This window comes from Drosophila subpulchrella, chromosome X (assembly GCF_014743375.2).
Source record: "Drosophila subpulchrella strain 33 F10 #4 breed RU33 chromosome X, RU_Dsub_v1.1 Primary Assembly, whole genome shotgun sequence".
Lineage (NCBI taxonomy): Eukaryota > Metazoa > Arthropoda > Insecta > Diptera > Drosophilidae > Drosophila > Drosophila subpulchrella.
The window spans coordinates 4,097,023-4,169,111 of record NC_050613.1 but is presented as its reverse complement, the minus strand read 5'-3'; the positions used below and the strand labels follow the sequence as shown (position 1 = coordinate 4,169,111).

The following is a 72,089-nucleotide window of genomic DNA, read 5'->3' as shown; positions in this document are numbered from 1 at the left end:
ATGCTTGCTTTAATATATTGTAATATATTTACTGTACGTAGCCTCGATGCTATATTTTTTCCCGCTACTGTAATAGAAGCAAGCATTGGCCAAACAAACGGTACGCAAACGATAAAACAAATGGGAACATGCAAAGAAGCGAGCGGCTTTTTTCGTCTCTTGTATTTCTTGTCACTTGCATATTAAATTGAAACAGGAAAGTTCAGCTTAGCGTGTTTAATTTTGATTTTTGCCCCAACAATTGATTATTATTTTAATAGGTAAGTGAGTGTACTTAGTTTGGTGCAAAACTAACATATGAAATTGAGTGAAGAGTTAAATATGATTGCACCTACAATGTATTCATATCATGTCAATGTGAATTGATATCAACTTAGACATCAACTACGTTTCTTAAAAAATAAAAGTTTTTAACAGAGCGAAAAAATTTTTTCTTTCACAAATAATTTACGGATAAATAACGGCAAATTGTCAATAAGGAAAATTTTGGATTTCAAAACTTCTTCTGCTACTTGATATATAAAATAAATATAGTTAATTTACATTTACATAAATTTATTTATAAATTTATTTTTATTTATACGTAAATGTATGTCGCCTTTTGTTTAAATAAAAAAATAATTTTTGGCACATTTATTAATGATTCTATTTGATTTAATTTAATTTTTATTTTATTATTTTACACAGTTAATTATATCAAAGCAGGCTTATAGTTTTGGGTGTTTTCTTTTCTCTGTCATTTTTCTGATTTTTCTTTCCTTTCTTATTAGAGTGGACTAACACTTTTTTTTTTTTTTTTTGATTTGAATCTTTATATTTACGACAATAAATTCAGTGTTAGTTTACATAAAAGTTTGTGTAGTGAGGAGTATTAGTAGAAATAGGAGGGGGTGGATTACATGTGTTTGTGTGTGTGTAATTGCATCATTTAGGGGACCCTGAACGGCAGGTCCGTGGGGTGTCGTCTTTTCAATCGCCGAGGTTCAACATCTAGCACTCTGGACGCGAGTGGATTTGGGTGGGCTTCTATTTTGTCTAGATGCCGTCTGCTGCGTTTAGCCACCTCTTCGACCACTGTGGGGAGCTTAAGATCCCTCTTAATCGTGGTGTTTCTCACGTAAAAAGGGGCATTTAAAATTTGGCGTAGTATTCTGTTTTCGACTCTTTCTAATTTTTTTAAGTTTGACCTAGCTGCAGTTTCCCAAAGCTCTATGCCATATGTCCATGCTGGTTTTAAGATGCTCTTATAAAGGAGTAATTTGTTCTTTAACGATAATTTGCCCCTTCTTTGCAGTAGCCACCACATTTGTCTGTTTTTTAGCATCAAAAGTTTTGCTTTGCCCACGATGTCTTCCTTCCATGTTAGTCTGGAATCCAGGGTCAGACCCAGATATTTGGCTGTGAGCTGTTGCGGGATGACTGCTCCGTTCAGCATAATCGGTGCGGATATACCTGGTCTTAGGAAGAAGGTTTTATTCGTCGACTTCTCTGCATTTATGATGATGTTCCATCTTTTAAGCCAAGGTTCTATGTTTAAGAGAGCTTGTTGCAGACCTTGTGCAGCCAGTGGCAGGGAGTCTGCGGAGACTAGTAACGCCGTGTCGTCCGCATATGTACAAGTCATGTTGAGACTGCCCGTGGGAATGGGCATGTCTGCGGTGAATATAGAGTACAATATTGGGCTGAGTACGCTGCCTTGGGGGACTCCGGCGGCCACTTCGTGGATGGGCGACTCCTGGTGGTTGCATCTCACGTAAAACCTTCTATTTTCAAGGTAGTCCTTTAATAGTGGGTAGTAAGGAGTAGGCAGGCTGTGCTTTATTTTGTACAGTAGGCCCTGGTGCCAGACTCTGTCGAACGCTTGCCTGACATCTAGGAATGCTGCGGAGCAGTACCTTTTAGCCTCGAAGGAGTCTAAAATGCAGCTGACTACCCTGAGGCACTGTTGTATGGTCCCGTGAGCTCGCCTGAAGCCAAACTGGTGATCTGGGATGATATGTTTTTCTTCTAGCACAGGCATCAATCTCCGCAGGAATAATTTTTCCAAGATTTTGGAAAGAATTGACAGCAGGCTGATGGGCCTGTATGATCCCAGTTCGGCCTCAGGCTTACCTGGTTTGGCGATGACGATGATTTCTGCACATTTCCATTGTGTTGGGAAGTGGCCGAGTCTCAGACTTTGATTCATGATGAACTTCAAGTTTTCAATGCAGTTCGGCGGCATGAACTTCAGAGCAGCGGCATCCAGACGATCATACCCGGGAGACTTTGATGGTTTGAGTGTTGCTATCTCCTCCTCTATCTCCTCGCAGTCGATTTCTGGAATGGGCAAGTCCATGGGACACGCCACATCCAGGAAATGAAGAGTCTCTTGATGGTCCACTGGGTCGCACATGTCGAATGGCTGGAAACTACTCTTTAAGTGGTCGGCAAAGGCGTTTGCTTTTTCCTGGTTTGAACGACACCAAGCTCCAGTCGATGATCTTAACGGAGCTATCCTCCGTGTGGATCGCTTCAAATACTTAGTTGCGTTCCAAAGCTTGTGGTCTGCGCTACAGGGTTCAAAGTCCGCGAGGTAAGCTTCTAGGGACTTGCTTTTTAGATCTAGGAGCATTCTGTTAAGGTCTTTACAAGCCCTGTTGTAGGTGGTTTTGTCCAACCGGCTTCTACTTAGCTGCCAGACCCTCCTCAATCGCCGTTTTTCGCTTACCATTGATGCCAGCTCGGTTTCAACCTCTGGAGTTGAGATGCTTGCTGCCAAATGAACCTGTCTAGTGAGGTGCTCCACCGCTTCGTCGATGTCTACTGGAGTTTCTAATTCTGGCTGGGGGTCTACATGATTTTCTAGCCAAGATTTAAATATCGGGATATTTGTATTCCGCCTGATAAGCTTGGCTGCAGTTGGATTTCTCAGATAGGAGTTGTTTTACAAAATCTTGACCATGCTGTGATCCGATGTAAGATCATGGCATGCAGCCGTAGATATTTTTGTGGGGTCAACTCCTCTGCTGAATGCAAAGTCCAAAAGGTCCGGAATTTTGGCTGGGTCGGTGGGCCAGTAGGTAGGCTCTCCAGTTGAATAGACGGTGCAACCCAGTGCCCTGATGCATCCAAGAAGTGTGCTTCCTTTCGGGTTGACGGTTCGTGATCCCCACCAGGTATGTTTTGCGTTGAAGTCACCTCCGATTAAGAATCTAGGACCCAGATTCAGTAGTACGTCGGACGGATCAGATTGGCTCAGTGTGTATCTTGGAGGGAGGTATGCGGAGGCGATGGTAATTTTGCCTTGCGACGTTATAAGGTGGATTTTCGCACACTGCATCCATTCCAGTTGTACGGGCTCGAACTCCTCGTATTGAATGCCGCGTCTCATGATAATAGAGGCTCCTCCACATATCCGGTCGCCAGGGTGCAGTGCGTTGATTATTTCGTAGCCGGGAATGGTAAAGTGGGATCTGGTGGTGAAGTGTGTCTCGGACACGAGTAAGATGTCTACTTGGTTGGTCTTTATTTAATGTTCGACCTCAGGCTCGCTCCTAGCCAAGCCGTTCGCATTCCATATTATAAGTTGGGTGTTTATGGACATTTATGATTGTTCTGGTTGGAGAGCATTGGCATCACTAAGTTTTGGAACTGATTGAACATGGAATTCATCATGGATTCCATTCGGTGCATCATTCTCTCCTCCAAGGCATCAAGGGGGGACTGGCCATTATTGTCGAAGTTTCCAGCCGCGCCAGCCCTAGCAACGTTGGCGTAGCTGTATTTGTGATTCCCTGTCTGGTTCGCGGCACTGCTCGCTGGGAAATTTGCGTGTGGAGCAGGATTGGATGAAGAAGTAGTTACTGCCTTAGGCTTAGGGCTGAAGCGCTTCTTGGCTTCTACGTAGACTCTACAACCGCGGTAGGAGGCGGTGTGTTCATCACCACAATTTCCGCACACAGGTGGGTCTTCCTTTGCCTTCATGCAATTCAGGGAGTCGTGTGATAATCCGCATTTGACACAGACATGTTGGAGTTTGCAGTACCTCTTAGTATGCCCGAAAGCTAGGCAGCGGAAGCATTGTACCACCCCATCGAACTTTTTTGGCTCCTGAATGGAGACGACGGCATGGCACAGTCTGTTGATCTCGAAGACTTTCTTGTTTGTTGGAGCTGGTTCGAGTTTGATGAAAAACATCGACAATGGCATTTTCGTTACTCTTGACACTGCATTTTTAGCATCACGCACATTGTGGCCGAGATTCACAAAGGCTTCCTTAACCTCCTCAATTAGTGTAGTATGGTGTAGTCCTTTAATAACAATGCGGAAAGCTCGCTCTTCCTTAAGTTGGAAGGTACGGAAAGCTACTTGACAGTTGTCCAGGTGAGCAACAATTTTACGGTAAGTGGTGCTGTCCTTCGGCATCAATCTGATGTTGCCTCTTCCCGTTGCCTTGTAGGAGAAAGTATCGGAATTCACCTATGTGCGCAGTTCGTTTAAAAATTCGCCAATGTTTTCTACATCCGGGACAAAAATTGGAGGGGGCTTGGGTGCTGTTTTAGGTTCGGCATTTTCGACGGTCTTTTCATTGCTGCTCTCTACTGGCAGAGAAGCGAAGCGATTGGAGGACCCATATCCTTATTTTTGTCTTGATTCACGGCAGCCTTAATCTTTATGGTCTTTTTAGGGAAAATGTAAGGGCGAGTTATCTCACCTTCCTCAGGTGACGAGTTGCTTGAGGAGCTCGAGGAGCTCGGGGTTGGGTTGGGAGATTTTTCCCGTTTCTCCACGATGATTTTCTTTACGCCTCTAATTGCCTCTGGCGACCCGGGAGGTAGACTCTTTTTGACTCCTTTTGGTAAGACTCTCGGCTTCAGAACCTGCCAAGTGCATTTTTTGGGTGCGGCTACAGCCGCGTTGTCCAAATCCATGCTGCCGGTGTTGCTATTGTCACCCATGGCGACAGCACCACCAACAAGCGCAGCCGGCTATCTGTGTGAGTGAACTATTTATTTCCTTTACCTCTGCTGACAAAAAAAATCGACGACGAGGTGTCGCCGAAATGTAGGCAAAAGTTTTAAGAGTCGCCGCCCTCTGGCCGAGTGATACAGCGATGAGGTGTCGCCGAATGTATGCTATGAATCCTCAAGTAGTCGCCCTCTGGAGGAATGAAATCAGCTGATTTCCAAAAACCAACCAATTTGCTCCTGACTCCTGGGAATAATGGAGCCACTGACAGGTGGCCATGATGGCCGATATGAACCGCCGAATATGAGGATTGGAGTGCCATTCGAACCGGTAATCTGATACAGATTTCTGTGGGGGACACGACAGCCATAATCCATACTCGAAAGTTATGCAATGGGATCGGAGATACGCAGTCGTCATCAGCAATGAGAAAGATTCAAATTCCTGATAAAAGAGACCATATGGTTGGAGAAGTAGGAGATTTGCAATTCTGTAAATTCATATCAAAGGACCACTTCGAATGCAGCTTTTAAAATTGTTGCAAGCAATAATCACTATCGAGAGAAAAACTAATTACACTTCAGCGATTGCTTTTCAGGGGACCAATTCGAATAAAGCTTTTAAAATTGTTGCGAACAATTATCATTCGAGATAATAAATAAGTAACTGTACTTTTTAAAAAATATTAGAAAAAAAGAGTTTGAATTTTAATATAAAACCCATATAAGAAATATATGTATATATATAAATACCCTGTGTAGGTTATTAACACAGCTTCGCAAGCGAAAATATTTGATGGCTGCGGAAAATAAATGAGGTGCTTAAGAGACTGGTTCAGTCCGAGTCAAATAAAGACTGGAGTCCGGCGAAACGATGTGACCATAATCTGCTACGCTCTAAATCCATTCGTTTTCGATTAATACTAGATAAAAACTAGATATCGGGACTGTATAGATGGAAAACTATACAAAAAATAGAAATAAGAATTTTGCTGCGCTTCAGTCTTTCTATCCATATATGAAAGGGAATTACATAATAATAACAATTGTCTTTTTTTTAGCTCATGTATGATGTGGAAGTGTGGTCTGCGAGGTAATTGATTTGCCATCGCGTTGCCTATCGAAAAATCCAAAAAATACCAAAAATGGAATGGAATTTAGGCTGTACTATAATTTTTAACATTTTATAATTAGGGCACACCCAACTCACTAACTTGTTCCTGGCGCTGCTTAAGCCCGATAGCTTCCGATAACATTACTAATACCACATTACATATCGGGCATATTTCTTCGCCAGACTTCATGCTTGATTTGTGACTCAGTCTGGACAGGTCTCCTAAGCACTTCATTTACTTTCCGCAGCCATTTAATATTTTAAATATAAATTTAATTTAATTTAAACTGCCATGACATTTGAAAGCACTTGACAATTATTCGCTTTAACGATTGACAAGAAAACGCAATACAAGCTGAGCGAACGAAACCTGGATATCCGGTCGGATCTGTAGTTTGTGTGCGTTATCTTAAACCTGGCTTACAGTGAGTTCAAGCCCGTAGTTAAAGGCAAAGATTTTGAGAGTTATTTCCTTCAGCTTTGGCAAGGGAACTGTTCTAACGTAAGGGTCGAGGATCTGGAGCGGACCTACGAGCTGATGAGGAAGCCTCGCCAACAGGCGCAAAAGCTCCTGACTCCTGGGAATAATGGAGCCACTGACAGGTGGCCATGATGGCCGATATGAACCGCCGAATATGAGGATTGGAGTGCCATTCGATCCGGTAATCTGATACAGATTACTGTGGGGGACACGACAGCCATAATCCATACTCGAAAGTTATGCAATAGGATCGGAGATACGCAGTCGTCATCAGCAATGAGAAAGATTTAAATTTCTGCTAAAAGATTCCATATGGTTGGAGAAGTAGGATCCTTGCAATTCAGTGAGTTCATATCAAAGGACCACTTCGAATGCAGCTTTTAAAATTGTTGCATGCAATAATCACTATCTAGAGAAAATATAATTAACTAAACTAATTACACTTCAGCGATTGCATTTTAGGGGACCAATTCGAATAAAGCTTTTAAAATTGTTGCGAATAATTATCACTCGAGAGAATAATTAAGTAACTATACTATTAAAAAAATATTAGAAAAAAAGAATTTGAATTTTAATATAAAACCCAAATAAGAAATATATAGATATAAATAACCTGTGTAGGTTATTAACACAGCTTCGCAAGCGAAAATATTTTATGGCTGCGGAAAATGGATAAACTTCCGTTTAGCTCCAACGCCCGATTTTTTTCAAACTTTCCTTATCGACGTGTTTTTGGGTCCTGATTACGGGAAAAATAGTCAAAGTTGGCGCAAATAACGGGATCTTGGAAAATAAAGGTTAAAACCGTAAAATTTTTGGTTTTTTGCTGTTTTTCCGAAAATATAAAGAAAATCAAAAAATGTTTCAGACAAAAACATAATAAATTTATGAAACGGATCTTTTTTGTTATAATCATTTTTTCCGAAAACCTAATGGTATTCGAAAAAAACCGAAAATAAATATTTTAAACCGTTTAGGAGGTGAACACTTAAAAATTTTGCCATAAAAATGGCGTCAGATAGTTTCGATTAATCGATAACAACAGGGGCAGCAGGTGAAGCAACAAGGTGCCCGCCTCTCGAAGCGGTGGCTGCGTATGAGGCGGCCGAGGCGACCGGTGTCCGCCTCTTCAGTTGGACCTTCAGGGTTTCGACGAGCTCCTCGTACCGGTTTGCCAAGGACTGGACCTTGATGCCCACGGTAGGGCTTTCGATCGATAACAAGAACATCCGCCCAATCTCCGAGCGGATGTCACCCATCTTGGCAGCGACGGCACCGTTCCCTCTCCACTCCCTGTTCGAGAAGGATTTCACTCGGCTGGCTGGTGCGACGATGGTCCCTTCCATAGCGGCAGAGTCAGCGGCGGTCTCAATGGTCTTTACCTCTAGTTTACCTTTAGCGCGCGATGCTTACTTCGATGACGCCCTAGTACGCCTTTTGGAGCGCCTTTTTTCACCACCGGGTGCACCAGCCTTCGCTTTAGCCATCTTCGCGGACGATGACGATGATGAGGGACGACCCAATTCTTATTTGATTTGACAATATTGGCCCACGAATCTTCTTCTGACATCCTCTTGGTGGTGTAAAAAATAGGTTTTAAAAAAAAACACCCAATTTTGGTTGAAGCTTAGTAGGCCTTTCAGCTCGAGTCCCAATACGTAAAATAAAATAAATTAACCAAATTTCTAGCGATTGCTCACAAAACCGAATCGCGAATTCCGCTGCTCCTCGTGCATGTACAATTCTGCAAGCAACACCACCCGACCGCGCAGCCAAAACACGGAGCCTGGAACTATTTCCATCAATGTATTTACTCTGGAAACGCAGAAATTGACTTTAAAAACTGAGCAAAAACCAAACAGGTTTGAATACGAGAACGATTTGAAACCGACTGTGAGTAGATAGGGACAGGTGTGTCTCGGATCCCTCCGAACTTATTTCACGTGACGTGTTCCGCACTGAAGGGATTACTGCCACGGTATTCTTATAAACCCACAAGTGAGTATATAATGCAAGGGTCTAGATTAAGCGTCAAACCAACGCCCTGGACTAGCAGCTATAGCTATGTACATAGCAACCACCCCAGTAGCAATTCAAGTACTTACTTGTCGGTCGTAGGGGCGAGATCTATCTATAATCTCTACTGTTCTGTGGGTCACAGCACCCGAGTTGTGTAACGCAACATCCACGTCGAGCGACGTGACGACTCCTCGTCATCCCGCTCCTGGTCTCCAGGACGACATCGGCGCCGACTTGCCGACTCCTCTCTACCGGCGGAGCGGTCCTGCTGGCGCCGACGTTGCGGTTCCTCCTGGGAGTCCCCCAGATAAAAATTGATGATTGTCTGAAAAAGAAATTTGTATTGATAATATAATAAATAAATAAAATCAAAAATATATTTACACATTTTACCATGAAAATGTTTAGAAACATGCATTGCAAATTTTTTCCGACATTGTCACCTTCAAAAAACCATACAAAATATATCAAACTAAGATTTGAAAAATTATTTTTGCAGTTTGTGTTATTTTTGTTTAAAGAAACTTTTTGCTTCAAAAAATTAAAAAAAAAAAGTTTAAAAAGTAGATGTTTACAAAAAATTCGTAATTTTCAATAAATACTGAATGGTTTAAGAAATGTATGGCATTTAAATTACCTTTTTATTGATGCCAAAAGATTACAAGAAGTAAGTTCAAATTATGAGTATACTTGTATTTAACTTTTGTTTTGTCAAAATACTTATGCCGATTAGTGTAAGTGTTTGCTTTCAACATAAGAATGTGTTTGTGCCTAACCGAAGTAGACACCTGCAGGACGATCGCGTCGCGGCAATGGTAACGATGGTTACTACAATGCCGGACCACAGGCGATGCTGAACTGCGCTGAGGGTGAGCTAACGTGGTTAGCTGCTAGTTGAGATAGTGTATTACGAGCCCTATTCCTAGAGGTAGGAAGTAGAACCGCGGAGTTATGAGGTGTGTTGATAACTGATTTATTGTTCATTTGAGACATTATTATATACTACCTGGAACACGGAAGTTTAGTGTAATGATTAGTGAAGTAAGCTATAGTCTAAAGTAGGTCACGGAATTATGATTATGGTAGCAGTTGCGTAGTTGGCTCGGCTGACACCGCAAATGTGCTGACTGCATTGGCGGGTCAGCGTATCGTTGTGACGGTGAGATGGTGAGTTAGTGAGACCTATAATATGCTGATCAGCAATTCTCATCTGCAGTGAGTGCTACTGAGCGCCTGGTACTGTTCTAAATTTGGCTACTGCTTGATTTGTTGGGTGTGGTCATGTTGAGTACCTTTGGGTACGAACATTCTCCCCCCCATTGAGGGGTACCCTCAATTAAAGGCGTGATGTCGGTCAGCCCTTGGCCGAATTGTATAGAAAGCACCTAACAAATCATTGACCACGGGGGATCTTCAACTGCGGCGGTTCCTGTTTGTGATTCAGGTCCTTCACATCTTCTTGATGCTGCTGAACACTCCCCTTTGCGATAAAATTTACATTACCGTGGGGACTGAAATTGTGCCCTCGTAGAATTTGATCATTTGGCACGTCTATGGTATGTGGACGTTCTGCAACAAAACTAAGATCTTTCTTGGTTAAGTTTAGAAATGTTGAACCAAAGTCAGCCTTCTTGTAGGTTTTGAATTGATGAGACGTCGGTTCTATTTTCATCGGATTCTTATCTTTCGTTGGCTCATAAGCAGCGTTCGGTCCTGCAAAATCATCTCTGTTTTCTATTAGATTGGGGTTGATTTCCGTATCAGATGAGGTTTCTTTATTGAGACAACCTGTGATTACATAAACAAGCCTTGTGCCTAGTGCCAAAGGTTTATTAGGTCCTAGTTCAAGACGTTCACCGGTAATTACACGAGAAAATACTTCAACCCCTAAAGTTAGGTCAATGGGTCCTGGTTGCCGAAAGTCAGGATCTGCTAACGGCAGTCCCTCGGGAATATTAAGATCGGTTGTAATCGGTACTGACGGTTGGTCTGTAATGACTGTGGGCATAATAAATACCTCTAATAGTTTTTCAAACCCTGATGTACAGGATGAGAGCTTTAGTGTTGATCTAATTGCTGTTGATATCTTTCCTCCGATTCCAGATATTTCAATCGGTGACCTTTGTTTAAGAGATAGCAGATCTGCCATTCTCCTTGAAATAAGATTCACCTGTGATCCACCATCTATTACAGCGCGACATGTTTGTAATTGACCGTTTGGCCCTTGTAATGAGACCTTGGCGGTCGCGAGCAAAGTATATCCTCCTTCGTGGTCGTAGCCTGCAACGGTTACTGCGCCGGCCACTGGATTGCTAGTCGGTCCTTGGTGTAACAGTGAATGATGCCGTTGCTGGCAGACTCGACAAGTGGTCGGTGATCCACAGTTTTCAACCTTATGAGCTGTAGACAAACAATTTGTGCATGCTCCTACTTGAATAATGGCTTGGCGCCGTGTTTTGGGGTCCATTTCCTGGAAACGGCTGCATGCTCTAATATGATGTGGTCCTAGATGACAAATCTTACAGCTCTCTTCGTTGTGAACTGACTGATAGCGGAGTGTTGCTGTGGGTTGAGCGCTTATCGTCTCCAGCATGCAAGCGCGCCGCTCAATAAACGTCAGTACACTCCATAACGTTGGAATTTCCGTTGGTGCATCCGCTGAATTTTCAAGAGCAGCTAGAGACTGCTGGTCTAGTTTTCTTCTGATAAGAAAACATAGGATTGGATCCCAGGATTTTGTGCTGATATCAAGGTTTTTAAGAGTACTCATTGAATTTTTTATAGTGTCATGCAAGGCCCTTAGTTGGCGCGAGGAGCCGTCTATAGGCTTATGGTCAATAATTTTTGCAATGGCGGCGAATACTAGTATTTTTCCGTTCTGGTACCTGGCCTTTAAACGCAACCAGGTGTCGTCATAGCCACCCTGTGAGAAGGCTGTGTCTGTCAAGACGTTTCTCGCTTCACCACGAAGCGAACTCTGTAGAATATGTAGTTTTTGACTGGCCGAATATGGTTTGTTATGTACCAATTCCACAAAGAGATCATGGAACCGTGGCCAGTCTAGATACTCGCCGTTGAACTCCGGAATGCTAATTGGCGGAAGTGCCAAGTTTAGGCTCATTGGCGCGTCGTTTTCTCGTAGCAGGTTCATTTCGTATTCCTCGTATAATGTGTGGAATTGGGCTAGCTCTGCTTCTGCCAGAGCTGCGGCCCCAGGTGTGCTATCTAATTCGTCGTGGGCTTGCCTTAGTAACGCCCAATGGAGATCCAGGTGCCTTTGTAGGGCTGGGGTGACAGTTGGAGCGTTCGAGGCTAATGTTAATGATGACTCCAATTCGTTGCATCTTCTCTGCAACTGTCGGATCACCGTGTCAATTGTAGAATCTCCTTTGACTTGATCTCTTGTTGCGAGCTTGATGTTGGCCGAAGTTCGTCTGGGGGCCTTCGGAAGCCCGCTTCCAGTCGGCATGTTGTCCAGAAAGATATTCTGATATTTTTCGACCAGCTCTTTTAGTGCTACTAGTCGTGAAGAGTACTCACTTCCAGTGGGTAGTGCCGCTTGCTGGACCTCTTCATCTAGGTCGCAAAACTGCTGCCAAAGATCGTTTAACTGAGTTAGTTTACCGGAATAATATCCGTCTCGGTGGCGTCGGTCGGCAGAATCCTTGCCATAATTCTTAATGAGCTGTTGGATTTTCCCTTGCAGCTCGTTTTGGGTGTCTAGTAATCGATTGTGTAAATCGATTCTTGTGTGACTTGTTTCCTCAATGAATGAAGTAGACATATTGTGTGTCTTGGAAACAAAGAATCTTGTGAAGCTGGATGAAGCTGAGTATCCTGTGAAGCTGGATGAAGCTGAGTATCCTGTTAAGCTGGATGAAGCTGAAGTTCCTGTGACGCTGGAAGAAGAAGCGTATCCTGTGAAGCTGGATGAAGCTGAAGTTCCTGTGACGCTGGAAGAAGAAGCGAATCCTGTGAAGCTGGATTAAGCTGAAGTTCCTGTGACGCTGGAAGAAGAAGCGTATCCTGTGAAGCTGGATAAAGCTGAAGTTCCTGTGACGCTGGAAGACGAAGCGTATCCTGTGAAGCTGGATTAAGCTGAAGTTCCTGTGACGCTGGAAGAAGAAGCGTATCCTGTGAAGCTGGATTAAGCTGAAGTTCCTGTGACGCTGGAAGAAGAAGCGAATCCTGTGAAGCTGGATAAAGCTGAAGTTCCTGTGACGCTGGAAGACGAAGCGTATCCTGTGAAGCTGGATTAAGCTGAAGTTCCTGTGACGCTGGAAGAAGAAGCGTATCCTGTGAAGCTGGATTAAGCTGAAGTTCCTGTGACGCTGGAAGAAGAAGCGAATCCTGTGAAGCTGGATAAAGCTGAAGTTCCTGTGACGCTGGAAGACGAAGCGTATCCTGTGAAGCTGGATTAAGCTGAAGTTCCTGTGACGCTGGAAGAAGAAGCGTATCCTGTGAAGCTGGATTAAGCTGAAGTTCCTGTGACGCTGGAAGAAGAAGCGAATCCTGTGAAGCTGGATAAAGCTGAAGTTCCTGTGACGCTGGAAGACGAAGCGTATCCTGTGAAGCTGGATTAAGCTGAAGTTCCTGTGACGCTGGAAGAAGAAGCGTATCCTGTGAAGCTGGATAAAGCTGAAGTTCCTTTAGTGGGAAGGGGGTTGCTTGAGTGTGATCCTTTGTTGTTAAAGGATCACGTCGGGGTCACCAATGTTTGTGCCTAACCGAAGTAGACACCTGCAGGACGATCGCGTCGCGGCAATGGTAACGATGGTTACTACAATGCCGGACCACAGGCGATGCTGAACTGCGCTGAGGGTGAGCTAACGTGGTTAGCTGCTAGTTGAGATAGTGTATTACGAGCCCTATTCCTAGAGGTAGGAAGTAGAACCGCGGAGTTATGAGGTGTGTTGATAACTGATTTATTGTTCATTTGAGACATTATTATATACTACCTGGAACACGGAAGTTTAGTGTAATGATTAGTGAAGTAAGCTATAGTCTAAAGTAGGTCACGGAATTATGATTATGGTAGCAGTTGCGTAGTTGGCTCGGCTGACACCGCAAATGTGCTGACTGCATTGGCGGGTCAGCGTATCGTTGTGACGGTGAGATGGTGAGTTAGTGAGACCTATAATATGCTGATCAGCAATTCTCATCTGCAGTGAGTGCTACTGAGCGCCTGGTACTGTTCTAAATTTGGCTACTGCTTGATTTGTTGGGTGTGGTCATGTTGAGTACCTTTGGGTACGAACAGAATGCTTTTTAAAGTTTCCCCGTCGTAGGTTCGGGAACGCATTCCAAAACAAATAGTTCTAGGTCACATTTTTTTACACAAAACGGCACGCATGAAAATTTTCTAAGTCAAATGTGCGTGCTAGGTGCAGTCCATTGCGGGGCCGTCAGGATGTGCTTAAATATGGGTGCATCCAGGTTTACATTGCTGGGAATGTAAAAAACAAAAATAAAACCCGAAGGATGAATTCTTACAATCGTTTTTTCGGTAAAACCGAATTTATGTTTTCTGTATGCATATGTTACTGAAAAGAAATATTAGCACCTCTAGTTTCCAAAAATAAAATGAAATTAATTAAGTAATTACATAAACAACAAAAAATTCCTGGAAAGTAATTTAAATTTTAACTTTTGGTTTATGGCAAAAAAAAGGAAACCCTATTTTAGATTAACAATAATGTAATGCTTGCTTTAATATATTGTAATATATTTATATATTTATATATATTTTAGAAGCAAGCATTGGCCAAACAAACGGTACGCAAACGATAAAACAAATGGGAACATGCAAAGAAGCGAGCGGCTTTTTTCGTCTCTTGTATTTCTTGTCACTTGCATATTAAATTGAAACAGGAAAGTTCAGCTCAGCGTGTTTTGTTAAATTTTGATTTTTGCCCCCACCATTTGATTATTATTTTAATAGGTAAGTGAAGTGTACTTAGTTTGGTGCAAAACTAACATATGAAATTGAGTGAAAAGCTAAATATGATTGCACCTATGTACAATGTATTCATATCATGTCAATGTGAATTGATATCAACTTAGACATCAACTACGTTTCTTAAAAAAATAAAAGTTTTTAACAGAGCAAAAAAATTTTTTCTTTCACAAATAATTTACGGATAAATAACGGCAAATTGTCACTAAGAAAAATTTTGGATTTCAAAACTTCTTCTGTTACTTGATATATAGAATAAATATAGTTGATTTACATTTACATAAATTTATTTATAAATTTTTTTTTATTTTTACGTAAATGTATGTGGCCTTTTATTTAAATAAAAAAATAATTTTTGGCACATTTATTAATGATTCTATTTGATTTAATTTAATTTTTATTTCACACAGTTAATTGTATCAAAGTAGGAACTTATTTTTAAATTCATTAAATTTGCGTTTGGCTTATAGTTTTGTGTTTTCTTTTCTCTGTCATTTTTCTGATTTTTCTTTCCTTTCTTATTAGAGTGGACTTACACTGACGAGCAAAATTGTAACACGAGTTTAATACTCTAAATTCAAAGGTATGTATCTTCTGTTCTAATTTATGCACGCTTAAAATCTTAGTCTTGTTTTGTTGGTATATTCATACACTACGATTCGAGCCTACGTTTTTAAGCCATTTGAGAATAGGAGTAAACAATGCTAGAGCAAACAATGCTAGAGTCAAATGTACAAGTTTTCTTATAATGAGTCCACGGCCCTCTTAACTTTTAAGGGTATGTTATGTCGCCATCCCTCAGTAATCGATTAATCAGGAAAACCAGGGATGCAAAGTGGGTTTAGGGTCCAGTGATGGGCAACGTGAAAATTGGAGTCGGTTGGGGGCGAATTCAAATTCAAACCGGACAAATGTAGGTTATAGGGACATTGACGCAGAATGCAGGGGACAGAGGTCCGTAATCTGCATGAGTTGGCGGAAGGAAAATGGCCGTTCATTCAAAGAGCAACCTCCTTACAGCAATCTCGGTGTTCAAGTGGCCAACAGCTCCAAGACATTTTAAATGAAAATTTCAAACGCAGTGCCGTCAATTAAAAAATGAGTGAGCCCGCTCAGTGAAAGTTTTCGTCGGTCGCCGACGCCGAAGAACGGTCTCCAAAGCCGGACTGGCCAAGACCATACGGTGAGTGCGTTCCGGTTAGTGGGGGGAAGAAAAAAGGCCAATAGGAATCCCATTTCAGGCCAGCCGAGAGGAGACGAGGAAGATAGTGGCCAGGTTCCACTAGTTAGGGCCTGGCCAAGTTTTTTTTGGAGCAACCCCGGTTTCTCAGCCAAAGGTTACGTAATCGACGGATCCGGTGCCTCCAGCCACCAGCCACTTGGAGGAACCCGTCGTGCCTGCCAGAAGTTAGAATTTACTCTGGGAAGGGGCGTAATCCTGTCCAGAATTCGGTGGAGGCCTCGATCGAGCGTAACAGCACGTGGTGGAGTTACGTCACCAACCGGGGCTGGAAGAGATCGGCGGCTTAGCGCGAAATAAATTTTTTATATTTATGTTGTGTCGTCCATTTATTTATTTAATTATTTATATTTTTTCGAATAATATTTGTTGGGGGGGGATAAACCTATTTATTGCACAGTATTTATTGCACGATTATTTATTTATTTATATCACTAATTTAAACCAATTTATTTATTGCCGTATGTGAACAATTCACGGCGAGTGTTTTCATATCCTACGGTGTCCGGTCCAAGGGGCAGTCGGAGACATCTCGGCTGCTACGGTCGGGTGGGAGCGCAGAAGGTATGACCGTCTAGACGCCGCTGCTCTGAAGCTCTTGCCGCCAAACTGCATTGAAAACCTGAAGTCCATCATGAATCAAAGCCTGAGACTCGGGCACTTCCCTACACAATGGAAATGTGCAGAAATCATCGTTATCGCCAAACCAGGTAAGCCTGAGGCCGAACTGGGATCATACAGGCCCATCAGCCTGCTGTCAATTCTTTCCAAAATCTTGGAAAAATTATTCCTGAGGAGATTGATGCCTGTGCTAGAAGAAAAACATATCATCCCAGATCACCAGTTTGGCTTCAGGCGAGCTCACGGGACCATACAACAGTGCCACAGGGTAGTCAGCTGCATTTTAGACTCCTTGGAGGCTAAAAGGTACTGCTCCGCAGCATTCCTAGATGTCAGGCAAGCGTTCGACAGAGTCTGGCACCAGGGCCTACTGTACAAAATAAAGCACAGCCTGCCTACTCCTTACTACCTACTATTAAAGGACTACCTTGAAAATAGAAGGTTTTACGTGAGATGCAACCACCAGGAGTCGCCCATCCACGAAGTGGCCGCCGGAGTCCCCCAAGGCAGCGTACTCAGCCCAATATTGTACTCTGTAACACCGCGGACATGCCCATTCCCACGGGTAGTCTCAACATGACTTGACATATGCGGACGACACGGCATTACTAGTCTCCGCAGACTCCCTGCCACTGGCTGCACAAGGTCTGCAACAAGCTCTCTTAAACATAGAACCTTGGCTTAAAAGATGGAACATCATAAATGCAGAGAAGTCGACGAATATTACCTTCTCCCTAAGACCAGGTATATCCGCACCGATTATGCTGAACGGAGCAGTCATCCCGCAACAGCTCACAGCCAAATATCTGGGTCTGACCCTGGATTCCAGACTAACATGGAAGGAACACATCGTGGGCAAAGCAAAACTTTTGATGCTAAAAAACAGACAAATGTGGTGGCTACTGCAAAGAAGGAGCAAATTATCATTAAAGAACTAATTACTCCTTTATAAGAGCATCTTAAAGCCAGCATGGACATATGGCATAGAGCTTTGGGGAACTGCAGCTAGTTCAAACTTAAAGAAAGAGTCGAAAACAGAATACTACGCCAAATTTTAAATGCCCCTTTTTACGTGAGAAACACCACGATTAAGAGGGATCTTAAGCTCCCCACAGTGGTCGAAGAGGTGGCTAAACGCAGCAGACGGCATCTAGACAAAATAGAAGCCCACCCAAATCCACTCGCGTCCAGAGTGCTAGATGTTGAACCTCGGCGATTGAAAAGACGACACCCCACGGACCTGCCGTTCAGGGTCCCCTAAATGATGCAATTACACACACACAAACACATGTAATCCACCCCCACCTATTTCTACTAATACTCCTCACTACACAAACTTTTATGTAAACTAACACTGAATTTATTGTCATAACATTTAATTTATTGCCCCCTGGGCAGACGTAAATATAAAGAATCAAATCAAAAAAAAAAAAAAAAAAGTGTAAGTCGACTGAGATTTTTAAAATATCTTTTAAGTTACAGCGAAATAACCATTTTAAATTTTAAATTAAGTTTAATATTGGGATAAGCTTCCGTTTAGCTCCAACGCCCGATTTTGTTTAAACTTTCCATATCGACGTGTTTTCGGGTCCTGATTACGGGAAAAATAGTCAAAGTTGGCGCAAATAACGGGTTCTTGGAAAATAACGGTAAAAACCATACAATTTTTGGTTTTCTGCTGTTTTTTCCGAAAATATAAAGAAAATCAAAAATGTTTCAGACAAAAACAAAAGATATTTATAAAACGGTTCTTTTTTGTTAAAATCACCTGCTGGCGCGTTGCTTCGCCATTGGCGTGTTGCTCGCCGCTGGCGTCGCCCTCCTGGTGCTCGGCAGGGCGATTGCGGCGTCGGCGCCAACGTTGCGACTCCTCGCCATCGCCATCCCGCTTCTGGTCAGCAGGATAGAGGTGTCAAAACATCGATGAAAACATCGATGCATCGATGTTTTTGAAATTTTCTAAATCATCGATGTTTTTTTTCAACCATCGATGTTTCTGTGCCGTCACTATTAAGAAAAAAGGCAAAGGAAAGGTACGTAAAAGAGCAGAGCCACGAGAAATTTTTAAAGTTTGCCTCTTTACCAAATCGACCCTTTTCAGGGCTACATAATATTCATTAAAGAGTTGCAAATTTCAAATGATTTATATACTTGTCACATATAAGCATAAATGTATGTATATTTTGTGTATAAGTGAAGATACACTTACAGTTATTGGTGTTTATTTTAAACACACATGTTAAATGCAACTTAAATCATTGCAAATTACTAAAAACAAAACCAACAAAAACAAAAATTAAAAACAATAAGAAAAAAGCAAAAACATTAACATTAACGTAAAATTATGTGTGTGGTGCGTCTGTGTGCGTGCCCGCTGTTGGTTTTCGGCGATCGCCAACGGTTTTTTAAGTGCAATTTAGTCAAACTTTAAAAATTTCTCCTGGCTAAACTAAGCGCGTCCCCAAAGTAATTTTTACATCAAAATTCATGATTCATCGCCCTCTAAATATGGATTTTTGTTAATTAGTCGGGTCGTTTCGGCCCGACTATTTAAGAATTACCAAATTTTAATTTTAATTTTTTAAAACATCGATGTTTTGGGTGAAAAACATCGAAAACATCGATGTCTCAATACATCGATGTTTTGACACCTCTACAGCAGGACCATTCCTCCCCCCGGGAATCCCCCAGATAAAAATTGATTGATTTATTCCTGCGTAAAACTGAACTTGGTACTTCCCGTAAAATACAAGCGTTGTCGATTGGATCAATTAAGTGTTGTAGGTCGTAGCCTGGCACTTGGCGATATATCGATAAATACCTTTTGCGGTAAGTGTCTTGGCTGAATTCGCTTTCTCACTGAATTTTTCGAAAACTGTGGGTTTGAATTGCCTGCAATTAACTCAGAAATTAAAGTTTGCATAGAAAATATTTATATTTTGATGGTTGATGTCACGGGTGCATACGCTTTCTCGCTGGCCTGGGCAGTTTGACCGCGTGGTAGAGCTGTAAAAACATCGATAGTGCCCCTACTCGATGTTTTCGATAGTGATAGTCCAAACCATCGATATTTTCGATAGTATCAATCGAATTATTATTTAATTTTTTATTTTGTATTTTAAGCTTATTTGCTTTCAATTTTTTTAGTTGCAAGGTATGAATACAGCTGCGACAAAAACCATACAATGTATTAAACTATTAAACACACATAAAAACAAATAGGTTAAAAATTTGAAAGATTTTGATAATAATAATTACTTATATTTTTTTTTTATTCATAAGTTAGAAAACTTAAAAATTCTCGTATAAGCCATTATAGTTTGCCTTCTGATGCTAAAATCGAGAACATTAAAACTATTAATGAAAAACCAAGCACATTTCATAAACATGATTTTTTTATTGATTATAATTATAAGCGAAAACATGATTATAAATTAAAGTAAAGAACCAGTTAAGATAATAATGATTATAATGAAATTAACAAAAGAGAGATCATCCGTTCCTCGGGAACGTCGTTGTTGTTGTCATCTATTAAACAAAACACACAAGACATACATACATATACGTACACTAATGAATTATATTGATTTACGTGTTCTTGTTGCCAAAAACTTGTCCATTTTTCACTTTTCATAAATTTTTCGTTTTTTCTGGAACCACGCTTCTGCAACTAGTGATGTTAAATAAACGCGATACATCGATGGTGGAAAAAAATCAAGGTATCGCGCAGCCCAGCCACTATCGATACTATCGATATTACTATTGATGTTTTTACAGCTCTACCGCGTGGGAAAAGCCATAATTGAGAAGACTAGATTTCTCGCAAACTGTGGGCTCAATTTGCCTGTAATTAACTCAAAAATTAGCTAAAATTTTGCCCCTTCGAATGCAATACCGTGCAAGTTGGCACAACCTCTATGAAGGATGTAAAAAGTTATTGAAAGTTAGCGTCGGATGATTGTCATGGATAAGCTATTTTCATTGTGGTTCATGTCTTAGTATCCAATGGTTCAGTTTCTGGATTAAACGGCCTTTTATTAACCTTTTTAACACCCCCAACTGTAAAGCAATTTTCTCAAAATCTATGGGTTTGATTTTGATAAAATTTTCACAGAACACTCCTTAGATTATCCCCTATCTACCCGTATACCGTGCATGCTGGCACAATCTCTAAGAGTGGAGCCGTAGGTAAATTAATTTTTGCCCCCCTATTTTGTATGGGGAATATCCGAGGTTGCTTCACTGTTAGGCGATTTTATTTATTTTTGAAACACTAATAGGCCTCGGATTTGTCCCACCTAGGTCCCTAAATAGCGACAAAATTTAAAAATAAAGTGCCCCTATTTTCCAAATTCCACCATTCCCAAAGAATAACAAATTTAATCTTTGGCGGTGATCGCGCAAAGGCGATGTGGAAACTAAAAATTAAAAATGGTAGGAAACCCCCAAAATCGACTGCAGGAGGTCAATGCAGATGAAATAGGACGCCTAATCCAAGCTGTTGCCCATTATTGTGGGACTTGACCGACAGGAAGCAATACCACAACGGGCCAAATCCGCAGAATAGTTGAAGTGCTGGAGGAGATCCACTAGAGAATCCCAGTGGGTAGGAACATGGACTTTGCTCGATCTCAGACGAGCTCTCCATTGAGGACTTCTCCTTCACCAGCTACTTGGCAGCTGAAGCAGAGATGGAGGATGCGCCGGATTCTATAGGGAGGAGGAAATAAGGTCGCCTGCTAAGGGACAGCTACAGGAGCCATCATCAGCTATTACCAAAAAATCTTTAAATACTAATTTATATTAAAAAAAATTCGTTGAACATTCCATTTATTGTTATGTCAATTTCTTTGTGCACCAGCAAACACTTCTTTTTTAAATTACACAAAGACCATGCTACATGCATTGCGGGTGAACTTTGAGAACTTCGGCCACACCAGGAAGAATAAGATTTTTCGACTAGTGAAACTCTTAGCCGATCTGAGTACTAGGCTTTAATGGCAAAAAGGAACATAAACACGATATATCGTAAAATAAGTCGAAAAAGGTAAATCACCTATAACGCTGTTATCGATTAATCGAAACGCCATTTTTATTGCGGGATATTGCAATGTTTTTAAATGTTCGTATTCAATTTAAAATATTTATTTTAGGTTTTTTACGAAAGGCATTAAGTTTTCGGAAAAAATGATTATAACATAAAAGATCCGTTTTATAAATATGTTTTCGTCTAAAACATTTTTTGATTTCCCTATATTTTCGGAAAAATCAGCAAAAAAACCACAATTTTACGGTTTTTACCGTTATTTTCCAAGATCCCGTTACTTGCGCCAACTTTGACTATTTTTCCCGTAATCAGGACCCCAAAACACGTCGATATGGAAAGTCTTAACAAAATCAGGCGTTGGAGCTAAACGCAAGTTTATCCCAAAATCTTAAAAAAGGTGGCGCTAGACACACTTTACCGTAATGGGAATAGAAGAGGTACTTTTTGGTGCACTTTTGTTGGCCAAAACTAATAACTCCCCCAATTTAAAAGATTCCGAAATGAAACTTTACCAATCGTTATAAATTTTGTCAAAGTGGTTTCTAAAATGTGCTGTTCATAATTTTTTGGAACACCCGCAAATAACTGAATTTTTTTTGGAAATTAAGCCACCTTAACCAAGTCCCCCAATATTTTCTTATACCGCTTTGTCCATTGTGACGGCATGGCCTCGCTCTCTGGCATATGAAAATAGCCAAGCCAATAAGTGTGATCGCATATTTACAAAATACCACATGTACATGCACATGTAAAAGGCGTTTAATTGATTTAAGAAAATGTGAGAAAGAATTTAATCCAGGTTGAAAACTAAAGAAAACAGGAATACTGAAAATAAAAAATGCGTGCGTGTGTGTGTATACATAATGCTTTTGCACCTGACGGGGAAATGAGATTCGTTTAAATACAAATTCTTTATAATACCCACTGATATTCTTTCGTAAAAAAAAAATTTAATTTGCAAATCTAAAACAGCTTTAACCCATTTCCTACAAAGGGCAAAATTAATTTCACATTACAAACTAATTTTGTTATTCTTACATAATGACTGCAAACCTATGTTTAAACAAATACATATAAATGTTTACACCAACAGATTACCCTCACACCTTTCAACTACATTATTATTAATAAAAAGAATAATATTATCAACTAGAACCAGTGGGAAAATCTAAAACATGGTTTTTCCAAAAAACCACGTTTTACATTTTCCCACTGGTTCTAGTTGAAGTTTGTGGGCGTTAAAGTGGGCGTGGCAAACTTTTTTTTGTGTCAATCGATAGGTGTTGATGAGAACAATACATTTCAGTTTTTTTTTTTTTATTCTAGCATCAAAACTGTAGGAGCCACAGTTTTGAGCGGTTTGTGGGCGTGGCACTCTGCTGAAACAAACTCGCGCTGCGCAGGAATCTGCATGCCTAATTCCAGTATTGTAGCACTTATAGTTTCCGAGATCTCAGCGTTCATACGGACAGACGGACAGACGGACATAGCTAGATCGACTCGGCTAGTGATCCTAATCAAGAATATATATACTTTATGGGGTCGGAAACGCTTCCTTCTGCCTGTTACATACTTTCCGACGAATCTAGTATACCCTTTTACTCTACGAGTAACGGGTATACAAATTCGCTAAATGGGAAAAGGGAACACGATATATCGTAAAAAGAAAATTGGAAAAAGTCCATCACCTTAAATTCTGTTATCGATTAATCGTAACAATCTAACGCCATTTTTATGGCGGGATATTGCAATATTTTTAAATGTTCACCTCCTGCTTAAATTTTTTCTTATAGGAAAACTATTATGTTTTCGAAAAAAATGATTATAACAAAATAGATTTGTTTTATAAATATCTTTTGTTTTTGTTTGAAACATTTTTTGATTATCCTTAAATTTAAAAAAAAAACAGCAACAAACCAAAAATTTTACGGCTTTAACCGTTATTTTCCAAGATCCCGTTATTTGCGCCAACTTTGACTATTTTTCCCGTAATCAGTACCCAAAAACACGTCGATGTGGAAAGTTTGAACAAAATCGGGCATTGGAGCTTAACGGAAGTTTATCCGTCTGGTGCTTAACCTAGACCCGCTGCACTATATGCTCACTTGTGGATATATTATAGTGCCGTGGTTGTAATCCCTTCATAGCGAAACATGTCACGTAAAATAAGTTCGGTGGGATCCGAGACACACGGACATTGTTTCTTGAAACTAAAATGGTATTTTTTTATAAAAGGTGGTATTTTCATCGTTGGCGGCGCGGTCACTCTGCAAATAAAACTTTAATTTAGCCCACCTCTAGTTGCCTATTCAAAACACAACACAACAGCTTATCAGTTCAAACAGGCTTTAAAAGGATGTAAAGTGATAAAATGTCGATGATGCTCAGCCGAACTACGATTCAATGTTTCCGATAATTGTATAAACATCGATGCATCGATGTTTTCAACCACACCTCCTTTTTTCGACATCAAAACAAATTGGCAAATCCATGGACCATGGATCCAGTTGCCATTCGTCCTAAGGCGCCGAGATCGGGAAAGCGCGGGGACCTGCGTCCCATGGCGAAGAAGCCGGGTCCAAAGAGGATGTACCACTGCGGTGTTTGCTTGGAGGGATTCTCGCGGCACTTGGCAACCAAGCGACACGAGCAGCAGTGCGAGGCCAAGTTAAGGCGCCTGTTTATCTGCCGGCTTTGCCTGACGCTCTACGGCGAGGAGTCCCGCTTGGAGCGGCATCGGGAGAGGAAGCACGCCGACGGCCAGTTTCTGTGCCTACAGTGCGGCAAGCGGTACGCATCCGCTACGTTCCTATACCGCCATGTGGTCAGCTGGCACGGCGAGCAGTCGCTCTTTTTCTGCGGCATGTGCGCGGACAACTGCAATGACGTTAAGACCTTCAGTGGGATGCGGGAGTTGCAGGAGCACGCCGAGGAGGTGCACCACCTTCGCTCCCTGGAGTCGATGGCCAGCGATACAGGTGAGCCGAGTTTAACCCTGCTTATCAACGTATGCAGTATCAAAGACTAATTGTAATACTGTTTAATAACCCAATCGCTAAAGGCAGCCTGGTCGATGAAACCGAAAACCTGGAAATGCTGGAGGAGAACATCGAGGACATCCTACCCAGCGTCGACTGGGACGACGATCTAACCTTCGGTTGGCCCATGGACCTGGACAAGGAGTCGTGCATTGCGGACGCAAAGCCGAGCGTGTTTGTGTGTCCCTTCTGCGCCAATGGCTTCTCGGGCAGTCTGAGCCTGGTGCGGCACCTGGAGCAGGCCCACGATCGAATTCTCCTGGACTGCTGCTACTGCGGAAAGAGCCATAGGAGCCGGGAGGCCTTGCGGTGCCACCTGCAACGTGTCCACGTTCTGTTGCGCGGTCATGTGTGCGGTGTTTGCCAGGCGGACTTTGCTACCTCCGATCATCTAAAGAAGCACGTAAATAGCCGTCACCTAAACCACCGACCACACCAATGTCCCACTTGCGGCAAAAGCTTCGCCCAGCAGTGCCACCTTACCCAGCACATGGCCACAGACCGCGGGCATGGGCACGGTCAGTTCGTCTGCCAACTCTGCCTATGGCCCTTCTTTCGTGCCATCGATCTGGAACGGCATGTAAACGAGAAGCATCCCTAGGATACCAAATAGGACGAACATTCGATGGAAAATAGATTCACCTTTTCAAAAAGCTACTTGATAATGCTGAAGACATGAAAAGCAAATTTAGTTTATGTATTTTTTTTAACAACATTTTTAAATGCTTCTTGGCATTCATGATATTTTATTTGACGTTTATTTATAATTTTCAGTATCGCTGTACAGATTTCACAATTGTAATATACAATACAGATTAAAAAAAAAAATAATAAAAAATACAGTACTGAAAAGGTTTTATCTTTATAGCTTAAATACTAAGAAAACTGTTGAGCCATTATATTGGTGCAGGGCCTTTATAAGGTATAGCAAACAAGAAAATATACTTTAATATTCTAGGTCTTAAAAAACTTAATCAACTTTTGGGAGTTGTTATTTATATATTTAACAAGAAGGAACTCTGTATCGGAATGCCTTGACCATGATATACATATACTTAATTAGATAACCAACTTCAAAATAATTGTACCCTCGATTAAAGACACAGAAACTTAAATTTTTGCATTTTACACTACTGACCACTGACCATCTTGTTGCTATATACGAGCACAGCGATCAGTTAAGGTCATTACTTATTATCTAATGGTCTGATTCTAACAATTGGTGTGCCGGTACATGCTCAGGAATCTCTAGAATCTGCATGCTTAATCCCAACTTACTAGATGGACAGACAGACGCACTTGTATAGCGGTCCAGATATGTATACATTAACTTAGGTCGGAAATGCTTTTATTTACCTGTTACATACTTTTCGGCGATTTTAATATACCATGGTGCTCTACGAAAATTACACTGCACAGCTGTGTTTTTGGTTCAGGCCAATTGGGTATAGATAGTATTGATGATAAGACGTAAATACGCACATCGTCATGCATACTTAGTTTTTGTTCCTAACGTGTGATGTATCGTGTTTTAAAAAATATTTACCTTTATCCGGAATGCATTTTTCGTGGTAAACAGTTTTTTAATAATACTAATAACAAGAAAGGAAGAAGTTTATTTACCCTTGCAGGTACATTAATTTTCCGATCCTTCCTATGTCAGCTATATGATATAGTAGTCTATTTCTTTTCTGAAATAATAAATAAATTCTACAAATTTAGCTATATGATACAGTCGTCCGATTTAAAAACAAGGAAGAACGCTATAGTCGAGTACCTCGACTATCAGATACCCGTTACTCAGCTAAAGGGACCAAAGGAAAATGGAAATATGCAAGCAGCAAATGCGCCACCTACCGGCGGTAGACAGATTTAAGCGTTGTGGGCATTAGAGTGGGCGTGGCAAAGTTTTTTTTAAATCAATCGATAGGTATTGACGAGACCAATACATTTAAGTTAAAATTTTTTATCTAGCACGAAAATTGTGGGCGCCACAGGCTTGGGCGGTTTGTGGGCGTTAGAGTGGGCGTGGCAAACTTTTTTTTAAATCAATCGATAGGTATTGACGAGATTAATACATTTCAGTTTAAATTTTTTATCTACCATGAAAATTGTGGGCGCCACAGACTTGGGCGGTTTGTGGGCGTTGGAGTGGGCGTGGCATATTCGCGTAATAAGCTTGCGCTGCGCTCAAGCCTACGGAATCTAAATCTGAAATCTCGTTTCTCTATCTTTGATATTTTCCGAGATATCCGCGTTCATATTTACGATTTTTTGAAGTTTGTGGGCGGTTTGTGGGCGTTAAAGTGGGCGTGGCAAACTTTTTTTTAGGTCAGTCGGTAGGTATTGATGAGAACAATACATTTCAGTTAAAATTTTTGTTCTAGCATCAAAACTGTAGGAGCCACAGTTTTGGGCGGTTTGTGGGCGTTAGAGTGGGCGTGGCACTCTTTTGAAACAAACTTGCGCTGCGCAGGAATCTCAGGAATCTGCATGCCTAATCCCAGTATTGTAGCTCTTATAGTTTCCAAGATCTCAGCGTTCATACGGACAGACGGACAGACGGACAGACGGACAGACGGACAGACGGACAGACGGACAGACGGACAGACGGACAGACGGACATGGCTAGATCGACTCGGCTAGTGATCCTGATCAAGAATATATATACTTTATGGGGTCGGAAACGCTTCCTTCTGCCTGTTACATACTTTCCGACGAATCTAGTATACCCTTTTACTCTACGAGTAACGGGTATAAAAATGTAATTCAAAATTTTGGAATAGTCAAAATAGGACTTCCGACTTATATGTATACTGCCTGCGCTAGTTTGCGTAGCAACGGACAGACAGACGAACATGGCTAGATCGACTCGTCTAGCGATGTTGTTTCAAAATATACATAAATGCTTTATGGGGTTAGAAACGCCTTTTTTCACTACGTAAAATCACTGACTTAAGTCAATATACCTTCTGCAAGGTTATATAAATACATTGGGGAGTGTAGGGTATAGTAACAAACTATTCGATTTTCGAAAGATACTTTTACAAAAATAATTATTTTTTAAAGGCTTAATAGCAGAAAGTTGCTGACATCTATTGAGCATGCTCCTGTAATAGTTCGATGGTAAAATTCCAGCGGAGTTAAATCCTACAGCTCTTGGCGCAAACCAATTTCGTTCACTTTTAAAAGTTGTAGGGTAAGGTGTCGAACTGATAAATACACTGTTATACTCTATGCAGATGTGAAAATTATTTATTTCTTCTTCAAGAAAAGTTGAAAATGTACAATAATGGAATACAAATTTAACTGTACACTTAAAAAATGTCTACTTCAGTTCTAGGCTTAAATTGAACAACTTAATTTGTTCACAAAATTTAACAAAAAAGATTTTTTTTAGTTATTGGGTGTAGAAAAAGAACAAATAAAGATAAATTGTCAACAAAAACCAAAAAAAACAAGAAAGGAAGTTAACTTCGGCAAGCCGTAGTTTAAATACCCTTGCATCTATATTTATTGAATTTAAAAATACAAAAAATGATATTCCCAATAGTTTAAGATAATATGTAAAAAATCACCGAAGCTATAATTTGTTTCATATTATTTTCCCACCAATTTTCCGATCGTTCCTATAGCAGCTATATGATATCGATTTCGATAAAATTTAATTGGAAATTCAAAACTAATTAAAAAATGTTATTTCCAAGTTTAGGAGGTTATAAGCTTAAAAAAACACCAAAGATATAATTTTTTACATTTTTTTTCCGATTATTCCTATGGGAGCTATAAGATATAGTTGTCCGATCTAGCTGGTTCCGACTTATATACTACCTGCAAAAGATATAAGACTTTTGGGAAAGTTTCAGCCCGATAGCTTTAAAACTGAGAGACTAGTTTGCGCAGAAACGGACGGACAGCCGGACATGGCTAGATCTACTCGTCTAGTCATAAAAATTAAATCTTTATACCCTACAAAATGTTTGTCACGATACCCTGCAAGGTACTGTTTAAAATATGATAACCTAATTTCATTAGGCGCAAAAGAATAAAACACAAAGTACCAATAACTGTTGCTAAAGATCTTGTAAATAAGTGTATATATTTATCTGACTTGGTTTTCCACGAATCTTTGATCTGGCACTGCTGAAACCCTTATAAACGAAAAATATTTTTTATTTTGTGCCCCAATTTTATTTAGTCATCCGGCGGCTGGCGAAATTATGTCGTTTTTTCTGCGGTGCACTTATGGCGTTCTCAAACGTCACAAGATCGCCCGAAATTATGTCGTTTTAAAACGGCGGAATTATGTCGGCGAAATTAAGTCGTTACCCCATTTTTGACGTGACAAAACATATGAGATTTGACGAGTTCGTCACCTTACCCTACACTCCCCTACTATAAACTATTTTTCATGCATTAAGAGGAGTATTTTTCATACTGACAATATGAATGAAATTCATAGAATTTTTACAAAATAGCAAGTATTTATTTTGAACGTAACCTATTATGTTTAACTGTTCACAACAATTAATTTATAAGTTACAATCTTACATCTTTGCAGATATGCTTAAATTGAGTACATAAGCCTGCAGCTTTTTCAAAGTGTCATTTTGTTGTCCGGTGCCATATGTTAAAGTTCTGGGTATAAACATAATCCTAGGAATTATTTTCACTGCATGTCATACCTTTTGAAGAGTATGCAAGAGTATTGGAGCGTATGAGCCCCAAGCCTTATGCGTTAACAGTAGATCTCGTACAGCCACTGTTAACCATCAGCTGATCAGCCACAGCAGCCCCAGATCGGGAGAGCACTGAGCGGATCGGAGAGCGGGAGAGCATAATGATACGGCCGAGAGTTACTGCTATTGTTACTTGTGATTGTGATAGGGGCAAAGTAACTTGGCCCACACCGACGACACGACAGTTTTGAACGGAACTTGCTGGTGCTTGGATCGCAGTTCGGACGATCACCGCGAATCTAACAGTACCGACGCGCTCAAATATTTATCACAAAATACTAAACATTATTCGTGAATTTTTTTTCTTGTTTTCCGTTGCGTATTATCTGATTTTTTTTGGTGATCCCTATATATCGTTTATTCAGAATTTTGTAAAAGTGATATCTTGATTGTTGAGCAGTGCTTGCATAAAGTAAGTTGTTTTTAAATTATTTAAACGCGTTCAGTATGCTCGAATTGGCAAAAACAAACAAGCCAGCGACCCTCAATTTCGTCTAACATTTAACTTAAAACAGCTTTTTGTTATTGTTTATATGTTTTCCACTTCTGTCCCATTGAAGCCGGGCCTTTAAAAAGCTCTTTATAGCGCATAGCCTTTTGTTTTTTTTTTTCAAATAGTTTTCGACCAAAACCAGAACAGAGTTTTATAATTAACAAATGCAAAAAAAATACAACTGCAATTAACGTTTTTTGATGTGGCTGTTGAGTTATTCCACTGGGTCTGTGAAAAACCCAGGTGAAAAGTGTTGCGCTTGAGTTCCCCCACAGATAAAAACAAAGTCTGTGCCGGGCTTTAATCGATATTCAAATCAAACTACGTCAAATCGCGTGTGAGTTGCAGATTTATGAATCACTTCACTATTGCGTTCAGTAAACACCACTTTTTTATATTGGTTAATATCGGAATAATATGGATGAAATCGTATGAAATCGTATTAAAAGCATTTCATTTTGCCAAGTTTAACCAATAATCTCTACAAAATTAAATTTTTAAATGTTTACATGCCTTTTTTAACATCAATTAAACTCGTTGAAAAACGTACTTTAGTCACATGTAATATATTATGAGATGATTATTTGAACAATTGTGTTTGATTTTCTTCTGTAAACCCATCACGTTCAACAGCAGGAAAATGCGCTTAAATTTATATTCAATACGTGTTTAATTTAGAATACATTGTAAAGGTATAAACCAAGTTATTTAATAGTTTTTAGGTAGACCAAAAAGGGAAGCACACTTAGATTTTAAAAGTAATTTAAAATAAATAAATAATTTAAACTCGGTTTCATTTATACTCACATTCCCAGACAGTTAATTTTACATTTTTAATAATTTCTCAGAAGTTTGAATGTTTTCGATCCTATAAAGTACCATATATGTATGTGTTCAGCATCACATCGACTGTCCTTTTCCTCGCGAACTAATCCCTAATTTTAAAGCTATAAGGATACAACTTTCTTAAATGTCTTCTTTCTACGGCAGGTAGTATATATGCAAGTCGGTACGAGCCGGATCGGGCAACTTCGTATAACCTATAGCTCTTATAGCAATGATAGGAAAAATAATAGAATAAAAATTCTAGGTTTATTGTTCTTGATCGTAATCTCTTCTACTTCGGGTACAGCACTTTATACAATTTCAGAATTCGGAATAAAATTGTTTTTTTATCGGACAAGTATATCATAAAGCTGTCATAGAAACGATAGGAAAATTAATGAGAAAATAATAGGAAAATACTTCTAGCTTCGATGTTTTTTATCAAATTCTCTTCTACTCTGGTGTATATAATAATTTTAAGAAATCGGAAAACTATATCATATAGCTTTTATATGAGCTATTGGTATGAATACAAATCGTCCTTCTTCCTTTCTTGTTATTATTTGGTTATCGTTAACTCGCACTCCAGACGGTATGTCTTTGTTAACCCGAACCCTTTAAGGGGCCTCAAATCCATAATTTACATTGTAGAGCCCATTGCCCTCCTGTCGCCCTAACTTTTGCCCTTTGTGGTTTGTTGTGATGCTCCACATCAACATCATTCCATGGATGCAGCGGAATTATTATCATGTCTTTATTGTAATTGATTTGCCTGGGCGAATAGCCAGACGGGGAGACAAGCTATGCGACTCTTCCCTGATCTGCCACGCCCTCGCCACCCCTACCGCCCCTTGTCCCAGGCATGGACGCTTTTCCTTTTGTTTTGCAACTCCTACGGGGAGCAATTGACTGGTCGGGGCACTCCCTTACATTAATTGTGGACCGCCCATGCTGGGATCTCGATCCTTCTCGCTTTTTCTTCCTTGATATTATTGTATCACATTCCATATCAATGCCTCGAAAGTGAGAGAGTAAAAACTGCTACACCTGCGTAAACTAAGTTAAGTTAGGGGAATTCTAAGGCACGCACAACTAGTTAAACATGAATTTATTAGGACGTAATATTCGTAGATGTTTCTAATTTTGTTATACATTTTATTGTATTACAAAATTAGTAAAAAGAGTTACAAAGGCCTGTTCTGTTCCCAATAAGTGCGTACATATTGCATCCACATTTATAATTTTTAAACAAGCTGAATTTTGTAATCTGTACGCAGTCGATGTCTCGCTCTCTCTTTCGCTCCCCGTATTCCTGTCTCCTTCTATGAATCTGCAATATCTGGGCTGACGAAATGCTTCAGTAGCAATAGCTGATAACACTTGGCTAGACGTGCAATGTTAACCGTTAAAGCGGGTTAAAGAGGCCTTCGATGTGACAGGTTATATTACATAAGTTGTCACTAGTTGAAATTTAGATCTATACATCAATTCTGATTAAGAAATATCAATAATTCAGTCTCTTTCTTCAACAAAGTCATAAATTACTGGCCTATTTTTTAACCATTTTTAAAGTTTCTAAAGAACTTTGAACAACTTACCTTAATTTTTATTTAAAAACAATTTTAGGAAAGGAAAAGCGTTACAGGCTTATTATAGATCGAATAGTTTTTAAAAGCAACTATACATAAGTAGTTAGCATTTTGTACATCCTTTTGTTTGAAAGTACTCTTAATGCGAATGCATGCACACATACATACATATGTACATATATTGTGTTAATCAATTCATATCAGCGGATACTTTAAATTTAAGCTGTGCAGCAGCCTCAAATAAAGAAACAGAAAAACAACAACAACAGGGCAAAGGAATGTCAAGATGAATCACACAGGTGTGCGTGACACCTGGCAACAGAGAGACAGAGAGAGCAAGGAAGAGCGCAATCGAGCAGGAGAAAAAATAATAAGTAAGAAACAATAACAACGTTGGTATGCCATATCAATCGGCATTTGCTTAACTGTTAAAAAGAGTCGAGAGAAGGGGGAAAAATAAGAAAAACAGATGGAAAAACAATGATAGCAGATGTATGTATAGTGTACACCTAAAAAACAAGTGCAGAAACATACACAAATTAAAAACAAGCGCAAACTCCTCTGGTCCCGTTACAGAACGAGCTTAAAGCTATTTTTAACACCATCCGATCTGTCGCTCCTTCCTCTTTCTCCCCCACTTTCTGCTATCTCCTTTCCTGTGTTGTTGTTTGCACTACTCTTTTCTCCCTTTACTCTTCATTGGGCTCCCTTAAAACACAGCAAGAAATAAGGATGGTTTTAGAACGTACATATTTCTAAGTAACACCCCGACTAAATTTTCTATATTGGTTTTCCAGGAATTTTAATTCGATAAAAAAGGCTTTTCTTTTCTATAGTCCGTCAGCTCTGGTATTTGCGGTATGGTTAAGTTAAGATCATCACAAACTGTATCCGCCTTTTTGGGTTTATCCTCAAAACTAACTAATCAACATCAATGCGCTTTTCGCCATTTAATAGTTACATGTATCCTCTATATGCTCGTTTTTGATTTATAATCATTATTCAGAGAAGATATGTACGTTATAATATTCAAGTTATAGCAAAGTTCAAAAATCGTAAATTGTAAACATATTTCTCATATTTTATAGTGGCATGACCCTAAAAGCTTTAGGTACCACTTATCTGGTGACCCCGAAACATTTTACTTCAACCAGATCTATAGAGTGCTATCTATTCAAACAAAACTTAAAATCAACTTTTCGCTGCGTAATCAGATATTTGTTTTCACTCCCAATCTGTATGTTTCTGATCCATGGGGGTGCCAATTCCAATGTTTACATCTTCCTCTGCTTCCTCATAGTCTATTTTTTTCATTTTAATGAATGAAATACTGCTGCGATTTACTCCTGTCTTGTGGTTTGTTTTGCTGTTTAATAAGCTGATAAAGCGCCTTGACCAGAAGTAGCTGAAGCATGTACATATTTACATATACATTCATACAGATGTATCTGCAACAATAATTACTGGGGTCTTTCGTTATCGACAGCCAGTTGAGCAGCTGAAAGGGAAACGCGAACTGACCTATTATAAGAATTTTCATATTTGAGCAGTACGCAAAAAAGAATAAGAACAGGCCAACACAAGGGAATGACAAACGAATTAAAGCAATAACAAAATACATCAAATGCCTCTGGCACAGTGGAACCTGCCAGTGCACAACAATCAGTAACTGAAGTTCACTCCCATGAGCAGGAAATACTTAACTCCCTACACATTGTGCATTCGAAATGAGGTGTCAAAGATTTTCGACGCAGACAGGTCTTTCGGTCTTCACCGAAAGAATTCCCATATGAAACTCCTCCAAAGCCGCTAATTCCACAAGAATCCTGTCTCCTTTTGATGGCTTCGGTCTTTTATAGCCACAATTGTTTCCGACTTATGAGTCAGGGCATGGCCATAAAAAAAGAAACCGGCAAAGAACACTCGAACAAACGCGGTTCATTCATAGCCAAAAGTGGTAGTCGCAGTGCATTGTTTAATACCGAGTAAACATTTTACCTAATCGGGCATATGGGCTGAGTCACACGTTTTGTGACACACATTTTAATTAACCTTTTTTATAAGTCGATTGGTAATGCGATAAGTAAGCCCTATTTATTTGGTTTTATTACCATTTGTTTGATATTGTTCATTTTTTGTCTTTTTCAAATATTTATTGAATTAGTTATTTTTTAGTATCTCGCCAATGATGATTATTTTTTATTAGTTATTATACAATACTTCTTGACTTATCTGACTTTAATAGTTATTTGATTTCGATAGAGCTTATGGGGTGTTTATCTAGTTGGTCGTGAGTAATGCGTGGCTTCCTGTCCCCACGGCTTTATTGTCATGCATTCGGCTGGCTGATTGTCTCATTGATATGCCTGACGCACTGTTTCGTACCCTCGAGTGGTATATGCTTATGATAAGACTTTTTGTATCAATGTCAAGTTAGCCATATATAAGTTTTGTTGCCTCGTTGGTCAACATAGCATTCATAACCGAACTGACCCCAATTCGAGTGTAAACGTGCCCGCCCACCTGTCACCAACACCACAATCTACACCTGCCTGTTTTCTCAGCCCAAGAAGTGACATTGTAAATCGAGAAACCAGAAGAAAAGCAAATTACCCTTCTCACAAATAAGATGAAAGCCTAGAACGCAAAACAAATCTCCAAGCCTGCCGTTTTCCCACTCGCCCTATAAATCAAGTCGTAAATCATTCGGAGGGAGTCTGAAAAACGACATGACACTTTTTACACTCAGAATAAACCATAAAACTGATTCGGAACTGTGAAGAGTCACGTTTAAAAACGAATCTTTGAGTCTTTAAAGAATTTCCTAATTTAATCAAATTTAATTTCGGTTTTCCGGAAATATAAGTATGTAAATTCTTGACAGTTATAATACACAAACTCACTGTTCACTTCCGCCAATTGGAATTCAGGTCTGATAAAAAATCACTTTAGCAAGAATTTATGTCAAAAATGATTTTATACTTCTGAGAAATATGAAATGTCGGGAATAAGTCACAAAAGAATTCTTGTCGGCAAACCTTTGCAATTTGTTCCCAAAAATATAATCAATTTGTCACTGGATGGTATTCTTAATTTCCTTGTTAATTTTATTTTTAAAATTTTAAATTTCTTTTTAGATCTTTGTAATGATTAATTTCCGAAAAATGCACATATCTTATAGCTAGAGGAACAAGCGCTAAAGTGAAGTAAAGTTATACATATGATTAATTAATTAATTTGTACCCTTGCAGAGGTTATTATAGTTTTAGTCGGAAGCTTGCAACGCTGTGAAGAAGACGTTACCGACCCTATAAAATATATGCTTTCTTGATCAGCATCACTAGACGATCGGTTTTAATTGTTTTTTAATCAGACGATTATATCATAAAGCTTCCATAGGACAAATCGAAAATTAATGAGCAAATAATAGAAAAAATTCTGGCTTCGTTGTTTTTGGTCCCATTTTTTTCTACTCTGGGTAGAGCTTTTCCCTACGATTTCAGAATTTCGAATAACACGTTGAGGACTATATAATTTAGCTGCCATAGGAACGATAGCAGAATTAATAACTCGGTAACTTTTTATACAATAATTAATAAGTCGACATACATTGTATTTGAGATTGATTGTATCAGATTGAGAAGCATACACATAGAATTCACAAAGAGTTGCAACTCTAAAAAGGTGTACTGATTCTTTCGGTAGTGTGGGTACCCTTTACAATATTATATAATATGTTTAGAAATGAATGCATTTACGCAGACATTTAATACCTATGAATTTCGTATACCTATGTATCTTAATGTTGAGAAACTTACCTATCGCATTATTATATTAAAACTTATGGCTAATGAAATAAAACAGGCTTTTTCATGGTCAGTGGTACCGCTACCCATCACTAGGTATTTTTATATTAAAATTTGAAACAGAGTAATGGGTATCTATTCTACTTCTTATCTATTCTTCTTGTTAAAGATTTTTGAATTACGATTTTAATTGTATCAAAATCATACATATAGCAAAAGCAACAAAATATATAGCGATTTTTAAATTATTTTTCCATTTATTTTCGGGTTCAAATTAAATATCCGAAAATAAATGGGAAAATAAATTTAAATCTGTATAAATTTTGTTCCTTTACATATAAGTAAGCAAGAAAAGTAAAATGCATTATTTTTTACATTCTTTTATTTTATTCAATCTTCAATATGCACTACAACTAATTAAATTATATTTATTAATTTTTACATTGAAGATAATTGGGACAGGTCCTGTTTCATAGTCTGTACTTGGGATCTGGTTTTAAAAAGGACCCTTTGGCAATGTCCCAAACCCGAAGCAGAATCCACGAGCCGGTGCAGCAGCCCCTGGTGCTCCTGCCAGTTCTGCTCCTCCTGCTGATCGTCGGAAAAGCGGCGCGCGCAGATCACGTATCCCCGAACAATAGACTCCCATCGCAGCGCTTTTTCTACGCCGCCGCTGCGTCCTCGTCCTCCTCGCAGACCAAGGTGCGACTGCTCCGTCAGGCGGATGATCCAAATGCGGCTTCGGAGCCAGTAGAGGGCAGCTGCTGTCAAGGAGCAGCCGCGGAAGCCGGAAAACCACTGACGGTAAGTCTAGATGTTAACTAGATGTTACAACCATTACACCTTACATACATATATGTATACTAATCTTCTTCCTAACAGGTCAATGTCTATTTTCTCTTTTTGTATTAAGGGACCTTTTCTTGTTCATACGTTTTCTTGGTTTAAAAGCTTTTTTATAACCGTTACTAGAGTAAATGCCTGGAACTTTATTTTAGAATTTGCCAATAAACAGATCAATGTTTCATGTTTTAAAATTGGTTAGCTAGGTAGAGAATAAAACAAAATTGTTCTACGACCTTTTAAAAATACCGCTAGCTTAGTGTAAAAACTACAAATTGATTAAATTCAAGTTTTACATTTCATTGAAAAGATAAATTTGGGGCCCAAAGTCCTTACCTTAACCTTATTAAAATCCCAATTCGTTTTTAAGTTGGGCGTTACTTCCGGCCTTTTTAAACCAGCATTGTTGCGAATATAAACAAAACATTTTTTTTCCAGCGAAGAAAGCTGTTTCGGCGGCAAATTGGCTGGGTAAACAGTTGGGGGATCGGTTTCTGAGCACTCAAGAAATATCTAAACAGAAGTTGAAACGATAACAGTTCCGATATTGGATGGCAGTTAGTGTAAGGCCAATTGTGATTACACAAAGAGGCGATTTGGTTCCTGGAAGGGTACCAACAGTTTATAGGGAATCTACAATTTCTGGTTTACATTTAGTTCTTAATTGTATTATATAATATAATAATAATAAAAAATATTAGAGAACAATTAAATTTTTAAGTGAGATTATAATTATTTTTTCTTATCGATACAAGCCTTTTTTCAAAAGCCCATACATACATATATCATCAAAATAATGCATATAATAAGGAGGTTACGCTTGCATATTTATTTTTACGCCTTGCAGATGGTATTTTAATTTCAGTCAGATGTTTAGAACGCTGTGAAGGAGACAATTCCGATCCTATACATACATACAAAAACAAGGAAGAACGCTATAGTCGAGTACCTCGACTATCAGATACCCGTTACTCAGCTAAAGGGACCAAAGCGAAATGGAGATATGCAAGCAGCAAAGCGAGATTGAAATGCGCCACCTATCGGCGGTAGACAGATTTAAACGTTATGGGCGTTAGAGTGGGCGTGGCACACTTTTTTTTGAATCAATCGATAGGTATTGACGAGACCAATACATTTTAGTAAAAATTGTTTATCTAGCATAAAAATTGTGGGCGCCGCAGGCTTGGGCGGTTTGTGGGCGTTAGAGTGGGCGTGGCACTCTGCTGAAACAAACTTACGCTGCCTAGGAAGCTCAGGAATCTGCACGCCAAATCTCAATAGCCTAGCTCTTATAATTTCTGAGATCTCAGCGTTCATCCGGACAGAAGGACAGACGGTCAGACGGACAGTAGATATATTCTTACTTAGCATTACTAGACTAGTCGGTATAGCTATGATTGCCTGTCTGTCGGTTCGTTCGTCGTTTTCTCATATTTACCAAAATACAAGTCTAATAATACCAATATCATTGCAATATGATACTGCATTGCAATGTTATGCAATTCAAATAAATTCTAGGCCATTTTCAAGTTTAAACCAAAAAGAATGTCAGTGCGTTTGCCTTATTTGTTATGTTACGGTCCTAGTATCCCCTATATAACATATTCAGGTAATAAAGCGCTTGAGTTGAAATCATTTGTTAGAAAACCCGCTAGTTCAGAGAGAAAAAAGCTAGAAATGTTTCAAATTTAAAGGGACAGAGTTCCAAACACCTTATGCTTAATACTTGTTTTGGTGTTTGAGATCTAATTGACCTTGACCTAATTGGTCTTACTAAAATCACTGCACGTTAAAACAGAAAATGTTAGTGTGGGTAAAACTTTGATTTTTTGCTTTACCTCATTAAGAGGTGTTTTTGTTTGATTTATCTTGGGGATAAATATAAAATAATAATTTTGAAGTGGTACGAATTCATGTTGGACTTTGATGATTAAAAAAACCCAAAAGTGTGACAAGGCATTGAATAAAAAGCTGCCACGATAATCTTCAAAATTTAAGTCATTTTTTCTTAAAAAATGTTATGCAAAATTATACTTTTCACACTCTGTGTATTAAAAATTCTTAGTTCAGCGACAAGTTGTTCATTTTTTTATAAGTAGCAAAAAATGTAAAGCGATCGGACTTATAGATTTTTCCGGAATCTAACCGTTTTTGGGAGAACGCCAGATAATCGCGTTTAAATGCTTGCAGCTTGGGTAGCCAGAGGTAGTTAGCTTTCAAATGTTATATCGCCGGTTTCAACGGTCCGATTTTTTGTGTTAGTATTCTTAAAACGTTATACTAATAGATTCTTACACAAACAGATCTTGCAACGTGCCGAATGACGAAGTTTTTAAAATTATTTTTCAAAATTTATAAAATAAAAAAAAAAAAAAAAATTATGTAGGGTAGTGTAGGGTGAGGTGATGGGTAGTGTAAGGTGACGAACTTGTCAAATCTCATTTGTGACGTCACGTCAAAAATCCCAAAAACTTGTAGTCGATTTCTCTTATCGTGCCGACAATGTATTTACAATGATATTATTAAGAGTTCGCTTAATTGGTTTGTGAGATAATTTTGACTAATAAGGTGGAGCAAAAATTAAAAAACCTATTCAATATACACTGGTCGGCATAAGTATTTTGACGAAACAAGAGTTAAATATACTCATAATTTGAACTTACTTCTTGTAAACTTTGGCATCAATGGAAAGGTAATTTAAATGCCGTTTGAATGATGAAATTCTTTTCTTAACCCATTCAGAACTTATTGAAAATTTCAAATTTGTGTGAAAATCTATTAATTGAACTTTTTCCTCGTCTTGAAAACTTAAATCTTTTGATGCAAAAAGCTTCTCCAAGCAAAAATAATACTAAATGCAAAAAGAATTTTTCAAAAATCATTTTGCTTATATCTTTAATGATTTTTTGAAGGTGACAATGTTGGTAAAAATATGTATGAAAAAGAGAAAAATATGGCTCAAAAATATAAGTAAAATGAGTTTTGAAAAATTCTTTTTGCAGTTTCTATTATTTTTGTTTGGAGAAACTTTTTGCATCAAAAAATGTACGTTTTCAGGACGAGGAAAAAAGTTTAAAAAGTAGATTTTCACACATATTCGTCCTTTTCAAGAAGTACTGAATGGGTTGAGAAAAGTGGCACCATTCAAACGGCATTTAAATTACCTTTCCTTTGATGCCAAAGTTTACAAAAAGTAAGTTCAAATTATGAGTATTTTTAATTTTTTTTCGTCAAAATACTTATGCCGACCAGTGTATATGTGTTTTGGAAGTGCCAGAGCAAAGATTTGTGGAAAACCAAGTCAAATTTATTATATAAGTATTAACAAGATCTTTAGCAACAGTTCTTGGTACTTTGTGTTTTTTTTATTTTGCGCCTTATGAAAACGGCACCATCACATTTCCAACTAAAATAGACATGGTTTTAGGTCTAACAAAATATTTTTACCCACAAACATTTTTATGTTAAAATTGTTGATCTATACTTTTCGACGAAATTCAATTCTCAGGCAGCGTTAATTGTTCTGAACTTATAACAGTGGCAGTTTTTGTTGATAATTAATTTTGAAACGTGACATTTTAGAAGATTGTGTTATTTGTACAAAAATAGGAAATTTGAGCCTTACAGTAATTATCTCAAAAGAAGCGGGTTATAAAAAAGTCGTAACAAATGTTTTTTATCTGGAACTGCTTTACACAATTAAAATGAGTACATGACCCTGAAAATTATCGATTCGATTGATACAGCGGACAAACTGAAAAACAAAAGCACGTTTGAGTGATGCATTGAATTTTAACAAAATCCTGATTCTCCTGATCTATTGATTTTTTAGTCTTGGAATGCACTTCTTTAGTTTTGAGCCATTCGAACTTTTTTTAGTAGGCTGAAATTCGGTTTTTAAAGGAAAGCCTTTAAGGTCAGCCTATTATTTACCGAACATTACTATAATATCTGGCGAGAACTGATCTCATGCTGCATCCAGATGGCGCCACTGTGCCGCCTTAAAACATTGCCTATTTGGGTCATCGTCATCGCCGCTGTTTTGTTTGCAGTTTGATAATGCGCAGTCTGACTGCACAACCCCAACTCGCAGCCCGATCCCAAAACCCAATCCCAGACCCTAACCCCTACCCACGATCGGGAGCACGCCGTTGTCTCAGCTTCTTTTCACGGAGCGAAAAAATAGGAACCTAAATCTTAGACGTAGATTCTTAAACTTTCCTGTAGCTTTAGTTTTAATATAGTCTTCCTGAAAACAATTAATTTAAATTAATTTTTTTAAGAATCAGTAATATTTTTCGTAATAACTTGCCGATTAAATGTAAGATGCCAGAAATTAACAAGAAATAGTACTAAAAAACATAATATTCATGCTCACCAGTTTCTGGATTTGAACCTGATGATATATATTGTTAAATAAAATAAAGTTGAGCTTCTCTATTTTGTTTAAAAACTTCAAGAATATTTAAGGAACCCTCTTTTCAATTCTTAGTCCGGAAGCATTCTCTCAGTGAATGCCTGTTTTCTGCTTCTGTTTGCGTCTTGGCATTGATAGCGGTGATCGCCTTGATTCCAAAACAAATAATTCGCATTACGTTTTTAATTGGGCGTTACTCACTGGACCCTTCTTCCAGCATTTTCTAACCACCCACGACAACCTTTGTTTGCGTCAGTGCCATAATAAACAAAAGATTTTCTTCTCCAGCGAAGAAAGCTGTGCGGCGGAAGGGTTTCGGCGTCGAATCGGCTGGGTAAACAGTTTGGGGATCGGATTCTGGACACTCAACAAATAACTAAACAGAAGTTTAAACAATAACAGTTCCGATATCGGATGGCAATTAGTGTTAGGCCAAATGAGATTTGCTTCCTGGACGTGAATCAACAGTTTATAGGGAACTACTATTCCTGATATACATTTATTTTTGAATTAGTCAAACTACAAACAATTACATTTATAAGTAAGATAATAGTTATCTTTTATAAACGATACAAGTTTATTTTTAAAGTCTGTATATTATCAAAATAGTGCATATAAGGAGGGAGTTAAAGTCGCATATTCATTTTCATTGCACTTGCTACGAACTTTTTTTTTCGGTTACATGTTGGAATCGTATTAAAAGAAATTCATTAACTTATAAAACTCAAACGATGGGAAACTTATTATTTTGCATCAAAGCTTTTGATCATTTTCTTTTTTACTCTGAGATATACCATTTTATAGATTGTCTTTCCGAATTTCAAACTTTTATAAAAATTAGACGACTATATCGTAAAGCTGCCATAAAAACGATCGTAAAATTAAAAGGCGTATTCTGTGTTTATACAGTTTATACGGTTTCTGTAATAAAGCAATAATTTTAGTTGCACGGTGTTGTTTTTAGCTGCAAGGGTATAATTTTGACTTGCCAAAGTTCTTCCTTTCTTGTTTAAGATCCGCAGAAGTTATCAGTTCCGTTTCGCGTTTCCTATTACTGCTAAGGTTAGTTAACTTGTAAAACGCGAAATCTCAGCGAATGTTTCCCATTCGCCCTTGAACTTTCTCCACTCTGTGACGCAGCATTTGTAGTTCCTTGTCCCCCGATCCCCATCCCCCATCGGACAATTAACAGCTTGAGTCGCAAATGTCGCTAATGAATCATGACCCAGAGCATGGCAATGCGGCTACCGTCACATCTACGTGCAAATTGGCCAAAACCAAATCGACGGCGCCGAGAACTCGGCACGTGGGTACGATTCACCTGCTCCTCTTCCGCCGTGTTTATAAACGCTTAAAATACCTAGGTGACGCACGATGGTGTTCCAATATATTAGTTGATATATTGATTGAAACCATTTCTATGCAGCTGACGTCCGTTTTTCCGTGGAATCTCTGCGCCAAATCGGGTGAAGTTTGATACAAATGGGGAACAGTAGTGGCCTATGACTAAGCTTAAGTTAATTTTATGGTGGAGTTTAATCTATGTCCAATTTGTCTTTCAGCTTCCACTGAGCGTGTCCGCTGAGTTGAGCAACGTCACCGCCGATTACGACGTGTCCGGCGAGATCCCATCCTCGAAGGGTGAGTGTAACGAATATATGTATACCAACAGAAGAAGTTAATCAAATATTATCTTTACTTTTTGCAGAAAACTTTAAGCGCAGCATCTCCAAATGTAAGCCACACAATGGGAATCAAAAGATTGCGAGCAATTAAGATATTTAAATAGATTAACAAGTTTTAAAACACCTTGCTAGTTCTTCCGATCTGCGGAGCTTTAAAAACTTTTTTTTTGTTTTAGAAATAAACCAAACTGTATAAATTTACCTTAACCCATAGAAAGTAGCAGAATTGAAACTGTGAACTCTTATGCCTCATTTGTGGTTCTCCTCCGCCTTCGAGAACATTGTGAAACAATGATTTACGTTCCATTGAATTTTCCAAACTTTTCCATTTGACCTTGAACAACGAAATTTGTTTCTGACTTTCCAAATAAGTGGATCCAATTTTAAGAAGCCTTTCTAAAATGTATTAAAAAATCTGGTGTCGTTTGCACCTCTAACATGCAAAAGTATAAAGTTTTTCTAGTAAATTTCTCGACAAGCTAGCGCGTTTTCCATAAAGTAGTATACAATAAAAATACTTGCCGGATCCTAGAATAAAAATATAAAAATACAAAGTGGACGAAAAATAAGCTCAGACGACTGTTTATGTATACAGAGGAATACAGATAAGTTAGAAATAATTAGGCTGCAGTGCGATTCAACACTTTGTAATTTTTTTCATAAGGGTAACTGATTTTCCATATGTTTTCTTCAGCCACCGTAAGGAACGCGACGCCGGCCAGCTGCTCGCCGCAACCCACGATCGTAGAGCTAAAGCCGCCTGCGGAGGACGAGGCGAACTACTACTACATGCCCGCCTGCACGCGGATAAGTCGGTGCAACGGCTGCTGCGGGTCCACGCTGATCTCCTGCCAGCCGACGGAGGTGGAGCAGGTGCAGCTGCGCGTGCGCAAGGTCGACCGGGCGGCCACCACCGGACGCAGGCCGTTCACCATCATCACCGTGGAGCAGCACACGCAGTGCCGCTGCGACTGCCGCACCAAGGCGGAGGACTGCAACGTGTACCAGTCGTACCGCAAGGACCTGTGCCGCTGCGAGTGCCACAACACGGATGCCAGGGACAAGTGCCTGGAGCAGGCCGAGAACAAGTACTGGGTCGACGACAACTGCACCTGCGTCTGCCGCTACAATCAGAGCTGCACCACCGGCACCGTCTTCGACGAGACGCAGTGCAAGTGCACCGACGTGAGTGGTTCCCGATAGGACTCCACCCTTACTTCCCTGAGGCTCCACGGGCGGGGAGGTTTCGTTCTGGTCTAGTCAGGGGATCGGTTGTACTCGTCCTTGGTTGGTTTGCGGTTGGTTCCTGGTGGTGGCTCTCTAGCTTAAGCTCTTTTCTACGCAACACTAGCTGGGCTCCACAAGTTCCTAGCGTATTTTATTTATTTACTCAGGATTGTACATATTTTGTTCTGCCATTTTCATTCGATGACTCGATTGCTTAAATGTATCTTTTTTACAAAAAATTCACATGCTACAAATTCATTATATGCTAAATCAATTGTTTTATGTTCGTTATCATATTGCCTATACCAAATAAATTATTGTTGTTACTTAAAGTATCCATTTCTAAATTAAAATATTACATATGGGCATATAGGCATTTTCAATGCACTTAGCTGTATTAATGAAAAATCTAAGGTTTATATAATTATACTCGTTACAGTAAAAGGGTATACTAGATTCGTCGGAAAGTATGTAACAGGCAGAAGGAAGCGTTTCCGACCCCATAAAGTATATACATTCTTGATCAGGATCACTAGCCGAGTCGATCTAGCCATGTCCGTCTGTCCGTCTGTCCGTCTGTCTGTCCGTCCGTCCGTCCGGATGAACGCTGAGATCTCGGAAACTATGAGAGCTAGGCTATTGAGATTTGGCGTGCAGATTCCTGAGCTTCTTACGCAGCGCAAGTTTGTTTCAGTAGAGTGCCACGCCCACTCTACCGCCCAAAACTGTGGCTCCTACAGTTTTGATGCTAGAATACAAATTTTAACTGAAATGTATTGGTCTTGTCAATACCTATCGATTGATTCAAAAAAAACTTTGCCACGCCCACTCTAACGCCCACAACGCTTAAATCTGTTTACCGCCGGTAGGTGGCGCATTTCAACCTCGCTTTGCTGCTTGCATATCTCCATTTCCCTTTGGTCCCTTTACCTGAGTAACGGGTATCTGATAGTCGATAGCGTTCTTCCTTGTTTTTTTTTATAAACATATTGATTTTTAGAAGTTTATTAGCCCAGATAAATAATTAACACGATAGGTATTCATTTGTTTCTCAGGAATATACGAGTTTTTTAATAGTCTGACGTAAAAGTTATTTGTAAACATTGTTTACAAAATTAATAAATTATTTAAAGCTTTTGAGTATAGACTTATTATTATGTTACTAGATTGGTTAAATATTCCAATTTATTTAGGCAACTTTGACACCTTTAGACAGTGGCGTGGCAAGAATTTGGTTGAGGTAGTGTTTTTCGATCAAATTACCAATTTTAGGTTTTTAATGGAAGAAGGGGCTCGGCTCAACCTCTAAGCACCCACAGTCCATGGCTACGCAAGCTCACTATTTTGTTTCTATGTTCGTATGTGTATTATTTTCACAAATACTCCTGGAATTTTGGTACTTGATCAGCTGTAAAGAAGCTTATAAACTCTGCCGAATACAATATTGCACACTCTATTTCTTTCACTTTATATAAGTTTGTTTCTTATCACGTTTTATTTGATTTTTCTTCTGTTTCCCTTGTGTTTCATTTTAGATAAAAAATGTCGAGTATTATTCTTAGAGTCCACAAAACAAAGCACACACCAAACAGAATTCTGTTCGATTGAAAAAATTAGACCGCTTAACTTTTTGTGATATTGTTACATTAACGTTTTCGGAAAACTAACTTAAAATTAGCGTATTTTGCTTAGCAATTGGTTAAGGATAAAAAATTAACATACACAGCTGAGCTGAGGCAAAATAAAGAGATGGGAGTTTCATTGTGTGAGTACTTGTCCTGCTTAAATGTTTATTCAACCCGCTAAAAATAATAATTCTTATACCTGCATGATTAACCTTCTCTTTGCTAACTGAGAACATCTAAGGTCCCTCCAATGTCCTGCTTTTTAAGTTATACCTTTTACATGAGTTAATTTGTATACCTATTGAATGTACGTATCTCTTTATCACCCTTCATTAGCCAGCCGCACCTATTGATGTTTTGGAACGCAAACGCTTTATTGTCCAGGCCGTGCAGGTGGACCCCGATAATACCACCCTGTACAGTGTTTGAGTGTAGTTTACACGCTAAGGAGTACGAAGGAGAAACGCCAGCTTCCTAGAGGGGAATCCCCAAGTTCTGAGAAAGCAATTACGGAATTGCACTAAGCGTATTTGCCTATGTACTTTATATTATTTATGGTTATCGATTAAACCTAGGCTAAGACTACTACTCCCTTAAAACTAACTCACAGTATTTTTCCTTTGTATCTGCGACACAAAAAACAATAGAAGGGGTTTTGAGAAAATCTCTAACAATTCGATGTCACTTGAAAATGTGTTTAAAACTAGACCATTATATTTAGACAAAATATAGAAATGTAATTTTAGATGCATTTTCAAAAAATGTTAAGTCCCCATAAATTTCTGCGCAACCCCTGTATAATAGAAACTTTTATTAATTTGTTTATAGTACTTTTTAAGCGCCTTCCACTTCATTGCGGCCATGTCCACATTTGTTTATTTCCGTTCGTTTAAGTTTTAAATCATTCAAAGCTAATCGTCCACAAATTTAACTCCATTCTATAATTCGCCGTAATTAATTTGTATGTAATTTTTTTTTGTATAAAATGTTAGACCTAAGTTAACGTAATGAAAATACAGACATAGTATTGAATTATTAAATAATTTAAGTGTCTTTATACTTGGAGTAGTGGGTTCCGTGGGGAGAACGTCTGACAGAAAAAGTTTAGGTAACTAAGTTCGGAAAATTTGGAAGCAGTTTAAAGTAAGAGGTCGGCTTACAATTTTTACTACTACTACTACTAGAGTAAAAGGGTAGAGAGTCGGAGAGTAATAGGGTATGCAACATTTTTGTCGGAAAATATGTAATATGTAGAAGGAAGCGTTTCCGACCGTATTAAGTTTTAATATTCTTGAGCCGAGTCGACATGGTCATGTCCTACTGTCCGTCCGTACACAGAGAGAATTATTCAAGTAATTTGCACTCAAATTGAGTATTTTTGTACTCAAAATTTCAGCATGAACAAAAATTCTCACATTGAGTGCAAAATACTCACTTTCAGTATAAATTTCTCAAAAAATTTGTACTTACATTGAGTACATTTGTGCTCTCTTTTGAACATTTTTCCTCAATATGAGTACAAACAGCACTCATTTTAAGAAATAGTTTAGCTTGAATTTTAGAAACGAGTATCCCCTTTTCTCATACTGAGAAATTTCAAGCGCTCAAAATGAGAAACAAGTTCTTGATAGAGAACTTCTAAATTCTCAAATGAAGAACTTTTGTACTGTAACCAGCTCCACCCATTCCCAGGAAAATAGGTAAAATATAATTATACCCGTAACTCGTAGAGTAAAAGGGTATACTAGATTCGTCGGAAAGTATGTAACAGGCAGAAGAAAGCGTTTCCGACCCCATAATGTATATATATTCTTGATCAGGATCACTAGCCGAGTCGATCTAGCTATGTCCGTCTGTCCGTCCGGATGAACGCTGAGATCTCGGAAACTATAAGAGCTAGGCTATTGAGATTAGGCGTGCAGATTCCTGAGCTTCTTACGCAGCGCAAGTGCTTCTTACGCAGCAGAGTGCCACGCCCACTCTAACGCCCACAAACCGCCCAAAACTGTGGCTCCTACAGTTTTTATGCTAGAATAAAAATTTTAACTGAAATGTATTGTTCTCATCCATACCTATCGATGCCCACTTCAACGCCCACAAACCGACCACAAACCGCCCACAAACTTCAAAAAATCGTAAGTATGAACGTGGATATCTCGGAAACTATCAAAGATAGAGAATCGGGATCTCAGATTTAGATTCCGTAGCCTTGTACGCAGCGCAATTTTGTTACGCGAATATGCCACGCCCACTCTAACGCTCACAAGCCGCCCAAACCTGTGGCGCCCACAATTTTCATGCTAGTTAAAAAATTTTAACTGAAATGTATTGGTCTCGTCAATACCTATCGATTGATCCATAAAAAACTTTTAACGCCCACAATGCTTAAATTTGTCTACCGCCGGTAGGTGGCGCATTGCAATCTCGCTTTGCTGCTTGCATATCTCCATTTCCCTTTGGTCCCTTTAGCTGAGTAACGGGTATACATATGATAGTCGGGGTACTCGACTATAGCGTTCTTCCTTGTTTTTTTTTAAATTTTATTTTATAAATCACTTATTCCTAGTATTCCTTATATTATATACTCCATATATATTCCTTAACTATTATAGAGGTTAATACAAAATTTTAAAAATATTTCATTCTTATATAAGTATTTCCGTCATTTAATGTGTACGGATGTAAGGGCGGGCTTATAAATTGCGATACGTTTTTTACATAAATCTTACTCGTTATGTTGCCTATTTCATATGCCCTCAAATGACTCACAAATTTCTTAATTTCAATTTGATAGCAAATTAGGTACACAATGTTATTATAGGTTATTATATCAAATATTTTATAAAAATGCATATTTAATGTTTTAATTCCTAAGTAATAGTTTCGCTTATATTTAGTTCCCTTAAAATTAACAAATTTTGCTAAAATTACATTGCTAGCGTTAATATTTGGCATTTCACATATTTGTTTAAAGTATGGTAAGGTAGTTAAATTGAAATCAAAGAGAGTATAAACAATATCTTTGTGACCTAAAATAAATTTGGAAAACTTCAATCCAGACTTAATAGACAAGGACTGGGCTGGGTTTACCCTGGACGTTATGCTATTAAAATATTGTTTGGCTTCTCTGTGCTTTGCCTCAAACCTCATGCACCATAATTGCTTAAGAGGTCCGCAGTTTTTAATTGCTGATGAGTAATGGAGAAGAAAATGATGTTTGGGCTGTAAAGGCCCGAAAAGCTCCAGGTGATTTCGATGGTGCAAGCAAACAAGCCTTTGCAGCTTCCTTATATTCTCTTCAATAATAACAGGCTGTAATAGCAAATCAAGAATATCAAGCAATGTAAGTAACAGCTCCCAGCTCCTGTTCCCTTCTGGTATTAAGTCACCAATTCGTAATGTTAGGAAATGCACTAGAGAAAACATTTGAGTTGCATTCATCCCCAAATGAAAATTCTTCAGTTTTTCGAGCTTGATGCTTTTCGACTTATTCCCTATCTCAGTCTCTCCATATTGAAAAAGATTTTTCATACAATTAAATTCATCTATAGTTATAAATTTAGCTTTTATTAGAGCGCCTAATATGTTACATATATCGTATATGCACACCCCCTCAAACACATCATGCATTATATCAAAACAAATGTTTTCTACAGCATGAAATGATGTTAGATCATTAAAAATGCAAACGCTCTTTACACCAGTTTCTTGAAAATTATTTAAACTTAGGTGTTCAGCATAATTAATTTTGTTTCTTAAATGGGATTCTGACTGTTCAGTATCCAGTTTCATTTCTGCTTTAAGTCTTGTACATGCTCTGCAATACATTTTGGAATTAAATAACTGCACGAAGCCATTAATTCCATTAACTGCCAAATTATCTCCAACTATCAGTCCCAAAACAAAGTAAACTGTGACTTCTCCACTGTCAGTTCTTAGCTGTATACCATTTTCTAAAATTTTAAGTTCTTCTACAAGATGATAAAACGATTTTTCATTTCCGCACTTTTTAATGGCGGCTGAAGATATAAATGCGTTCTAAAAGATAAAACTCACTTTCGATCGGAGGTGTGAAGGAAAAGTAGGAAATGATATGTAACAACCACATAGTGGAAACGTTCGACCGCCAAGAGGATTGTTAATTTCGAAGTCATCAAAATATAAACTGTATGGTATTACTATCTAAATCAAAAAGCGTTTTACTATATTTTTAAAAATGTTCCCATTGATAAAACTTTTCATGGTGCATTCATGCGAAATATTTTCAATTTTTTGTAAGGAATATTTCAAAAGTTGGGTAATTTCAAAAAATTTTTGAAATATAAATACCAGTGGCATTATATAAATATGATCTGTCTGAATTCCCAAAGTAGGATTGCCTTGCAAAACTATTTCTGAAACTCAGATCTAATATCCTGAATAGGCTGTTTACAAAAACAGATCAAATTTTGAAGTTATTATTATTATCATTATTAGTGCTTTCACCTAACTGGGCTTCTAAGACCTGCCCTATTGAAACTAAAATGGTTGAAATCATATTTTGTAATTTAGATACTTGTTTTCGGGACATCGAGTTTAAGTCAGACATTTCTATTGATAGCAAAAGAGCTTTGGTTTTTAAGTCATCCAAATTATTAAGGGAGCCTGGAGAACTAATGTTGCTAGGAATATCATCATATTCGCCCGATGCCAAGCAAGAAATAATTTCATTGTCGACTTCAACAACATTTTCAAAAGAAATCAACTCAGAAGAAATGGAAGCCGGTTCAATCACAGTTGGTTGCTGTTCAATAATGTTCACCTTATGACATCTATCTAGATGCATTCCAAAGGTATAGAGGCTTGTAAAAATTTGATGACAGTTATTCTGCTCACTGAAGCGGTTTTATTTAAGCAATGCACTTTTCGGAAATGGCTTACCAAATCTCGAGGAGTATCGAAAGAATTGAAACATTTAAAGCAAACAAACATTTTGGCTGTATTTTGATAAATCGAAATAGGTTGTAATATAAATACAGATTAAGATGATTTGAAAAAGTTCAGTAGCAAAGCCAGAGATGAGGATTTTGAATCATAGATTGTGTCAAGGCTAAAAAAAAAATTTTCCACGAGCAATTAAGCTGGCTGTGAAGGCTTTGGGTATTCAAGACCCAGTACTTGGAAAAGTTTGAAGCACATATCAAAACTTTCTAAGAATGAAGAAATCTTTACCAATCGTTTGTCAAAATAAACATAACATGATTTTATGTCCGAATCCTCCAATCCTTCCACTATTGAAAGTGGCTGCAACTTCATTCCTGCGTTATAGTATTTGCTTATCATCGTATTGATTTTAGTCTGGTAGTTGTTCAGATTGGTCAATTTGAGGACCATACTCTCCTGACAATCCGATATTGTTGCCTTCCTGTTTTTTTTCCCCATATGATCCGAAAAACGACAAGTCGTTGGAAGGACAGCATTGAGATGAATTGTGTAAAGATAATCCTTCGTATCTGAAAAACGTGATTTACTTACATAAAAGTATTTCAAAACCATTTCAAAAATACTTTACCAATGCACACTGGGCCAGCCGATCCGATTTTTGGCCAAAAATACGTTTTATTTTTTTAAGAAAATGACCAGACCGAGTATGGAGTCCTTTTTATAATACATTAAACTAATTTATTCCAAAATTTCAAAGAATTCGGGCAAGTAGTTTTCTCTTACCGTATTTTTAAAGTAAAAAATGCATCAAATATTGAAAGAAATGAAAAAAAATCTAGAAGTCAAAGATGCTGATGTAGCTGATCGACTTCTTAACGAAACTTTTAGAAGTCATTATTTTCAACAAGTATTTTTACTGCTTTTTTTAGCAAATAAGTACTTTGCTTTTCGAGTGCTTTTGAGTGCCATTCCCAAATGGAGTCATTACATCAAAAATAAATTCTTTGATTAATTTACTAATATCGCTCATCGCCGACTCGATGCGGTTTTGCCTTAGTTTTCAGTAATTTTAGTTTTAATTGAAGGCTTATGAAGTCGAACCATTTTGATAAGCTTTACTAAGAATGCCCAAAGGTATTCCGTTTTTTTTTCCTTCAGGTTTTAATGTACGTTTTGCGCGCCAATATTTTATTTTAGTTTGCCTAACATCTAAAATCTACTTTTTTCATTCATTCCCGCTTCATTTATTTCTGAAACCAAACAGTCGAATGAAATATCGATTTTTCGAAAAGAGTAATATCAACTTTTTTGGCTCGTCTCTAAAAAATGTTCACAATTTCTGTCATTCATAAGGGAGGACTTAAGTATGCATAAAGGTATGCTGCATTTCTTGCACTTCCTTCGGATGAGAACTAAAATATATTATAAAAATATAAATGTAGCTTACATATATACGTAGTTGAAGGCCTCGTAGCTAGCACTACCCCCTATGTTAGTATTAGTTTTGTAAACTTTACTATGAACTTAAATAAATATATAAATAAATAAATGAAGCATACTTTTGTGATGACTTCAGAATATGTCAAATTAACATTAAACAAATTACAAAACAATATTTTACAAACAATTTTTTTCTAATAATTTGACTATAAGAATCTAAAGAGATAACAAGAAGAAAAAAATAGAAAATTTTGTTAGGTCGATTATTAAATAAACGTTGAAGTGGGAGTCTCCGAAAGTAGCAATTTTTAACGGTTCATAAATCCTAAACGACATAGTATTTTATAGTGGAGCTATTTTTTTTTAATTTGTTTTCTCTCACACTTAATCGTGTATGAAAATGGATTCAGTGGGTCTTCTAGTTATTTTTTTAAAATAAAAAACCGAAAAGTACGTAAAATTTTGCGATTTTGGCTTGGACTATCTATACCATATAAAATTCTAATAAATTTTACTTTTAGTTCGTTAAAAAGTTCAATATTTTAGGAGGAAAACGCAAAAAACTGCATCCTTCTAACTATTCCAGGAAAGAAATTACAGATTTTTGGCCAAAAAATTAACTTTCTGGCCCAGTGTGCAATGTGGGAAGTCTCGCCAATTTGAGTTAACAGCTTCTTGCAGTACTGATTTGTTATGTTTTTCATATAATAACCGAAAATCTTTGATTTAGGGTTATCCCATTGAGAAAAAAGCAAGTTTTGCTTGTTTGGGTATGGCAATCTGAAATCAATGTTAATCTAAAAGTAAGAAATTTTAAATTGAAACTTTGTCAAGATATGTAAAATAATAATTTAATTTAAACGTACCAGATCGGTTACTTTAGCGTGGCTAAATTTTGTCCACTGCTGAAAGACTCCCGCTGACTAAGAGGAAAAGTATCCTTCCAGTTGGCACAGACTAAATCCCAATCTGAGCAGTCTCTATTAAGCAATGCTTTCTTTGCTGCCGCCTCGAATTCGTCGATTTCAAAAACTTGTGAGTTTGCTTGAATAGAAGAATTCTCATCCATCGTAGTTAACTTAACCTTTTTAGATAGCTTTCGGCTACGCATATTTTTATATCGCCAATATAGTTTTCCGGACGCGTTGTTACGAGGTCCTCGTGCAATAAAGTAAAAGTCCTATACAAAATAATTAAGAAAATCTTTGTATTTTCCGGATTTGAATGTATGTCTTTTTTCCTTACCTTCATATCGTTTTCAGATGGGAATAAGGTACACACCCAAAAAAAAATCTTCGAGTGTCAATTTGATAAGTGTGGTTGAAAATGACACTACACCTAGGATCAAATTTTTGGGATCAATTTGATCCTAAGTGAGTGTCAAAAGTATACTACATTGTATGAAAATTCTTTTTGATCCTAATTGGTGTCATTTTGACCAAATCCATTGTCTCGTCGATACCAATAATTGTATTTTTATTTTCGAAATTCGAACTGCGCCTATCGTGCAAGCAAGCGCAGTTATCGATAAATCATTGTGAGCTCGACATTGCGTAAAAGAGACAAATATTTCAGTGCAAGGTGCTAGTGTTTATTGAATCAGGTAAATACATCCCTAATAATATAATATGTAATATGTAATGTACTTTGCGGTTACATACATACATATTTACGCAGGAATGTGTATCTATTCGTTACATATGTAAGCATGTAAACACTGACGGTGACATCGCTTGCAATTTTTGAATGCAATATTTTATTTTCTCATTTAAGTTCACTACGGAGGACAATGTTTCTATGCAGATGGCCCGCCTATCCACGTATGTACACCTGGTCGACGGCAGCAAATTTATAAAATTAAAAATATACATATAACTTAAATAAAAAAGCCAAATTTGTATTTAAAAAAATGATAAATAAATTATTGGTCCTTTTTTGGGTGTGAAATCAACAATTTATTCGTTTCATATTGATACTAAAATCGTATTAAGTTTACCCTAAAAATGGCCTTTTATACCCCGAATGAGTATCAAATTACTGCGAAATATTGTCAATGTGACCACATATTCTTACTAAAAAATGCCAATGCGTAGTGTCCTTTTGACAACAAAAAGTGTCAAATTGACCTGGCCTGACTTGTGCTAAAAGTTTTTTTAAATATTTATTATAATACCCCAGGAGTTATGTTTTTATGTTTATAAAATGATTATCATTTGTTGCCACTCTCTTATTTTTTGGCATGCCTCCATTTTAATTTCACTATAATGAAATAGATCACTTAGCTCATCTTCCTCCATTAACTTCAACGAGTGAACTGTCACATTGGCTTATGATATATAATATACATAAAAATATGTATAAAAAACAAACATTCATACAAATAATAGTTAGCTTATAAGAATAATATTATAAAGTTAATAAATGTACATTTGTAAGAAATTCTATAGAAATAGCTAAAACATTTAACACGTGCTCCTTTACCCAACAATAACATACGCTGCAAAAATGTTGCAAATCTCACTGAATGTGACCGACAAACAAATGCGGCGCGTGCCACTTAACGCGCGGTGTATCTAGAAACCGTGAGAGAGAGAGACAACCATATACGCAACGAACTTTGGGCCGCTCATCTCTCGTCTCGTTCGCAGAACGGAATTCTCTAGAACTCTTTATGAGAATTCGCAACTCATTTTTGAGTTTAACGGTTACTCATAATGACAATATTAATTCTCAAGTTGGAAATTGAAGAACATATTTCCTCAAACTTAGAATTTTGCGATCAATTCAAGTCCTTTTTCTTAAAATCAGTGGAGCTTTTCTTAACATGAGTTTTTTCCACAAATATTGTACTTAAATTGAGTACATCCTCAAATTGAGAATACAAATACTCAATTTGAGAACGTCATAATTTTCTCTGTGCAGGCTCCTGTTCGTTGTTGATCCTCAAGTGACCATTCGCGCCATTACAAATTGACTTGCGTTCGGACCTCCAAGGCCATGCGTTTACCGTCACTATGTTCTGAATACCTGGGCCCGAATTTTAATTTCTTTCGAGATTCTCTGGGGTATCCGATTTTGGCAAAGATCTAACATTCAAAGTTGATCTTACATGCCAGCAGAAGTACACAATCTTAGAGCACTGCTTGGGTATTGGATAAATCACCCTATTGGCGGTTTCATCATGCACACGGTCAAGAGGATTTCTATTGTAGTGAGACGAATTATAATAAATAATACATTTTTAAAAGAGATATTTAATAAGTGTTGTGTTCTTAAGCATTATCATTATTTTTAAAAGAATTTTGACCGCCCACAAATAATTAGTAACTTTTGACAAAGTAAAGCTTATGAAAAAAAATTCATTGCATTTTAAAATTGTAATGCCAGTGAAAAATCAATTCCTTAGTTTGAAAAATGTTATGCTGATGGTAAAATGGAAAAACAATTCAGAACTTTTGAAATCTATGAAAAAAAAGCATTACTTTTGGTAAAACTAATGCTAGTGAAAAAATATTTCATTACAATTGAAAGCAAGAGAACGTCCGAGTTTCCTGTTGCATGGAACGGAGGTGTTTTGAGCAGTGTGTGATATCAACGGATTTGTCCTTTTTTTCTGTTTTTTTTTCAAAACAAAATATATAAATTTACGTTTAAATACTGTCTATAAATATTTGTTTTTTGGTATTGGTTAAATAAACAATAATCAATTACGGGTAAAATTACCCCAAGGAAAATTGCCTTCTCCGAGGACAAGGGTAAAAACCCTTACTCGGAGTTGAGCAACGTAAAAAGGCCGAAATTATCGGCCTTAAATAAGAACAAAAAACCTACGGATAAGAATTTAGTGTAATCGGAAAGCGAAGAAGTTGAGATGAAAGAGGTCAATGACTCTGTAAATCATCCGAGTCTAAGCAGCCAAGTAATTGGTAGAACTATAACGGATCCTACTAACAAAGAAGAGAAAAAGGAAAGCAGGAATTTAGAAAACAACGGATACTCGTACAGCAGTGCTCACAAGGGACCGTATGTGGTCTACATAGACAAAATTGGTGAAAACAATGGCGAAAATCGACCTAGAAGAGTTCCTATAAATCCACTTCAATTAAATGCTGTCTTGTTAAAACTAAAAATTAAAGATATAATCTCAGAAAAAAAGATTGGTTATGGGCGCTGCAAGGCTGAGTGCAAGTCAGCAACGGCAGCTAATAGCATCCTGTCCTCTAATCTTAAATGTAATGGTTACGAACCTAAAATTCTTAAGCATTTCGTTTTTAAAATGGGTATTATTTTTAATATTCCGACAAAATTTTCCGACTCTGAACATTACATTTCTTCTCCAGTACCTATTCAAGAAATAATTCGTGTGAAGACTAAGGACCGAGACAATAAAGATATTTTTATTAACACTCCTAGGGTTAAGATCCTTTTTAAAGGTACTCAAATTCCCAACGAGATTGTCTTCCTGTACACCAAAATTAATGTTAGTCCATTTGTTCCTTTTAGTCAATGTTTTCGTTGTTTTAGATTTAATCATTTTGCTCAGCATTGTAAACAAACTGAACAAAAATGCAGTAAATGTTCTCTTTCGCATTCAAGAGAACAACAATGTAGTCAACTCGTTTGTGCCAACTGCAACAAAATCACCCAGCCACCTCTCTTGAGTGCCCTGCTCGTAAGAGAGCATACGCTATCCAGAAATGTATGACTATTGAGAATTTATCACGAAATGAAACGAAGATTAGGTACCCCTCTCTATTCCAAATCTTAGATGAAGTCGACACCAAAGATTCAACCCAACATGGCAAAGAAAATCCGCCATTCCAGTGCTACAAAATAATACCAAAATAGCTTCCCAACATATTTTTGCACAAAACCCTTTTAACAAGGTTGTTAGGAACTCTCTTAACAAGAAAAACGGAGAGAAAAAATCCCACGACACTATGATCAGCTGGAAAGCTGCTCTTCATGAACACGAGTACACTTTAAACGAAAAGTTTTCTCACATTCATCCCAATTTGCCTAGTTCCTCATCCTCTAGTCAAACTCTCTCAGACAATCCAGCTCTTGAAGCTGCGGAGAATAGTTTAAATCAATTAGCTTCTGAAATATCCTCATTTCTAGTCAACGAAACAACCAATTTAGTACCTGAATCAACAAACTTTTTAGAGAACCTAAGAAACAGAATAGCACTTACAAACTAAAAAATTGATTTGTTCAAAATTAATCAACTTGTTTCATTTTGAATAATAACCTTTTTATTTATTTATCTATTTACTTATTTTTATCTGTTAAATTAATTATTTTTTATTTATTCGTTTTTTCTTTTCTCTTTTATTTGTCTATATGTTTTCATTTGAAAATAAAACCAAAAATTATATTATTTAAATGACAATAAAAATCCTACAGTATAATATTCAGAGCTTAACTGCTAATAATAACAAACAATTACTAGAATTATTCTTAGTAAACAACAACATGAACATAGCAATTTTATCAGAGATATGGGTTTCCAATAATTCCATGTGTAGCTTGGCAAATTATAATTTTGTATGTAAGCCGCGTAACGATGGTTATGGAGGCGTTGGAATTTACCTAAAAAAACACATACGCTTTAGACAAATCAACTGTGATATTAGCTTAGAAGTCATTGGTGTCCGTACAATTAATCTAAGAAATAATATTAATATTTTCAGTGTCTACGCTGCACCAAGCACAGACATTAGTTCTTTTCAACAAGGTTGCCATGGTCTATTTACTATTGCTGCTCAATCGAGTGGTCTAACTGTCATAGGCGGTGACTTTAATGCCAAATCCAGCATTTGGGGTAATAATACTCAAGATGCCAGAGGCGGCATTTTAGAAAATACCCTCTTACACTCCGGTTTCTTTGGCTCTCCAACTTACTCTCATAACCCATCCTATAGTTCAACACTCGATCTCACTTTCCTCAATAAATTCCAAAACATCAAATAGCAATCATTTCCCAATCTTAATTGAAATAGACCAAATTTCTGCTTCGACTAATATTATTAAATTTAACCATAAAAAAATAATAAAAGACTTTTCCAAAATTCAAATTACAACGTTAGATAACATTTACAACTCATCCCAAACAATACACTCTAATAATTTAATTAAAATAAATACAAACAATTGATATGTTCCAAAAAAATATTGGGACGAGGTCTGTAAAAAATTGTTTAGATTAAGAAACGCGTGCAGACAAAAATATTTTAAATCCAAACTACAATCCGATGCTATTGCCTATATTAACAGTAATAAAAAACTTAACAACTACTTTTATAAAATGAGAAAAGAAAACCTCAATAAGCTGGCAGAAGACATTTCCAAACCCTCTTCTCTGAAAGATATGTGAAACAAAATCAAAAATCTTAAACTTTATAAACAAATTAAACCGTCCAACAGTGTAATATCTGACTCAGAACATAGAGACTTTCTTAATCAAATAGCCACAGCACCCAACACTGCGATGTGTCCTGACGTATCTTTTTCTCCTGATCTGCTTTATAGATATGCCAACTCAAATTTCTCAGCGCGTGATCTTCTTGACTTCCCAAACTCTCGTAACCCAGACTCAGCTAAGGGTTTTGACAACATTTCATACAGAATGCTTTTAGCTCTAACCTTAAATCAAATAGAAAAACTGGTATCCCTGCTAAACATTACTTTAGACAATGGTGTTATTCCAGAACAGTGGCGGAAAATAGGGGTTATACCTGTTCCCAAATAAAATATTGACTCTTCAATTATTACCAACAACAGACCTATCTGCCTTCTAAGTGTGACTTTTAAGTGCTTAGCAGGCTTGATTAAATTGCGTATGGAAGAGCACATTAATAAAAATAAAATTCTGCCACCAAGATCCTATGCGTTCAGAAAAAACCATTCTACTGCACAATGCATCAACGATGTACTAAATAACATAGCCAACCTAAAAGCTCGTGGTTTCCACGTTACTGCAGCTGTTTTAGACTTAAGTAAAGCCTTTGATGCCGTCAATATCCCTATTCTGGGTAGCAAATTAGTTAGTTTGGGTTTCGACCACAGTCATATTTATTTTATTATAAACTTCCTAAGTAAAAGAGTTCTCACTATGGGTACTGCAGAAGTTACTGTAAACAAAGGAGTTAGTCAAGGTAGTTGTCTGAGTCCAGTCCTCTTTAATTTATATACTGCTGAGCTTCACAGCTTAAGTAATGACCATGACAGTATTTTGTTCCAGTACGCTGACGACTTCTTTCTAGTCTGTTTTGACAAAGTCTTTTCGATGGCTGAAGAGAAATTAGAACAAAAAGTAAATAGATTTATGGAACTGTGCAACATTAATAATCTTACTTTTAATCCAGACAAATCAGCCACCATTCATTTTAATTTAAGGAAAAAACCTTTAAGTGTCTTGTGCAAAAATATTATTTTAAAAAATGTAAATAGCATAAATTATTTAGGTAGAGTCATAAGTTCAAATAACTCGTCTGTTCAGCATGTAAATAAAACGATCTCTAAATCTAATCAAACGAATATGTTTATTTAAATGCTCAGTGGCTGCCGCTTCGGAGTACATCCAAGCAAGTCATTACTTTTTTAAAAAGCATTTATTAGAACTAGTTATGAATATGCCTGCTCCTCTTTTTCAAACATATCAAAATCAGTTAAAAACAACATAAATAAGCATGCTAATTTCCACCTTAGAAAGGCCTTAGGACTAATTAAATCGACTCCAATTAATATTATTTATAATCTTGCAGCTGAACTTCCTCCAGCTTATAGGATTAAATTCGCTACAGCGAAGGAGTTGGCCAAAACGTTCGCTCATGGACTACCATCTGCGTCGCTTCTGTCAAACTCCTTTGTAGCCAAAAATACTAGTTACAGTAGAATTTATGCTGAACTTAAAAATATCCTGGATAGTATTGCTCCTATTTGTACTTATTCTCTGTCCACACGAAAGATTTCAGTTAACACAAATTTCTTTAAAGGTACTTGTAAGAATAAAAAAATGGCAAACGAGACTATAATTCTCTCTTTATTTAAAGAAAAAATAAGAGGTTTAACCTCAAAAAATATGGAAATCATCTTCACGGATGGTTCTGTGTCGGAAAATTTTACAGGTAGTGCTTTTGTTCACTTAAATTCCAATTCAATAAAAAGTTTCTACACCGACAAAAAACTGTCCTGTCGTCGCTGACTGCTGAACTCACAGCCCTAGAAAAAGCCATTGACTTCGGTATTTCAAAGAAGTTCTCCAAAATTGCAATTTTAACTGACAGTCTTGGTGCCATCCAGACAATAAAGAACGCGAATTCCAAAAACTGCATCTCTCAATGCATTCTGAAAAAGTCATAAACAATCCAACCCTGCTGTCCATAGAGTTTCACCACATTCCAAGCCATTCCAATATTTGGGAAAACGATCTCGCAGATACAGCGGCTAAAAATTCTAGGATTAACGGCTCTTTCGCACCCGTCAGATGGGCCCTCAAAGACGCTATCAATCATATGTTCGCGCAAATAAAACAAGACTGGGAGCGTGAATACAGTCTGTTTTCATTAGAGCGTATCAAGGGTTACTCTCTCCTCTCACCGTATACCACTTCCAAGCCTTGGTTTAAAAACAAAGAAGACCTATTCAAGCGTATAGAAACGAAGACTCTGAACAGAATCTTAAGCGGACATGCTTTTGATAAATACACACTTTCCAAAATGAAAGTTTACGATAACGCCCTATGCGATTCGTGCAACATTAATATAGACATTTCGCATATATTGTTAAATTGCTCAAAATATACACCAACAAGACAGAATTATCCAACACTACTTAAATAGAACGATATTTATCCTTTACTTGGAAATGAACCAATTGAAAATTGGACATCGATCACCAGTTTCATTCGAGCTGCTAATATTAATATCTAATATAACACACTCCACACTGCTCATTTAATACACTATAACACAATTCACGCTTATACCAACTCACAAAATCTTAAAATTAAAATTTCTCACACACATTGATAACATTTTCATCGCTTATCGCTCATCGTCATCGCTCATCGTTCATCGCATTCATAACATCACCAGAAACTAATGCCCGCTATTTACATAGCTGTCCATTAAATTTTGTTTTTCTTGAAATTTAATTTCATACATTGGCGGTGGCGTTAACCCGTTCCAACGGGGCGGCCAAATAATTCTTCCCTCTTCACGGAAGGAAGTAACTTAATATAAATATAAAAAAAAAAAAAGAAAGCAAGAGAACGCTATAGTCGATGGCCTCGACTATTAGATACCCGTTACTCAACTAAAGGGAGAGGGATGGACATATGCTTGCTTGTGCCTAGCGCCAGCTAGCGCCACCTAGACTGTAGGGCCAACTAGCTTACAGCGCCCCTAGCGGCTTGGTGGCGTGTTAGTGAAAACAGCTGATTTGTTGCATGAGGTGTGCATTCTGATTGAATTGCAAAATATTGATTATTATTTGGTTGTAAGACCGATTTAAATTATTTTATCTCTCCAATTAACTCAATACCAATATAAATTATTTAATTTCGAATGGGTCAATGTAATTTTTAAATTGCTGAATACCAGTAAAAGAACCGAAAATTTGTACACGTAACAGCGCTGTAAGTCTTTATGTTTTCCCCATTAGTCTACGACTTACTGTCGTTTAGCAAAGCCCGAGTGCCAAATGCGATTTTTTGCGAATTTCAATTTTAACTTTTATAAATTTTCAATATAAAAGCTGAGTAACGGGTATCTGATAATCGAGACACTCGGCTATAGCGTTCTCTCTTGTTATATCCGTTACTCTTAGACTGAAAGAGTATACGAAATTCGGAAAGTATGTAACAGGTAGAAGAAATCGTTTCCGACTCCTTAAAGTATATATATTCTTGATCAGGATCACTAGCCGAGTCGATCTAGCCATGTCTGTCCGTATGATTGCTGAGATCTCAAAAAGTATAAGAGCTAGGCTATTGGGATGCAGATTCCTGAGCTTCTTGCGCAGCGCATGTTTGTTTCAGCAGGGTGCCACGCCCACCCTAAAGCCCACAAGCCGCTCAAAGCTGTAGCTCCTACAGTTTTGATGCTAGAATAAAAATTTTAACTGAAATGTATTGTTCTCATCAATACCTATCGATTGACCTAAAAAATGTTGACATTAATGCACTCTTTTCAAACATCCGTTCAAAAAAATCTAGTGACGATCGCACCTTCAGCGAAATATATGTTCTGATATTAACTTTTTTGACGAAGATGTATTATACGATCTACTAAATAAATACAATTTCTTTTTTTTTTTAAATCCCTAACATTATCTTTAACAAAATGTTAGTGGCATTTTCGCGATCCAGGGGCCCAGCACTAACAGAATTTGCCATTCATCGCTTGGGCTCGTTTCATGGATATAATTTTGTAAACAGTTCTATCATCAGTTGCAGTAAAAATGAGATCCATTAAAAAACTTATAAAACGCTTTCTGATTGATTAATTCAGCACCTTTCGCTTAATTTAGTTCTGAAAACATATAAATCAAAAAAGTAACATTTTAGAGCTTTAATTAGTCCGTTGCATCGCTGCAACGTATATATAAAAACAACACTATATTATAAAATTAAAATCATTTATTAGTTTTGTTGGGCACCAAAATAATTTAAATTCGTTCTATATTGGATACTCATTTATAAGTTAATTTGTAAAGCTTCGAGCATTTATAAATGCTAGTTTAAGCTATTTGAATTATAACGCTTGAAGTTAACGTTCAAATGCTAAAGTGACCATGCCTTCTTAACCAAGCAAATCCCAGTAAATGACGTGAATGCCTTACTTATTAAAAAATACCAAAATTATCGAATAATGGAAATCGACCTACTGTACACTAAATACCGAATAATGAAAATCGGGCCTCACTCTACAATCCACTATCCGGTGTTTTAGGGATTTTTTGATAGGCAACGCGAAGATGATTTCATTGGTGAACGGTCACTCCATTCGACCTGTTTTCATCTGCGCAATCGAAATCGGATCTCTCCCGTGGCATGTTCTCAATTGAAAAGATTACATCCACGGCATGCTCACAACAGCGGCAGCGAAACTGAAATGGAGTTCAATTAGTGCTTAATGTATTTAGGTCACAGATTTTTTTTTTCAAATCTAATAAATAAATTTTATATTTATAAAGATATTTATTTTAATTGATCTGGTGATCGGGTATGATTTGCCTTTCTTCCAGTACAGTCATCTACCTCCTCAAGAACAATTTATAAAAAATTTTGGAAATAATTTCCAAGAGGCTAAATGACCTGTATGACCTAGTTCGGCCTCTGGCTGATCTGCGGTGACTGATTTCTGCGCATTTCCACTGGGTTGGAAAATGGCCGAGTATAAGGCTCAAAATGGTTTTCAAATTTTCGCTACAATTTGTCGGCATGAGTTTTAGGGCAGCGGATGGTTTTAGGGTTAGTATCTCCTCCTTTATTTCCTCGCTTACAATTTCAGGTATGGGCAAGCCCATAGGACCGCCCACATCCAGGAATTGTGACGTTTTTTTTGTAGGTCCACCGGGTCGAAAGGCTGAAAGCTGCCTCTTAAGGGGGTATTCTAGTCTAGAGGCTCTATTTTAGAGCCTTTTTTAACAATTAATTAAAACTAAACCATTGATATTTTTAGTGTCGGGTTTTTTAATACGCATCAAGTTAGCAGAACAACTTTTGATATCCAAACTTTTTTCCTATTGACAATTTGCCGTTAATTATCCGTAAATTATTCGTGAAAGAAATAAATTTGCCGCTTAATTTTTTTAAAAATTATAAGGTGTTCTGCTAAGTTGATATCAAGTTAGCAGAACAACTCCTTAAACTTGAACTTTTCGAAAATGTTTTTAACTGGTATTTTGCCGTTATTTATCCGTAAATTATTCGTGAAAGAATTAATTTTGTCGCTCCATTTTTAAAATTTATTTTTTAAAAAAACTTAGTTGTTCTGCTAACTTGATATCAACTTAGCAGAACAACTAAGTTTTTTTAAAAAATAAATTTTAAAAATGGAGCGACAAAATTAATTCTTTCACGAATAATTTACGGATAAATAACGGCAAAATACCAGTTAAAAACATTTTCGAAAAGTTCAAGTTTAAGGAGTTGTTCTGCTAACTTGATATCAACTTAGCAGAACTAAGTTTTTTTAAAAAATAAATTTTAAAAATGGAGCGACAAAATTAATTCTTTCACGAATAATTTACGGATAAATAACGGCAAAATACCAGTTAAAAACATTTTCGAAAAGTTCAAGTTTAAGGAGTTGTTCTGCTAACTTGATATCAACTTAGCAGAACAACTAAGTTTTTTTAAAAAATAAATTTTAAAAATGGAGCGACAAAATTAATTCTTTCACGAATAATTTACGGATAAATAACGGCAAAATACCAGTTAAAAACATTTTCGAAAAGTTCAAGTTTAAGGAGTTGTTCTGCTAACTTGATATCAACTTAGCAGAACACCTTATAATTTTTAAAAAAATTAAGCGGCAAATTTATTTCTTTCACGAATAATTTACGGATAATTAACGGCAAATTGTCAATAGGAAAAAAGTTTGGATATCAAAAGTTGTTCTGCTAACTTGATGCGTATGGTTTTTTATCATTTGTTTACTTAACTTAGAAGAGTACATAAAATAAAATTTGAAAAAAAAAAATTTATTTTTCATCGAGTTGGACACATAACTCGATGAAGTAGAGGGGGGAAAAAAAAGGCCGTGTCCTCGTCGCCATGATTTCTACCCTTGTGATCCAGAGTATCTTCAGCCGCTGCTTTCTGCCACTTGCACCAACTGTCTGGTCCAGGTGGACAATTCATGTGCGCGGGATTCTTATCAGTTGAACTTTTATGGAAATAAGTTGCCCATATCTCGCGTTTCATGTCTTCAGCAGAATCAGGATGACGACGAATAGCTAATCCATAATATAAGGACAACTCGTTGATTTTTTTATCAGTTAACTTACCAGCGCCCTTGCCACCAATTCCACTATTTTCTTTTTTTGCCTTCCGCAAACGCGATCCCATACGTTTCTGGACATGCCCAACACACTCTTTTTTTATCACAACAGGATCACCGTTGTAAGGATCCATTGTAAGAATACCTTTGAAAGTCTTCGAGTCGCCATCTTCAATATACTTGACGAATTTTACTTTATGCTTTTCCTCGGATCTACAAAACATTTCAATTACTGAGTCAACTTCCATCTTCCCAGCACTTCCCTTGTGGTTTATTGAGCAAGATTCTTGGTGTTCCTCGTACCAGTCTGAGTAGGCACTGATGTCATCTTTTTTTTTATTTTTCCAATAATTACACCCTTGGCAAAAGCTTGACTTCACGACAGTATCAACTACTTTCTTACTGAATTTACCAACAAGTGTAGTGACTCCAAATAGTGAGTTGAAACCTCTTTTCTTCCAACTCCCGTCAGCGGAAACTGTGAAATGCGTAGGGTCCGCATCCGGATCTGAAGCTGAAATTAATTCTTTCTCTTCTTTCACCGCTTTAGAAATTGCCAAGTCATAAACAGTAGATGCGGCCAAATGTAGATTATCCAGACAACTATAGTACGTACCAATAGCCAAACCCTGACCAATATCCATAATGCTGCAAAATATATTGATGCCTTCTCTCCCAACTCCGATGAGCCTCATAGCAGTTACCATTCGTCGATTTATTTCAAATGCTTTATTTACAAACGGACATGACTGAATGAAAGAGATGAAAGAGATGAAAACACAGAACCAAATTCTAATAAACAATAACCAAAATTACTATCCTCTAAAATTTCATCATCACTTGAACTCTTCAACTTTGCTGCCGATGCACTAGTAAAAGATGTATCCTCTTCAAGAGTATATTGATTACCGTTAAACCTCCGTTTTTTTTATCTGCCGGGACGCAAAGTACCTTGTCTGATACTTTTTCTATTCATTTTAAAACAAAAATAAAATATTCAATAAGGCGTTGGCTTTCTATTGGCTTGATCGACACCATACTCCGGCCGATGATTTTACCGGTGCTATCCTCGTGGGTCTCTTCAGGTATTTAGTGGCATTCCAGAGGTTGCGATCTGCGCTGCAAAGCTCGAGATCAGCAATATAAGCCTTTAGCGATTTTCTCTTTAGTTCTAGCAGTATCTTGTTTAGGTCCTTGCATGCCCTGTTGTACGCAGTTTTCTTTATCCGGCTTCTGCTCACCTGCCAAACTCTCCTCAGTCGTCTTCTTTTGCTTACCATGGACGCCAGTTGGAATAGAATGTGCCAGCTCCTCAGCGTACACTTGCTGCTCGGCACACAGTGCGATTAACCACACTTCACCTGTCTGTTACCAGATCTTCATTCTGCTTTTCCATTAGTGCAAATATGCTGCACAAGGACTCCGCGGGTCGGACCAAGGGAGAACAAAGGCATCGAGGAAGATCGAAGAATTTTATGAAGGACAAGCAGGAATGGGGTGGGCACAATATTTCCAGCGCGTAAATCACCCAATTGGCGGTTTCATCATGTACACGATCAAGAGGATTTCTATTGTAGTAAGACAAATTATAATAACAATACATTTTTAAAAGTGTATTTAATATGTGTTGTGTCCTTAAGCATTATCATTATTTTTAAAAGAATTTTGACCGCCCACAAATAATTTATAACTTTTCGACAAATGACATGAATGCCTTACTTATTCAAAAATACCAAAATTATCGAATAATGGAAATCGACCTACTGATACTAAATACCGAATTATGAAAATCGGGCCTCGCTCTATAATCCACTATCCGGTGTTTTAGGGATTTTTTGATAGGCAAGGCGAAGATGATTTCATTGGTGAACGGTCACTCCATTCAACCTGTTTTCATCTGCGCAATCGAAATCGGATCTCTCCCGTGGCATGTTCTCAATTGAAAAGGTTACATCCACGGCATGCTCACAACAGCGGCAGCGAAACTGAAATGGAATCCAATTGATGCTTAATGTATTTAGATCACAGATTTTTAGTTCAAATCTAATAATAAATTCTATATTTATAAAGATATTTATATTAATTTCTATTGATCAAGCTATAACATATTTATTATTTTATTTGCACAAAGACGTTCAATGAGGTTAAGTACTATGACTCCTTGTCTGACACCCATGTCTCCTAGAGCTCTAAGAAAGGCAGTAGCATCTAATTTTACAGGAGAAGTTATAGTTAAAGCTCGTCTATCTGTTCGCCGAGTTCCTGAAAATGTAGGCTGCTCAGAAAATGTGGGTAGTCTTTGTGCAAATGTTAAGGCAGTATCATCTAATTCTTTAGAAGAAGTAATAGTTGAAGCTCGTCTATCTGTTCGCCGAGTATCTGAAAATGTAGGCAGCTCAGAATCAGATTATTTTTTAGACTCTGCCGATGATTCGGAACTAGCTGGTTTTTCCTCGAGCTTTGGTTTCTTGGCTGAGCTACCACGACTCGTCGATTTGCTGGGACTATGATAACGCGACTTTCTTCTGGTCTTAGTATCAGACTTGTTTTCACTCTTCTTTTCTGGCTCAGTTGGCTGTGCGTTTTCACTTGAAATATTATTCGATTTGCTGGGACTATGATAGCGCGACTTTCTTCTTTTCTTAGTATCAGATATCTTTTTACTCTTCTTTTCTGGCTCAGTTGGTTGTGCGTTTTTACTTGAAATATTATTCTTTTCGAGTTGACTTTTCGAAAGCAAGTTGGACTGAACCTTTTGATTTGGAATATTATAAATTAAGTTAACCGAAGGAATTGTGCCCTTACAAACATATCCTTGGATTTGAAACCATTACTGCCAGGTCCCCAAAAAGGTTTATTTGGGGGTAAGACCGAAAAGGCGTTTGATAATGAAATGAAGGTGCCACACTCATCGCTACAATATCTAGACTGCGGTCAAGCGATCTGTATGCAACAGAAATTAGAGCAGATGCTTCCGACTTTGAGGGAATTCCCCAATGAATTTAAAGTTTGCTCGACCAACAGATCGCATTGCGTTCCTATTGATACGAAGGATTTATCAATTGGCTTGGAATCTATATTCATGGCATCATCAACCGACTTTGGATCTGTTCTCTTCTCTTCTTCTGTTTCGAATCTTTTTGGCTCCCATTTCTTTTGAGTTTTGGCCGTGGTCTTTGATTTTTGAGAACTCGATTTCCTAAAGGGGGGTTGGTTTGCGTTTCGGTATGAAACAGTAATCCATGGTGTTTTTGGAATGGGCGTCTTTTTTGCCTTGGGAGCGGAAGTGGTGGGCCCAGGTGGATTGCTGTAGAAGGTGGACTTCAACTGGGGATTTGTGCGGCGACAGCTGTTAGAGTAGTATTTGTCGTATAGGTCCCCCTCTTCTTTGCTTTGCTGAAACAAGCGTTGCACTTATCACAGGGACTACTACCGGCATGTCTGACTTGCAAATGACAACGATTCGAACTGAATATTTAACTCTGTCAAATGATATTTTAACTTTGATTGCTTTGTCCCGCCTGCTTGTTTCCCCACAGATACAAATTTTGCTTTTAAAGTGTATTCCCAATTATTAATTGCATGCCGAGCTCAGCCAATTGCGAAACAAAAACCATACCACAAAATATTCTTTATGGTTTTTCGGTCTCTCAAAGTACTAAAAATTCATTCTACTTCGATGTGCTCTGCCGGAATTGCAACTCCATTTCCATCAGACTGTGTTTCTATGGGGCATGAATTATTTATTTACAACTGCACATGGTGCAATTTTGTATTACCAGTTCACTGCCTGGCGGTAAATTTTGAATGAGCTTCGGACTTGCAGACTGGAGAGCAGAAATGGCTTCTTTGAGGCCTTGACTCATTTGTCATGGCAGGAAACTAAAGTTACACAAATATTTCGTTAGCAAAACAGATCTTAAAATTGGATCATGTAAGGAGGTTTTAATTACACCAAAAGTTGAGGAATCTCAAAGACCATACAACTTAAAATTTTATTTGAAATCGTTAGTGCCGTTTTTGAAAAGTCAGGAAAAGGCTATAAAAAAAAATCTAAATAAAAGAACTTTGGACCATAATTTTTGAACGGTGGTATTTAGACAAATCATGTTTAAACGGATTTTGGATTCGAACAAAAAAAGGTCAATACTCAGGCAGTGTAGGATGCTCGAGACCGAGACAATAAAGATATTTTTATTAACACTCCTGGGGTTAAGATCCTTTTTAAAGGTACTCAAATTCCCAACGAGATTGTCTTCCTGTACACCAAAATTAATGTTAGTCCGTATGTTCCTTTTAGTCAATGTTTTCGTTGTTTTAGATTTAATCATTTTGCTCAGCATTGTAAACAAACTGAACAAAAATGCAGTAAATGTTCTCTTTCGCATTCAAGAGAACAACAATGTAGTCAACTCGTTTGTGCCAACTGCAACAAAATCACCCAGCCACCTCTCTTGAGTGCCCTGCTCGTAAGAGAGCATACGCTATCCAGAAATGTATGACTATTGAGAATTTATCACGAAATGAAACGAAGATTAGGTACCCCTCTCTATTCCAAATCTTAGATGAAGTCGACACCAAAGATTCAACCCAACATGGCAAAGAAAATCCGCCATTCCAGTGCTACAAAATAATACCAAAATAGCTTCCCAACATATTTTTGCACAAAACCCTTTTAACAAGGTTGTTAGGAACTCTCTTAACAAGAAAAACGGAGAGAAAAAATCCCACGACACTATGATCAGCTGGAAAGCTGCTCTTCATGAACACGAGTACACTTTAAACGAAAAGTTTTCTCACATTCATCCCAATTTGCCTAGTTCCTCATCCTCTAGTCAAACTCTCTCAGACAATCCAGCTCTTGAAGCTGCGGAGAATAGTTTAAATCAATTAGCTTCTGAAATATCCTCATTTCTAGTCAACGAAACAACCAATTTAGTACCTGAATCAAGAAACTTTTTAGAGAACCTAAGAAACAGAATAGCACTTACAAACTCAAAAATTGATTTGTTTAAAATTAATCAACTTGTTTCATTTTGAATAATAACCTTTTTATTTATTTATTTATTTATTTATCTATTTACTTATTTTTATTAATATTATTTAATATTTATTAATTATTTTTTATTTATTCGTATTTCTTTTCTCTTTTATTTGTCTATATGTTTTCATTTGAAAATAAAACCAAAAATTTGATTATTTAAATGACAATAAAAATCCTACAGTATAATATTCAGAGCTTAACTGCTAGTAATAACAAACAATTACTAGAATTATTCTTAGTAAACAACAACAACATGGACATAGCAATTTTATCAGAGATATGGGTTTCCAATAATTCCATGTGTAGCTTGGCAAATTATAATTTTGTATGTAAGCCGCGTAACGATGGTTATGGAGGCGTTGGAATTTACTTAAAAAAACACATACGCTTTAGACAAATCAACTGTGATAATAGCTTAGAAGTCATTGGTGTCCGTACAATTAACCTAAGAAATAATATTAATATTTTCAGTGTCTATGCTGCACCAAGCACAGACATTAGTTCTTTTCAACAAGGTTGCGATGGTCTATTTACTATTGCTGCTCAATCGAGTGGTCTAACTGTCATAGGCGGTGACTTTAATGCCAAATCCAGCATTTGGGGTAATAATACTCAAGATGCCAGAGGCGGCATTTTAGAAAATTCCCTCTTACACTCCGGATTCTTTGGCTCTCCAACTTACTCTCATAACCCATCCTATAGTTCAACACTCGATCTCACTTTCCTCAATAAATTCCAAACTATCAAATAGCAATCATTTCCCAATCTTAATTGAAATAGACCTAATTTCTGCTTCGACTAATATTATTAAATTTAACCATAAAAAAATAATTAAAAACTTTTCCAAAATTCAAATTACAACGTTAGATAACATTTCCAACTCATCCCAAACAATACACTCTAATAATTTAATTAAAATAAATACAAACAATTGATATGTTCCAAAAAAGTATTGGGACGAGGTCTGTGAAAAATTGTTTAGATTAAGAAACGCGTGCAGACAAAAATATTTAAAGTCCAAACTACAATCTGATGCTGTTGCCTATATTAACAGTAATAAAAAACTTAACTATTTTTATAAAATGAGAAAAGAAAACCTCAATAAGCTGGCAGAAGACATTTCCAAACCCTCTTCTCTGAAAGATATGTGAAACAAAATCAAAAATCTTAAACTTTATAAACTAATTAAACCGTCCAACAGTGCAATATCTGACTCAGGACATAGAGACTTTCTTAATCAAATAGCCACAGCACCCAACACTGCGATGTGTCCTGACGTATCTTTTTCTCCTGATCTGCTTTATAGATATGCCAACTCAAATTTCTCAGCGCGTGATCTTCTTGACTTCCTAAACTCTCGTAACCCAGACTCAGCTAAGGGTCTTGACAACATTTCATACAGAATGCTTTTAGCTCTACCCTTAAATCAAATAGAAAAACTGGTATCCCTGCTAAACATTACTTTAGACAATGGTGTTATTCCAGAACAGTGGCGGAAAATAGGGGTTATACCTGTTCCCAAATAAAATATTGACTCTTCAATTATTACCAACAACAGACCTATCTGGCTTCTAAGTGTGACTTTTAAGTGCTTAGAAGGCTTGATTAAATTGCGTATGGAAGAGCACATTAATAAAAATAAAATTCTGCCACCAAGATCCTATGCGTTCAGAAAAAACCATTCTACTGCCCAATGCATCAACGATGTACTAAATAACATAGCCAACTTAAAAGCTCGTGGTTTCCACGTTACCGCAGCTGTTTTAGACTTAAGTAAAGCCTTTGATGCCGTCAATATCCCTATTCTGGGTAGCAAATTAGTTAGTTTGGGTTTCGACCACAATCATATTTATTTTATTATAAACTTCCTAAGTAAAAGAGTTCTCACTATGGGTACTGCAGAGGTTACTGTAAACAAAGGAGTTAGTCAAGGTAGTTGTCTGAGTCCAATCCTCTTT

At 37.6% G+C, this 72,089-nt stretch overlaps 2 protein-coding genes across 3 annotated transcripts; both read left to right on the top strand.

Annotated features, from left to right (window-relative positions):
* Positions 1 to 23,713: 23,713 nt before the first annotated feature.
* LOC119556501 (zinc finger protein OZF) lies at positions 23,714 to 25,314 on the top strand. The gene is made up of 2 exons (XM_037868761.1): positions 23,714 to 24,405; positions 24,489 to 25,314. The coding sequence occupies exons 1-2, from the start codon at positions 23,925 to 23,927 to the stop codon at positions 25,064 to 25,066; spliced, it is 1,059 nt and encodes a 352-aa protein (XP_037724689.1). The 5' UTR covers positions 23,714 to 23,924; the 3' UTR covers positions 25,067 to 25,314.
* Positions 25,315 to 29,387: 4,073 nt separating this feature from the next.
* LOC119557660 (vascular endothelial growth factor C) lies at positions 29,388 to 46,757 on the top strand. 2 transcript variants are annotated; one of them, XR_005220113.1, is made up of 7 exons: positions 29,388 to 29,616; positions 36,367 to 36,721; positions 42,740 to 42,818; positions 42,886 to 42,912; positions 43,557 to 44,047; positions 45,625 to 45,854; positions 46,051 to 46,757. XR_005220113.1 is itself a non-coding variant. In XM_037870520.1 (6 exons), the coding sequence occupies exons 2-6, from the start codon at positions 36,434 to 36,436 to the stop codon at positions 46,141 to 46,143; spliced, it is 978 nt and encodes a 325-aa protein (XP_037726448.1). In that variant the 5' UTR covers positions 29,389 to 29,616; positions 36,367 to 36,433; the 3' UTR covers positions 46,144 to 46,757. The 2 variants fall into 2 exon arrangements, 1 of the variants encoding a protein (XP_037726448.1); XM_037870520.1 differs by lacking the exon at positions 45,625 to 45,854 and having other exon boundaries at positions 29,389 to 29,616.
* The last annotated feature ends 25,332 nt before the right edge of the window (positions 46,758 to 72,089 follow it).

Excerpts from the sequence above, each read along its gene's own strand:
- LOC119557660 (XM_037870520.1), top strand. The coding sequence starts at position 36,434 with ATGTCCCAAACCCGAAGCAGAATCCACGAGCCGGTGCAGCAGCCCCTG. Across the intron at positions 42,819-42,885 it reads CGAGATCCCATCCTCGAAGG|AAAACTTTAAGCGCAGCATC; the intron begins GTGAGTGTAACG and ends TACTTTTTGCAG. Across the intron at positions 42,913-43,556 it reads TAAGCGCAGCATCTCCAAAT|CCACCGTAAGGAACGCGACG; the intron begins GTAAGCCACACA and ends TGTTTTCTTCAG.
- LOC119556501 (XM_037868761.1), top strand. The coding sequence starts at position 23,925 with ATGGATCCAGTTGCCATTCGTCCTAAGGCGCCGAGATCGGGAAAGCGC. Across the intron at positions 24,406-24,488 it reads GTCGATGGCCAGCGATACAG|GCAGCCTGGTCGATGAAACC; the intron begins GTGAGCCGAGTT and ends CAATCGCTAAAG.